At 32.5% G+C, this 64,756-nt stretch overlaps 1 protein-coding gene and 1 long non-coding RNA gene across 2 annotated transcripts; both read right to left on the bottom strand.

Annotated features, from left to right (window-relative positions):
• Positions 1-8,639: 8,639 nt before the first annotated feature.
• On the bottom strand, positions 8,640-51,101 carry LOC127703883 (transient receptor potential cation channel subfamily M member 2-like). Its single transcript, XM_052207954.1, has 26 exons — positions 51,036-51,101; positions 49,147-49,243; positions 46,652-46,704; positions 42,939-43,074; positions 39,495-39,601; positions 39,199-39,298; positions 38,247-38,338; positions 37,390-37,582; positions 36,596-36,630; positions 34,808-34,939; positions 33,468-33,546; positions 31,275-31,396; positions 28,313-28,416; positions 26,722-26,992; positions 25,955-26,046; positions 24,644-24,692; positions 23,768-23,899; positions 22,301-22,546; positions 21,276-21,450; positions 18,841-19,009; positions 17,656-17,888; positions 16,139-16,217; positions 14,984-15,008; positions 10,993-11,061; positions 9,746-9,808; positions 8,640-8,949 (listed from the first exon to the last, which is right to left on the bottom strand). Exons 1-26 carry the CDS (start codon positions 51,099-51,101, stop codon positions 8,878-8,880), a joined length of 2,991 nt encoding a protein of 996 aa, XP_052063914.1. The 3' UTR covers positions 8,640-8,877.
• Positions 51,102-58,486: 7,385 nt separating this feature from the next.
• Positions 58,487-62,792, bottom strand: LOC127703884 (uncharacterized). Its single transcript, XR_007983101.1, has 2 exons — positions 62,562-62,792; positions 58,487-58,883 (listed from the first exon to the last, which is right to left on the bottom strand). It is a non-coding gene; the product is annotated as an uncharacterized LOC127703884 (long non-coding RNA).
• Between the last annotated feature and the right edge of the window lie 1,964 nt (positions 62,793-64,756).

Raw genomic sequence — 64,756 nt, 5'->3', positions numbered from 1 at the left:
ACCCATAATCTTTGTTAGTACCAAGTCAGGAATATGACAGTTGTTTTCTATTTAGAATTCGTTAGATGTGTTTGAGCTGTTAATTTTGCAATTTTATAAAGGACTTTCCGTTTTGAATTTCCCTTGCAATTCGGTATTTTTGTTATATTTATTTTAGTAATATCACCGTTAAAGAGCCATTGTATATGGGAAGTCCATATATGTAACACTTTTATACGGCATATTATGTAACATAATATTTAAAAAAAAATCACTCTATAGGGGGGCAGTTTACCTTATTGCGATTGCGCTCAAAAACATTCACATCATATGAATACTTTGTTCCAAATATGTAGATAGATTATTTTCCTTAAATATTATCAGATGTTTTATTACAATATTTTTGTTTTCAGATTGCTTCGAAGTCGGATGTCTTGATCTAATATTTTCTATATTTTCCTCTTGGACCTCGTTGAAAAAGATGCTGTAAAGTCGTGCTCGTTGCTTTTCAGCTTCATCTACCTTTTGAATCTGTTTACAGTTAAACAATGTTTACATATTGTACATACCTAGGCATTGGTTCATTATAACGACTATGACCTGGTTTTAATATAGTGTAATTTTGAAGTGTAAATGGGTTAGAATTGTTTTGTTGAGCGTATCGGGTACCGGTCACGTCATGATTTCCCTTGTATTAATAACGACAACCAGCCCCACAGTAGTTATGTAAATACGCCACATTTGAAGGATTTTATGTAATCCCTTATGGAGTTACTTTGGCACCAATTCCCTTTTTTTACATTTATTAGCCATTGCGGTCGATGTGGTTTGAAGAACCATGAATGTCTTTATCTTCTAAAAAATCAAATCCTTGGGTTAGTTTGTTCAACTTGTTTACCATAATAAATGTTTGGTTCATTTTATGCTTGGTCAGATTGCGTGTAATTTAGGCTTTTATCAATTTCTGAGACAACTTCGGGGATAGTAGCAATTTATTCATTGTTGACATCTTGACTGACCGTAGCTCTAATGTTCAATGTATATGTTTGAAATATTGACTGCCCGTAGCTCCAATGCTTAATGTATATGTTTGACATATTGACTGACCGTAGATCCAATGTTTTATGTATATGTTTGACATCTTGACTGACCGTAGCTCCAATGTTTAATTTATATGTTTGAAATATTGACTGACCGTAGCTCCAATGTTTGATGTATATGTTTGACATCTTGACTGACCGTAGCTTCAATCAATGTTTAATGTATATGTTTGGCATCTTGACTGACCGTAGCTCCAATGTTTAATGTATATGTTTGACATCTTGACTGACCGTAGCTCTAATGTTTAATGTATATGTTTGACATCTTGACTGACCGTAGCTCTAATGTTTAATGTATATGTTTGACATCTTGACTGACCGTAGCTCTAATGTTTAATGTATATGTTTGACATCTTGACTGAACGTAGCTTCAATATTTAATGTATATGTTTGACATCTTGACTGACCGTAGCTCCAATGTTTAATGTATATGTTTGGCATCTTGACTGACCGTAGCTTCAATGTGTAATATGTTTGACATCTTGACTGAACGTAGCTTCAATATTTAATGTATATGTTTTTGTACCTTATACACCTTCTTAAAGGTGCTGAAGGCGTGTCGATGTCATTTTTCTACGACACTCTCCAATTCTTAATACAGTGTTGGTTATAACATCTAAATGTATTACTTTTTTTACATCTAGGCATATCAGTGAACGTTACTCTCTTTATCAGACATGATACATTGTTATGGTTAAGATATAGTTTAGTTACAATGGTTATAATGACCTAAGTTTACCTTTGGTTATGTAACCTCTCTACGTGTGCACCCATATGTGACTTCGAATTGAAAATATGGTCACTGCTGGTCTTCCTTCGACCGACAGTGAAACCCTTGCCAAAGTTGGACATCCGTGCGGTTGTGCGGAATGCATACATACGTAGTCACGTACGGTCAAAAAGTTGACATTAAATCCGATTCCTCCTGTAGAGAGAGTGCCACGTTCAGAAACCCTTGCAACAATCATTTCGAGGGGTCCGTAGGTGATCTGATGAAAGACAAAATTTCTGTCCTTTTCCAATGTACCCTATCTGCTCATTGCATTTCAGGTTTTGCGTCCCTCGCTCATGTCAGCCCCCGTTGTTGGATCTAGCTATTGTGTTTGTTGTCAGAGGTTTTCGTCCTGAACATGAATGAAGTATTTGCCATTGGACATTACGCAAACATTAATCAATCAATCTCTACAGATGTTGCGCTCTACTGATGCAGTCGTACAATTAAAAAAAAAAGAAACAGCATGTCTTTGGTACTTGGTTTCGTTTGATTGCTGTTACATTGATCTATATTCCAGAATCAAATTAAATTATAACATCTGATGTATCTTTTCAGATAAAAAATGTATACATTTGTCAATTCAAAACTTAGGCTTAAAAAGGTGTAGGACAGATGCCCATTTGATCAACACGAGAAACAAACTGACTGTTTTTTAATTGGCGTGCGCAATCATTTATATATTGTTTTGCATGCTGATCTTTATAGCATGCATTCTAGATTAATCTTTTTCAATCTCGTCTTTCTGTTTGAATTTTTGGTATTTATTTCAGGATGCGGTTGCCCATCAGTAACCCTAAATGGAACTGTATCTGAAATGATAACAGCTTGCTGTGCTTATTGCCAGAAACATTGTTGTTGTAGCTGTATCATCACGACATGCGGAATTGAAGATTGCTGTGCTAATCCAGCATGCTGTACTGGACATTCCAATCAAAATAATTTTGGAAAGCTGTACCAAAGTGTTCTAGGAAAATACTTTAAAGGTGTTTTTAGAAAGTTCGATGAAGGTGTTATAAAAAAAGTCGATGAAGGTGTTCAAGGAAAATTCTATGAAAAAAAGGATTCAAAGACACGCTGCAAATGATAATAGAATTAAAAACTATTTGCCTTAAATTAATAAATTGATGGAAAAACACGTTGATTGTACACTGCTTAATATTAAATGGTTGAGCGGCCAAATACGTTTTGTCTCAGAACAGTAGAACATGAACGATATTCTAATAGACAACCATTCGGTCTAGCAACTGTTTTCGAGTAACTCTTGTCTTTTACTTTCTCCATCAAATGATTACTGATTGATAGTTTGGTCTGGGCAGCATGATTTATTCATTAGGGAGGCGAAAGATACCAAAGGGAAATTTTACTTCATAAATCGAAAACAAAATTGACAATGCAATGGCAAAAAAAAAAAAAAACGATCATACAACAAATAGTATTCACAACCAGCATAGACTGAGCCATACGAAACCCATCAAAAAGCGATGGTAATCTCTGGTGCTCCGGAAGGGTAAGAATATCATGTGCAACATGTGAAACCCGTCGTGTTATTTGCTCTAAGCTAGCTTTTATTAACTGCGAGAACTCTTTGGTTTGGTTTTTAATCGTTTTTTGGGTTGATTGTTTATATCGATCTTATAATGAAACCTTTTTCAACTGATTTGTAGAGTTTGTTCTTATTGTGTGCTGTCCTGTCACAGTCACCGGTTGGAGAGGATTCACCACGTAGAGAGCCACATTGTGTATATGTTTTTCTCAAGCAAGGAGTCTGAGAATCGGAGGTTGTAGTTGGTATTTGTCTATTATTTAATTTGTGTATCAGGCCGTTGGATTTCTTGTTCGAATTGAACTTTGTCATGTTTTATACCTTATTATCAGGTGTGAAACTTGCACTTTTTGAAAGCTGTTCTGCGACCTACTGTTGATTCATCATTATTCGTTGGATGTCAATTTTCGTGGAATTCGTAGGTACAGGTGAACCACGAAATTAAATGTTCAACGAATGACAAATTTTCTATAGGCTTGTATGAAGACTTCGGCAAAACAACAAAATTAAATATCCACAAACATGTAAGTTTTCCTTCATCCACGAAAATTGGTATCCACGAAAAGAAATGAATCCACAGTATATACCTTACATTTACGTCATTAGATCTCTGGTGGATAGGTGTCTCATCGCCAATTTTACCACATTTCATTTATATCGATGACCTTTTTTTTCAAATCTTTTGGGAAATTATGCTTGTCAATCCTCTTCAACTTGAACTGGATTTGACCTTCAAATTTGTTTTGATACGGCACGTGTGTATGGCTTACCAAATTATAAGCATAGTTCTTTTAAGCGTTTTATTCTTGTCCCGAACCCTGAGCTATCCATTATCCCCATTTATACATGTGGTCCGTAAAGTCAATGAACATGTCTTTTTCTGATTTGTATGTATGCTTGATTTAATAAGCCATGATGGAATAATGATAATGTTTATGTAAAACGTAACAATACAGTACACATTGTGTTACGAATTATAGGGCTATATTAAAGAACTTCATATTTCACAACATAATTCTTTTTATACGTCATTATATAAGTTAGATAATTGATAAATATAAAAATAGGGAGATGTGGTATGATTGCCAATGAGACAACTATCCACCAAAGTTCAGATGAAGTGGATGTAAGCAATTATAGGCAATGCTTCTGTAGCTTTAATCAAAATTCTCAGTTTAATCATTCTATACTTTATTTAAGATTCAGATAATATTTACTAATGAACAATGTTATTTCTTTATATTTTGTTATTATATTTAGTAGACTTGACCTGGTTTAAACAAAAACCCTTGTCCCACCAACGTTCTTGTATTTGTCTTGTGTCATGTAAATTTTTTTTAAACAAAATAGCCAAATCAATCCATGGTCAACATTGCCTGAGGGAGTTGAACCTTAGTTTTATTAATCATTTTCCAAACAAAAAGTCCATCATTGAAAACTATAATTTAAAAAAATATGTTTATATAGTTAAAAATTAATACTTAAATTCAGTGAAAAACATATAAAGACTATGCATAGTCAAAATAATAAAAATGAAATTATTTAGATAGGCATCTTAATTTCGTTATAGATTGAAATATTTTTTAAATGATATGCCCTTTTTACATTTTTGTTTTTATTTTTGAATTGGAGTTTTTTTTTCTTTAAGATACCAAGAAATCTTACACTCTTTGAATTATGTTCAAAAGTTTACTTACAATTTGAAGGATTTACTCGGGTTGCATAAGATTAAAAAAAAATCATGCTGTGTAACAGTGACACCTAAAAATAAAACACTAATTTCTCTTATAATTTAATTTACTCAAAGTTTTCCCATTTTCGCATTTTTTTTTAAATGTAATTATTTATTAGAAAGTTAACTCAACCTATTATTTCAAGTATGTTTAACACATTATCTAATGATAGGTATAAAGTAAGTCTATTTTGTAGATTTCCTTTGTTTCCAAAGGAGCGACACCGGGTGGGTCGATAAGGTAAGATCTCCTGCTATACATGTATCACCAGCAATGCGAATTTACACTCAGTCAAACGTCAACATCGGGAATAGAACAAAATCTATAGAATAACAGATCAAACAACTCTACTGGTGTCTAAAGATCTAAAACTGAGAAAACATGTCGCTAGTCAATTGAGACAACGACAATTTGTATCTGTCAACCTTTTGGTAATGGTGACCATAAATCTAATGTAGTGGATTTTTGTTGTTCTTCTTTATAGTTATGTTGAATAGTTTTATTTGCGTACGAAACACACTCCTTTTAAGTTCATATAAAGTGAACATGAACAAGAGTAACGCATTAACTGAGATATATTGATACGATACGATGGAGCATATGTTAGTACCTGCTGAAAAAAGGGAGGTTGACAATAGGAAAATTGAATATATTGAATATAAAATAACCTCTACTTGTACTTCATGATGGATTGCTTTATATATAAATTGGGTAAAATAATTCTACTTTTACTTTTAGATCAATAGAGCATAAATCAAAAAAGTATTTACAAAACAAAACTGAACTCCAAGGTATATTTAAAAAGGGGGAGGTCAGCAGAACCTAAGAAAATCAAACGCTTGCGTATATCAACCATTGGAACGAATGGAAAACATCTGTCATATTCAAGAGTGTCAATTATAAGCTCATCTGGCCCAACAGGTCGGTGTGAGCTATTTCTATAACTTGGTGTCCGTCCTTGTCTTTTATACAAAAATATTCTCCTTTGAGCACAGGAGCACCTGAGATCTCCCGGTTTTTTGGTAGGGTTCGTGTTGCTCAGTTTTTAGTTTTTAATGTTGTGTTTTGTAAACTGTTGGTTTTTCGTTTTTTTTTTGCCATGGCATTTTTAGTTTGTTTTCGAGTTTATGAGTTTGAAAAAGCCTTTGGTATTTTGCGCCTCTTTTCTACTAACAAGTCAGCATCTATGAAACTGTTAGTTGCCTTCTTATATATGTTTTTGCCTTTGAATGACAATTCTTTTTCCATTTTTTCTTTGCTTTGGGAAAAAACTAAAGATGACAGAAGGACACTGTGAACAGCAAAAACATAATCACCGATACAAGATCAATAAATAAAAGATTTGAGTGAGGAATTATATTCTAGTCTACAATGCTGGAGTGTGGCCATTGATACAGATGCACACAGACCTAGCTGAGCGGCACACGCTCTTCAAATTCGTACTTTATTTGGCCTTTTTAACTTTTTTCATTCGAGCGTCACTGGTGAGTGTTTTATAGACGAAACGCGCGTCTGGCGTATAAAATTTTGAATCCTGGTATCTATGATGAGTTGATTTACAGCTTCAATATTTCTTTCCATTTACCGGTTTTGGATATAAATATTTATGGAACCTCAACATTTATGTATAAAAACTAGAAGACGTGAAATACATGACTGAGACTGCAATCCAGAGATAAAAATAACCATACGATATATAAAAGGCATCAGTCTTAAACAATTGACACGTCTAAACAATATTTTAGCTCAAAATGGTTTTGAGGCGATGAAAATTGTGTTTAAATAAAACACAAAATTATCCTCATAACTTTTAAAAGCATTAACATATGAAACAAGACAACATAATACGATTTTTCTGACTAAAGACCGGTTTACGAATATGAGGCGGCGTTAAACAAGATTTTCAAAATCTGAGCCCTCCCCATTATTATTCTCGATCAATGGACAACCTATACGCACATCAAATAGTACACTTTAGAGATCAGGACATCACTGAACTCCTTAATACAGGTATAATAGAAGGAGAAAAAACGAAAAATAATCATAAATGATGTTATATTAAAGACTGATCGCATTCAGTGACCACAAGCTTAAAGTTCTTGACCTGTTGATGTGGAATTATGCCGTCCTATCAATTCTACCAAAAAGTTGTGCCAACCATGTCTTACACCTTTTTTCATAGCGAGTTCTTTAACAACTGAAAATGAACAAGTCAGAACAATCGAAACAAGTGAACACTTATTGAATACAGATATCTGTACTACTAAAGGAAGGAACCGATTTCATTGAGCCGCAACTCCTCTGGAACCATACAAAGTCGGAAATATTTGTGATATGACGTATAAATGTAGTGTTTTGTACTTCCTAAATTTGTCTTTGAAACAATCTTTTTTCCACAGAAAACGCCAATTTTTGAGAAAATATCCAAATTCGGAGACCGTTATCGATCCGTGTCTTATACGCTTTCGCGCATGCTCAGTCGACGTACTGCCCGCGAAATTTAAAAACTCTTTGTTTTTAACACTGGCCCAATTGTACCGCGATTCGCGGGCATCTTCTCGTAAAACAAAAATCATAAAAGGTGCTCGTGTAGTTTAGGAAGCAAATACATATGGGAACTTTGAGATGTTCAGTAGCAGCTTTTAATTCAGTCGTTGTTGAAGTACTTCGGTTAGGTGTTTACGTTAATCGACGAAAACGTTGTTTACACAACACGCTTTCCTAAAGTTTGTTCTATAGCCTCGGCATCTTTCAGAAGAATTCTTGTATTAGGTCATTTTCGAAATATTTAAAACAAAATATCTTCAAAAATTGATGTTTTTTTAAAACAAGGAAACAAAACTTTATAATCAACATTATCTCGTCTTCAGAATGATTTGCAGAAAGGGGAAAGGGAGGCGTTAATGAGTTTACAAAACACCTCTTCCAGTTAATTTTAAAAGGTGGATGGAATTTTGGGACTTTCTTAGAAACACAACACCTCACGGTATTTGAACAAAGTGTCCGGTAACAACATTGCCACAAGGATCATGTCATAACCTATGATTATCAAACATTTCTAGAGCAGTAAAATTGGTACCGTCAATATTATTATTACCACTTGGCTGATACCTTTGCTGGTGGACTATTTGTTCCCGATAGTATCACTAGCTAAGTAGCCAGTACTCCTACCATGCTTTGTTTTAATTTGTTGTTATAAAATTTTGAAATCTTTTTAATTAAAGGATCTTTTCTCCCTCGTGGATAGCTTTGATTCCTTGTCCAGTTTTGAATTTACTTTTGTTCTATTTGTGGTTTTAACAACTCTTAAACGTTTGTATTATATTTTAGGCTGTCAAATATTTTGGCCAATAGATAGTAATAGATACATTTCTCACATCTGGTGCACAATGGGTACCGTCAATGTTGTTTCAATAACCAGGAGTGTTGTATCCAATGTCTACGTCGGCAGCAAAACATGTACAGTTAAAACTAACATTTGTTCTTTTTTAGGTGTAAAATACAATAAGTAAGGCGGTAATATAAATATTGGAGAAAAACATTTCTGAACGTTAAAATCATTTACTTAACATGATATTTTGATTAAATGAAAAACAATTCTCTATCAGCATATTTATAATTCAAATTGGTCTATCTAAAATTCTAGAAAAAAAGCACAGTTCTCTCTCATTACAAATCCCTATATTGTACTCAGGATGTACTGTTACTACGATTATATCATTCAGATCGTCTACAGAAGACATTAGACTAAGATCCATTCATATCATTTCTAGAACCGTGTTTTAAACTTTCTTCCATACTTTGCAATTTGTCCATCATCTGAAAAAGTAAAAGAACAAAGATGTCGACGTAACAAGTGTTTTGATCGAATTTGAAATCAATTAGAATGTCTATTGAGAAGTTATGAAAGTGTTTCCTTATTGGACAGATATGTGCTTTAAGTTGCAGCTAATTTATCAACTGTTAAAATACAATGAAATAAAACAGTCACGAGTCTACAAATAATTAAACAGATACGTATGAAAAAGTTTTGATTTTAGTCAACCTTAGTTCGTACAGGATAAAAACAAAATTGTATATGTTATTATGAAGTAATAGATGGTTACCTTTTTCAAGGTTTTTTTTTTGTCTAATATCAAATCGAAATACAATATGCTGAATGGAAAATATATTATATCAATAAAAAGTAAAAGAAAGCAAGACTCGGGTTATTATTTACGGTCATCCGAATAATTCACCAGATCCTAAATTAAAACCTTCACTAAAGTGGGACGTTCATTTGGCTGTGCGATATGTATAAATACACAGGGCCATTTTCAAATAACTCTTTCAACAACTCTCTGTGGGGTTTTTAGGTGAATTCCTCTATCCAAAATATTCTCTTGCATTTTTCTTCGTTTGCGTCCTTGATCTCAGCGGTCATACTGTGCAGCACTTACAACAATCCTTTTGTTTTAACGGTTAATTTAATCCTGTCTTTTTTTTCATTGAACGTTAAAGTAAACAAGAGTGAAAACCATTATCTTATGAATGAGCATGATGCCAATTGCATTTGAAGTCAAATGTCAAAAATATCAGAAACAAAAAATTTAATTAAATTATTTAAACTACAAACCATTTTCTTTGTATCCTTTAATTCTGTTAAGCTACCTTCCAGATTTTTAAGTCTGTTGATTATCTGCAAAATGATAATAGATAATCAAACATATTCCGAGTAAATGTAGTCTTCTTTATTGTAATAACATATTCCGAGTAAATGTAGTCTTCTGTATTGTAATAACATATTCCGAGTAAATGTAGTCTTCTTTATTGTAGTAACATATTCCGAGTAAATGTAGTCTTTTTTATTGTAATAACATATTCCGAGTAAATTTAGTCTTCTTTATTGTAATAACATATTCCGAGTAAATGCAGTCTTCTTTATTGTAGTAACATATTCCGAGTAAATGTAGTCTTCTTTATTGTAATAACATATTCCGAGTAAATGTAGTCTTCTTTATTGTAATAACATATTCCGAGTAAATGTAGTCTTCTCTATTGTAATAACATTTAGATTAAGATTTTACAGTGACAAACTCATATGTATACATTATATTTGTACAAAAATACAATTAAAAAATAAACAAATAATATTTTTTTTTTTTTTTTTTATTAATAAACGAATAAATATATGCATAATAGTTAACATAAAAAAGGCACATAACTACGCTGAATAGTGATAACAAAACCTATACTGTTGACACGAGAACTTTGCACAAATGTTTATAGAAACAATGTGAAGACTGAAATTTACACAGTAATGTTTTGCACATAGATTTGTGTATAACATGCACACAGATTTGTGTATAACATGCACACAGATTTATGTATAACATGCACACAGATTTGTGTAATGTCAATATTAATTTTTATACCGCTAAAAGTTCAACAATTTTGATAATAAGAGGATTTTTTTACTGGAAAATCGTTTACACATAACATAATTGTAGGAAACAAGGATATGCACTTGCACAAACAACATGACGGATGCAAAAAAGTAAAAAAAAAAAACCAAAAAATACCGAACTTCAAGGCAAGTTCAAAAAGGCAAAGTCCAAAAATCAAAAACAAATGCTATCAATCAACGGAACAAGTGCAAAACAACAGCCATATCTCTGATTTGGTACAGGCAACATATGGAACAGGAACTGCTTACCTTGCCGTAGCACCTAAACTTACCCCCAGACTTGTTGTGGGGTTCGTGTTGCTCAATCTTTAGTTTGCTATGTACTGTTTTGTGGAGTCGTCTGTTTTTTTGTTTTGCTTGGTGTTATTAGTTTATCTTCTGCCTATTTTTTTTAAAGAATATGTTTGTTTACATACCTCTTGAGTTATCCTGTTATTACTCTCGTTTTGTATTTCTTGCTTTGTGCTATTAGAGTCAGGTTCTCTCTGAAGCATTTATAAAAACATGATTTTATAGAAATAATGTTGACTGATTCTAATATATTTTTCTTGGTAGTGGCAGATACATGAATGCACAATTGTTTAAATTAAACACATTTAATGGTATTGATTAATGCATGATCCTTTATTGTAATTAATAGGAGACCGTAAAACCTGAAAACAACACTTTATAAATTTCATGCGTCCGAAGCGCTTTTCATGATTTTTGTTCGCCAGGAACGCTCAATGACGACTATTTAAAAATTAAGGATGCATAAAAACCGAACTAGTTGAAGAGCTATATGACCCCCCCCCCCCCCCCCCAAAAAAAAACCAAACAAAAACAACCTAAAATTAATAGCCAAATTGATCTAATTCAGCTTTGTCGGAGGGAATTGAAACCTTAGTTTCTAAATAATTTATAAATTTATAAACGGGCAATTTTTCAAAAGTTTGTTAAAAATCATTTCAGTACCGAAATACTGACTACTGAGCTGATTATACCCTCGGGGATAAATAGAATACTAGCAGCGGTATCGATCCAGTGCTGTTAAAAATGAAAACAACACTTTATAATTTTCATGCGTTCGAAGAGCTTTTCTGGATAAACCTTCATCAGGAATTTCCGATGTCGAATATTTGAAAGCCAACAATGTTTAAGAACCGATACAATTGGAGAGCTACATGTTTAAGATACAATTTACATTTAAAACTCCTCAAATCTATACGTTTCACATATAGCTGTTTTAACATAGAATGAAAACCAAAACATGTTAAATTACCTTGATAAATTTCCGTATGCTACACTAATTTGGAATTTGGTAACACCCCTACGATAACTACACAAATTATCTCAGTTTTTGTTCATTGCTTAAAACCCATATGACTACTACACCGATTATCTCAGTTTTTGTTCATTGCTTAACCACACACCGATTATCTCAGTTTTTTCATTGCTTAACGACACACCAATTACTACACCGATTATCTCAGTTTTTGTTCACTGCTTAACGACACACCGATTATCTCAGTTTTTGTTCATTGCTTAACGACACACCGATTACTACACCAATTATCTCAGTTTTTATGTATGGCTAAAAGGCACACCGATTACTACATCGATTATCTCAGTTTTTGTTCATTGTTTAACGACACACGGATTACAACCCGAATATCCAAGTTTTTATTTATGGCTTAACGACACACTGATAACTATATCGATTATGTAAAGTTTTTGTTCAATGCTTAACACCCCACCGATTACTACGCCGATTATGTCAGTTATTGTTCATTGCTTAACGACACCCAAATTACTACACCGATTATCTCAATTTTTGTTCGTTGCTTAACGACACACCGATTACTAAACCGATTATCTCAGTTTTATTTATGGCCTAACGACACACCGATTACTACATCGATATTTACAGATTTGTTTATTGTTTAGCGACACGCGGATTACCACACCGAATATCCCAGTTTTTATTTAAGGCTTAAGAACACACCGATAACAACATCGATTATGTCAGTTTATTGTTCAATGCTTAACACCACACCGATTACTACACCGATTAAGTCAGTTGTTCATTGTTTAACGACACCCCAATTACTACACCGATTGTCTCAGTTTTTGTTCATTGCTTAACGATGCACCGATCACTACACCGATTATCTCAGTTTTTGTTTATTGCTTATTGACACACTGATTACTATTACGATTATGTCAGTTTTTTTTCATGGCTTAACGACACACCGATTACTACATCGATTATCTCAGTTTTTGTTCATTGTTTAACGACACACGGATTACTATACCGAATGTTCTAGTGTTTATTTATGGCTTAACGACACACCGTTAACTATATCGATTATGTCAGTTTTTTGTTCAATGCTTGACACCCCATCGATTACTACACCGATTATGTCAGTTGTTGTTCATTGCTTAACGACACCCCAATTACTACAACGATTATCTCAATTTTTGTTCGTTGCTTAACGACACACCGATTACTACACCGATTATCTCAGTTTTATTTATGGCTTAACGACACACCGATTACTACATCGATTATCTCAGATTTGTTCATTCTTTAACAACACACGGATTACTACACCGAAAATCCCAGTTTTTATTTATGGCTAAAGGACACACCGATAACTTCATCGATTATATCAGTTTTTTGTTCAACGCTTAACACAACACACCGATTACTTCACCGATTATGTCAGTTGTTGTTCATTGTTTAACGACACCCCAATTACTACAGAGATTGTTTCAGTTTTTGTTCATTGCATAACGACCCACCGAATATCTCAGTTTTTGTTCATTGCTTAACGACAAGCGGATTACTACACCGAATATTCCCGTTATTATTTTGGCTTAAGGACACACCGATAACTACATCGATTTTGTCAGTATTTTGTTCAAAGCTTAACACCCCACCGATGACTTCACCGATTATGTCAGTTGTTGTTCATTGTTTAACGACACCCTAATTACTACACCGATTGTCTCAGTTTTTGTTCATTGCTGAACAATGCACCAATTACTACACCGATTATCTCAGGTTTTGTTTATTGCTTATTGACACACTGATTACTACACCGATTATGTCAGTTGTTGTTCATTGCTTAACGACACCCCAGTTACTACACCGATTATCTCAGGTTTGTTCATAGCTTAACGATGCACCAATTTCTACATCGGTTTTCTCAGTTTTGATTATTGCTTATTGACACACTGATTACTACACCGATTATCTCAGTTGTTGTTCATTGCTTAACGACACACTGATTACTACACCGATTATCTCCATTTTTGGTCATTGCTTAACACCCCACCGATTACTACACCGATTATCTCAGTTTTTATTTATGGCTTAACAACATACCTATTACTGCATCGATTATCTCAGTTTTTATTCATTGCTTAACGACACAGCGATTGTCTCAGTTTTTGTTCATTGCCTAACGACACACTGATTACTACATCGATTATCTCAGTTTTTATTCACTTCTTTACACAACATCCGATTACATCAGTTTTTGTTCATTGTTTAACACAATACCCGTTTACCCCCGTTTTTGATCATTGCTTAACGCAATATCTAATTATCTCAGTTTTTGTTAATTGCTTAACACAATTGTTTCTTTCACATCGATTTATGAAATTTATCAACGGTAAACTACTGTTGCATTAACTCCACGACACATTGAAACATTCTCTATTCTCGTAACACAATTTGCCAATAACAAATTTTATGAATAAAGTCGAGCAATCGATTGAACCGTCTTGACAGCCCGACTTTCTGTACTTGAAACTTTTAACGGCGGCTTCGATGGCGAAAACACAAAGACTCACGTTGGATAGATCAAAACAAACTGAAATATTCCATATTCAGAAAAAAAATATCATAGCTTATTGACAATTTTTTTATTTGTAGAAAATGAAACAACATGTTATAAATGTCATGCGTCCGAAGCGCTTTTCTAGATTTACCTTCATCATGAACGCTCAAAGAGGAATATTTGAAAGCCAAGGATGTACAAGAACCGAAACAGCTGAAGAGCTATATAACATAAAAGGAGCTTAAAAATAGCGACATCTATCTCAGGTCAGCTTTGCATGAGGGAGCTGAAACCTTGGTTTCTCTATCATTTCAAAAATTTATAAACGAACAATTTAAAAAAAGGTTTTTAATAAATAAATTTTAAACAATATGATTGAATTTTCAGTCATCTTTTGGTTGTATGAACATACTAACAGTGCCAACGTTGCCCAAAACACAATACTTTCTGTATAAAAAATCTATGTATAACGAATTGATTTATATGACATGTATGATTTAATCATATATTTACATCTAAATCAACCACTCGTATTCGACAATCAAAATTATTCACTGTTAAAACAAAAGAAAAGGTTTACCGTAACTGTGTTAACATCTATTTTCCTGCAAAAAAAAAGTTAATCGTCATCCGTAATAAAAAAAAATGCACATTATAGCAAATGTTTTTTCTTTATTTCAAATAAATTCTTGACAGCTGATCTGTCACATAAAGATCATCTTAAATCATCAAACCAATTATTACATGATTTCAGAAAACGAACGACTCGAGTAGGAACAACTAATTTGAAATATACGTGGTGACCTTAACAATGTTAGATCTGATAGATCTGAAATATTCTCTCCTCAGTGGAGACATGGCCAACACATTGGCCATAACCCTACGCCACTCGGACAACTAGACTTTATCTGTATTTATGGAAAATATGAAGAAGGAAATTTAAGATCATTGTCTTTATACCTTGAAAACATACACATTATATATGCAAACCAAAACCCCAAATCCTAATGTTTTCTCTTTTTTTCCGATCCTTCAATTGCACACATTATAACTTGATGTTTAGAGTTTAAGGATGTTGTCATTTCAGGTTAAGGAATTTTTGTCAGATGTTGGACTCCTTGTGTTTTCCCTACGATACAAGGTAAAATATTTTGCCCCATATCACCCTTTTTTCTTTTCCTAGAAGACTTTAATAGCTCATAAAAGGTCATTACTAAAATTTAAGCAGATTCTAGATTTCTTTTCTTACGATTTGAGATCCAAATAATGTCAATGCTAAATATAAGGCTAAAGTCCGAGTCAAACTTATCCCGCCATTTTCTAAAAATCAAATATCTCAAAAAGGAGTGCCATAACCTATCATTATTTTGAGATTATTTTGTTTCTTTACCAATGCTTTTCTGAATTATAATATGAATTTTAAATTCCAGATTTTTTAAGATTTCACCTGAAAACATCTTAATATGTGACACCGTCCTTACTTCTTTGTAATATTGGCCACTTGACGACGAAAACACATAGCTACAACAGTTTAAACATTAATCAAGCTCTAGTAAAACTAATTTTTTCTTCACATAGACAACATGGACAACATGTATCTTAAAGAAAAATACAACTTTTGGAAAGATTAGATTTCAAATAAAGAAAAAGAAGAACACACTGTCTCTATAAATCATTACATACCATTCAAATATACACTACAAATAGACAATAATGCATTGAATAGTATATTTACCCTTGGTCATTTTGAGCCTTTGTCTCCTCTGCTTCTGTCGATTTAAGTTGCAAATCATAATTAGAATCAAAGAGAAAAACTGAAAGTAAAGCATCAAATACTTTTACGATAACTATCAATAGTTAATTTAATTTTTTTTTTAAATATTTTTTATTTAAGACTTCATGTAATATAGGGACACTGGTTTAACGTCTTTTTAAACAACGAATGAATATTCTGTAATTGGTACTTCACTTAAATACACGAAAAAAGTGAACAACACCTATTTTTATCAAAATAGATTATTTTGAGAAGTGTCAACACTAGATAACTAAAATCATAATATAGATATAAAAAGATGTGGTATGAGTGCCAATGATACAACTCTCCATCCAAGTCACAATTTGCAAAAGTAAACCATTACAGGTCATAAGTACTTTTACATTAAAATTCCTTCTTAAGGATATCACCAAAACAAGATTACGAAGCATCTTCAATTTTCCAATTTGACACAGATAGACGACTTCAAAGTAAAAAGCAGACTTGGTCAAATTACTATTTCTCTGCAGCAACATACCCCCTTGTCATGGCGTTAACATATTTTAAACAATGCTTTACGCCGGTGCATCGTTACACTATACAAACTTCATGATTAAAAAAATGCTTCAACACAGTTACCTCCCCCCCAAGGGTGACTGGCGAATAGAAATATGGTCACCATTGTTCTCCCTTCGACCCGAGTAAAACTATCGCAAATGTGGGACGTCCGATCGGCTTTGAGGGATGAACAAGTTCGCAGCCACGTTCGGTCAAAATTGGGACGTTAAATTCGATACTTCATGTAAAGAGAGTGCTACGTTCTTTGTACGTTAGGAACCCTTGCAATAATTCTTTGAGGGGTCTGAGGTGGCCTGTTGCAAGGCTCAATTTCTGTTACTATCCAATGTACCCTCATTTTCCCGTGCCAGTACAGATTTTCACCGACCTTCATCCCGGACCGTCTCTATTACAGGAATTACCTATTATATTTATTGTTAATTTGTTCTCGTCCTGAATATGCATGAGATATTTGCCACTGGACGTTAAGCAACTAACAATCAATCAATCAATCAACACAATTAAGTGGAAAACGACTGATATCAACATACATAGGGTTAACGGTTTAGAAATTGTTGACCGATACGCTATGCTGTGTACAAACTCACTAGCGACATGTTTTTGCTCTTTTGGATAACAGAATAGTCGTGCGATATGTGAAATTACAGTAAAGGCTCAATTGTGATTTAGAGTAAGTGTGGATACGCATTGCGGTTGTTGGTTAACTAACAGACGCTTACCCTTTCGAAGCAACCTTTTGGAGTTCATTTGATTCCCCCAGTTTTTAATTATTTACCTTGATTGATTCTTCGCATTTTTATTTGCACTTGAGGTTATAACTGTTAAAGTTTAACTGTACATCTTTCTTTTAAATGTCTGCAAATTTGCTAAATCTAAACAAACAGTACGAAAATCTTCTATTTTTGAAATGTACACCATACCTCTGACAAATTGTGGGTGATGATTAAGCTCTTTAGTACGATCATTTCCGTCAGAATTCTGCTGTCGTAGATTTGCGCAGAAAAGCCACACAATTGCAACTACTGTTCCCGGTAAGGTAAGTAACTGAAGGTGTATTGGAAATATTGTTTGGATACTATATTCCTCAAGAAATGATGTCTGTAGCTCAGACCAATAAATCATCGATTTTGTATGAACGTCCTCAAAAATGTTACTGAAATTCAATTGAGCAAGTGTGTCAAAATTCGTTTCACAAACAATATATGTGTTTATCTTTGGAAAATATGTCTGTTTGGGTTGCTCACCAACATTGTGTCAATATAACGGACATATAAGCAACTGTCATACAAGTAGGAGGTTTATTTTGTTATAAAACCAGATAAAACCACCATTTCCGGAAAATGCGTGTTCCAAGTCAGGAATATGAAAGTTGTTTTCCACTCGTCCATTTGGTTGCAAACGTTTGATTCTGTCAGTATTTATGGACTTCCACTTTTTGAATATACCATGGAGTTCAGTATTTTTGTCATACTTTTTTCAAATGCAATGTTGAAAAGTATTAAAAACCAAAAATTCCGATAAGTTATGCGATACGGATAATACGATCTATTCCTGGGATAGACAAATATTAGTGTTCCAAATAATTTAACATTTAAAACAGTAAATTTACAATAAATGAATTCAGTTATCTTTCATACATGTATCAATAACAAAGTGCTGACTACAGGATTTGTAAATAAAGGCAACAGTAGTATACAACTGTTCAAAAGTCATAAATCGATTGAGAGAAAACAGATCCGGGTTACAAACTAAAACCGAGGGAAACCCTTGTTGACGAAATGTGTTAATCCGTTGTCACAGATAACATTTGTTTAACGAAGCAGACAGGAGTACAAACAAAATAACTACATTTGTAAGTGTTTTATGTGATTAGAAGCATATTTATTAGTTCAATATTTCCTTAGTTTAGTTTTTTATGTTTTGTTTTGTATATAATTGGTTGTCGTTTGGTCGTTTTTCGTTTTTTCCATTGGCAATGTCATTTTGATTTCGACTTCTGAGTTTGAATTTTCCTCTGGTATTTTTAGCCTCTCTTTTGTATAGATCTGAGCACATTCAATATCATGTTTTTTTGCATTGTTCAGCGTATACCATTTACTTTATACCTGTACATAGCTATCAAAAGATTCAGCATTATGACCACTGCTATCAATGCGTAAAGGGCTTTTAAGTAAGGTGTAACGTATAAACCAAGTTTCGTTGGACATCGCGGTAAAACTCCACTCACATCACTTTCATATATTGTCTTGTTGAAGGTGCAGTTCGGTTCAGTCACTAAGATTGAATGAGACACAAAATTAGAAACAGAGAAGCAATAATAAACTAATTTTACCAAACAATTTTGTACTTTTCACTTGAGAAAGAGTCGTTCTTATTATTATAATTTACAAATCTAATAATTTATGCTCTTATGAACCCTCTCTTTCAAAACATATCAAGTTTAATTTACAATTTGGTGTCTCAATTTTATTGCGGGAAAAGAAAGTATATCTTATTTATGAAGATAGATAGTATAATAATCTTAACCATGTCACAATTGTTATAAAAAAACCGATTAGCATAGTTTCACAAAATAGAAAACAGATAAAAATAAAGTGTATGAATCATGTATATTTATATAATAACAAAATCAATTCTACAAAAATGATTTTAAGACTGTCACAGTAAAATGTGTTCGTAAATAAACAGGTTTTACGTAAGATGAACTACCAAAAACATCTTGCAAATTTTATTTCACATCTGCTCTCAAAATGTTTACTTGCGTTAACCCAAATATATATACACAGATATAAAATCTTTATGCATTTATTAGATCAAAGTTGATTAAAGCCGCGCTAGATTTCTTGACGGTGTATCTATTAAGTTATGTAAATTAAAGTTTGATCTATCTAGTCTTTTTCCTTGAAACAAAGGCAAACAGCAAGAGCACACGCTTTTTAAATACTGCAAATAATAAACCAGTAGGAGTACCGTATTCGGAAAGTAAAAGATTTATATATTTTAAAAGATGCTAAATTGATATTTAAACTCATGAGTCGAAAACGAACTGAAAAGCAGATAAACAGTATACAAAACACAACATAGAAAACTGAGCAACACGAACCCCACCTTTAATTGAGAGTGATCTCAGGTGCTCAAGAACGGTAAGCAGTTCCTGCTCAAAATGTGGCACCCGTCGTGTTTCTCCTGTAGGTACAAACACGATGATAAGTCTTATTCGGTAGGTCAAATCGATGACAAGAGGACGGGAATGAATGTGGTTATAACAATTGGTACATATCCGTCGTCATATGTGAAACAAATATTGCATATCGGTCAACCAACTCGTGATGGCGTCCGTAAAGTGTTCTATTGATTAATTGATTGGTGTTTAAAGCCACTTTCAACATTATTTTGCTATTTCGTGGCGGTAAGTTTTTATGGATGGAGGAAGCCGGAGTCCCCGGAGGAAACCACCGACCTTCGGTAGGAATAAAATGTTCGAAGGAATGATTTCAAAATCACCGCTTGGAACACTTGGTTTAAAAGCTTCTTTTTATAGTAGTACTGTTTGTAGTACAAAATCATAAAACCTTATTCTTTACTCAGTTATCCTTAATTTTGTATCTATACTCGACCAGATATATCTACTACTAGCATGTTTCATCTGAAACCCGTCTTTCCCTTTTGTTTATGTACAAAATGGCATGTTTCTTAAAATCAGTATTATTGCTGTATTTATATTATTTCGTTTTAAAGATTTCGTTATACACTGGCTCACACAATGAAATTTCAGTTTAAACGAGTTAATTCGCGAAACTCACCTGAACTGAAAATCACATGAATTTGTTTACGTTAATTTTCAAACAAAGGTATTCAAACACCATTAAAATCATGAAAAATACATATTTTCTTTATAAAGTTCAAGTAAAATTCACGTGAAAAATTTCACTTGAAATTAATGTGAATCTTAATTCACATGAAATTAACGTAAATTTTTTCATGTGAGTTACACGTATAATCTCGTTTGAGTTGAATTTCACATGAGTATTTTCACGTGAATGTCACGTGAACTTTACACAATAAATTAGCATTTTAGTTAAATTTAAAATTAGAATACAGTAAAAAAGTAAAATAGCAAAAATGCCGAACTCCAAGGAAAATTCAAAACGGAAAGTGTGTTTATCAAAAGGCAAAATCACAAGCTCAAACAGATCAAACGAAAGTTTACATGCACCTTGTTCTTGCTAACAAAACGATCCTTAATACCAAAACCTTCCTGACTCAAAAAATATATATGACTGTACCTTTAATATTTAGGAAAGTGATAATAGTTGCATCATTCTATACGAAATCGAAATTATAAACCATTTTATTAAAGTAATAAGCAGTAGCGTAACAAAATAGGTACACATATCAATTTGAAAAATTAGATAATGATAGATGTTATATCTTCCCTAGTTCCGGTTGTAATTCCTCATTGCATGGAATTGTCTTGCATATCATTTCTCATTTTGACAAAATAGTACTTAAGGTAATGAAATATTTATTTGACTCTTACATGTATCAGCTTCTAAGTTCACTTCTCCAAATAATATCCAATATCCATTCGATAAAATTTTTTCGATCTCTGTCCAGCTAGCCTCAGAATTCGGATATAGAAGCGCATAAAAAGACACGCTGTACCAAAACATTATGACAAACATAATTGTCATGAATGCAATAGTATGGTTAATCTGAAATTAGAATATACCAAACATGACCCGTACATAAATAAAAAAAAAACCTATAATATCACTAAGTAGGAAAACTTGTTCTTCTCTGATTTGAAAAGCAAATTCAGATTTTCATGTTGTAAATTTTAGCCTCGGCAGCTCGAAAAGTATCACTTTTATTGTGATAATGATGATTATTGAATAATTGATTTGAATATTTTTATTTACTACAATAGTTTTGGTAAAACGTTCAGTAGAAAAATGCTAACACACATTGAAGAAATGGAGTAAAAAGTTAGGTTAACAACTTAGTGTCTTGATACCTTGCAATAGCAAGTAAGTGGATGAGAGGCAACAGTTCCGACTGTCCGTAATATTGAATTATTGAGATTATATTAAACCTTACGATTCGAAAATAACAAAGAAACTTATTATTTCCATAACCTCAAAGGGTGACTCGGGAATAGAAATATGGTCACTACAGGTCTTCTTTAGACCAGCAGTAAAACCCTTACCGAAGTGGGGCGTCCGTTTAGATAAGCGGGATGTACAAGTACGCAGCCACATCCGGTCAGAATGGGGATGTTAAATCCGATGTCTCTTGTAGAGAGAATGTCACGCTCTCTGCACGTTTAGAACCCTTGCAACAACACTTTGAGGGGTCCGTAGTTGGCCTGTTGCAAGACTTGAATTGTTTTATACTAGTCATTTTGGGGTCCTTTATAGCTTGCTGTTCGATGTGAGCCAAGGCTCCGTTTAGAAGACCGTACTTTTACCTATTATTGTTAACTTTTTACAAATTGTGACTTGGATGGAGAGTTGTCTCATGTGCACTCATACCACATCTTCGGATTTATATAGTCTTACATACCATCATTCGAATTATGATTAACTTTGGTCCGAGAAACTCATTTATGTAGTACAAACTGAGTAATCTTATGCAAATAAGCATAAATATTGCAACTAATAAACATTTTGACGTAGTTCGGAAAAAAGATCCTTCAACAGCTCTCAGTAGCATTCCAGACGTATATCCTATAATCAAAATGCAATCTGCTATGTTCCACCAATCACGAAAATATGGTTTGATTCTTTTTCTTATTAAAGCAACAATAACCTAAAACAAAATAGACATGTATGTTGAACGGAACCAATTTAAGCTTATATATTACACACCTTCTATAAACTATTACACACCTCCTATAATATATTACACACCGTCTATAAACTATTACACACCTCCTATAAACATTACACACCTTCTATAAACTACTACTAACCTTCTTCAAACTTTTACTCATATTCTATAAACTATAACACTACTATTATTCCCATAAGGTATCATTCATAAATAGCACACTTATAATTACAGCCAGTCATTAGTGATATTGTCCATTACACTTCTACAAAACTGAGAGTGACTTGATAAAAGAAAGGCGAAAGATACCAAAAGGGACATTCAAACTCCTAAGTCGAAAATAAACTGACAACGCCATGGCTAAAAAAGAAAAAGACAAACAGACAAACAATAGGACACAAAACACAACATAGAAAACTAAAGACTGAGCAACACGAACCCCACCAAAAACGGTTGGTGATCTCAATTGCTCCGGAAGGGTAAGTAGATCTTGCTCCACATGTGGCACCCGTCGTTATAATCTAGACACCATGTATCAGGAGCTTACTTGTAAACAACAACACGCTTTTCAGAAAATCATACAGGGGAAGGCAAAGTAAAAAATAACCAAAATATACAAATGTATATAAACTCCATATTAAGTTCTTTTGAAACCTTTTAACATGAGCATAGAATGTTCATAATGGTAGATTGAAGTCATCTCCTTTGTCGCAGTTTTCAATTGACCCTGTCCGTCAAATATTAAGCGTAAGATAAAACTTTCATGAAACCTGTTTTGCTTCTCTGCAAAAGAATTATTTTATATTTGGTCTGCAGCTTGATAATGTTGAGTTGTAGCATGTGAGATATTTTTACATCTGCCGTACAGCAAATTCTTGTCTGCCGATAGTTCGATTTTACCACACTCGTTTAACAATGAAATATTTCGTTAAAATGACTGTTCTTCTATGAGAGGGCATGATCAGTTATGATTCAGTATGCATGTTACCTTATTTATTTGCGTCAGTGATACAATATTTCTATTAGTTTGTAATAAGGAATGCGTCTAAAGGGCGGAGAGGTTCAACAATTGATATTATGATTATTAAGTATAAGTAAAATTATCATAAATATGAATAAGATTTAACTGTTTAATCAAGGAAACAGTTGAGAAAAAGCATGAGATTTTGGACATATTTTGCTGTCGACATAAGAGGTCACCTGTTTTGTTTCATTTACAAAGAAACTAGCCATCCACGCTATTATAATAAAGTCAATATAGGTGATTCCATCTTCTCTGTAGTCAAACAGCAACATGTATGCATATGCAAGAAGGAGAAAAGTGAATTCCAGCTGTAACATTAATAAACAAAACAAATGTTATTACAAAAATATATTGCCATAGCGTCATTATTTAGAAAATATTTGTTAGACACTCTTAGCTTTGCAATGTTTTGTAGACTAGATTGAAATTACAACTGTTGATATTATGCAGACGTGATTTTTTTTGGGGGTTAATGTGTTATTCGTTGACGGACTTTAGTAGCGTACCATGCAGAAACATAGAAACTTTTTGATGCTGTATGAATACGACATATTTATGTAACTTTTAATACGTTGATTGTTGATAAAACGAAATTGACTGGTTTGAAACGTGAAAAGAAATTTTAAACAAGTCAAGTGTGTATCGATTAACCAGTTGAATACTTAAACAAAACATTGAGTAATCTTGTTACAAAAGACAAGACACAATGAACACAATTAAGTGAATGCATTTCTTAGAAACAAAAATATTTACAAGTATTATGTACTAATGATAAATAGAAAATTTCTGAATAATAGCCAGCGATAAATCTTACGAGGCGATGGATCATATAAATATGATACAGTACACTACAAAATATAATAAGCAAGTCTATAAGGGTACAACATCACCAAAAAAATAGTAAAATCATGAATAATGATATGATGTGGTATGATTGCCAATGAGACAACTATCCACCAAAGTTCAAGTGAAGTGGATGTTAGCAATTATAGGCAACTGTAATGTTTACATTGTTTAGGTTTGCAAATTGTGTAAAATATGAACTTTCATACCGAATGTATAAATATTTTCATGAATGGCAGCTTGTACTTTTTGTAAAACCTGAAATAAATTGAAAAGTTAACGATTATTTTAGAATGGTTACCGGAATAAAAAATAGTTACTCTCATGATACCTGTATAGCTAGTTACTATGCATATCATTAGGAAAGAACAAACCCGAACCCTTGAATCCCAAGGATGTGAAAACTTCAATATCCGAGGATCTGTAAGATAAGGCTCTCAAATCAACCAAAGGTCAAGGTTAGGGTTTATCAGCAAAATCATAGTCCGATTTATATATGCTAAACTTCTCCTACAGTGCACACAAAATTACAATTTTCGTTGAAATATCGATCGACAAAATTTAACACTTATATATTGTCGATCAAAATGTCCAGCATTTTTATGATATAATCTTTGGTCTTGGCATGCGTGTGATTATAAGTAAGTTAGATTTATCATGACCGAAACCAAGGTATTTATATTTACCATTCCCATTTTTGCATGATGTGATGGAAGAATTTTGGAGTGAATCTGCATAGCGAAATGAAGGTCTCGACACAAAAATATTGCTTTTGGGTTCCTGGGTTGGACTCTTACATATTCTATGTGATAGGTTGGTCGCTGTTTTTTCAACAACTAGTAGAATACATATAACGCAAATTAAGGATTTGACACATTAAGCATTAGCAATAAATTCTGCTTAGTAGGACGAGGCGATGAATTTACAGATGAACACCTGCCACAGACAACAATGGATAGGGACAACTGTTAAGAGTTATTTCAATGGGTTTTTAACGTGCATAGATCATAGCACTCTCCCTTCAAGTGGCATCGGATATCACGCGCGAAAGCTGAGTATGACAAGGATATAATAAGATACGTAAAGAGTAACATGAACGATAGTAATTATCTTATTGGAAAGCAAAAACGATATCAAGTCTGGTGTGATTAGGGTTGATAGAACTCATTAAACGTTTTGATATAGTTCAATGAAATACATATTTTAACAGATACATAATTATAGATTATTGATGATTTTTCGAAAGGGCGACAGCCCTGAGATGAGATGTGGCTGATAAACATCCTCGCGTTTGAAAGACCATTGATAATCTGTTTATCGCTATTTTGCCAATGAGGTCGTTCATGTTTACATTGACAACGTCACGTACGCCCTTAGTTTCTGACGATAATATTCCATCTCCAGCGAGTAGCATGATATGAAAAATTATCACCAAAAAAATCAAAGGAAAAATGCACAAAATAGCGATAATTGCATTTATTGTAATAAAGAAGGATGTTGAGTTGCAAAATTTATCTTACCAAAGTAATAGACGATTATCCATCTCCATGTTAATCATTAATAAAGGCATCACAAATAGATGGACTGAGAACAGAACAATATACCAAAAAGTCTGAAAACAAAACATTTATTACATATTTAATGTAGCTTTAGGTTCTAGTCTTGTTTACCAATTGTAACACCAATAATCTTATATTTTCATAACCTCATCATAGATACCATTCAGACGCGCGTTTCATCTACAAAAGTCTTAGCAGTGACACCGAAATATTTAAAGGCCAAATAAAGTACGAAGTTGAAGAGCATTGAGGACCTAAAATTCCGAAAGGTTTTGCCAAATACAGCTAGGTATCAATTCCTGCAGTAGAAAATCCTACGTTTTTCGAAAACTTGATGGCATATATATATCGTTCTATCGTTTCGATATGATTCAAATGTCTTTTTGTATTTTCACGTTGGTATTCTCTTGTTTTTGAATGTTCTACATTGTTTAGATATTTGCCCTAGTATTCAAATTATTCTGCTAATTTTGAAAATTATCGAAAAATTTGATGAAGTTGTTTTGCGTATTTCTTTTTGTCTATTGTTTTCTCTTTTTTGGGGGGGATGTGTGGGTAAGGTAGCATTTCTTTGATTGTCAATTAGTTTGTTCCTACATATTTGAGATTCTCCTTGTCTTGCATTCGCTTCCTTACTTTCCTCATCTCCCCCCGTAACGGAACGATTTTAGATATAAACAAGCCAACGGATTAATCATATCAATGAAATGTTAGTTTTGTTTACTTACCGTCTGACCATCTATATTCTCTGTACCATACCACATCTTTTTTAAGATTTTCTTTACTGTGTCGTTTTCAACGAAATTTTGGTTTTTACTGTTGATAGCATCCATTAGATATCCATGATTCAACAAAAGCCTTCCTGCATGATTGATGGCATCACCCAGCTCTCTTTCCTCTGTTTTGTTCTCTTTTATTGTCATTTGTTTCTTTCGTTCCTTTGTAACATCAGCATCATAGATATGCCGAATTATGCAGATAACTCTTTCAGTGAAGACACTTGAACAATATATTAACAAAATGAAAAGACTTATATTTATATATATATATATATATATACCTCCCACATCTCCTTCACTTATAACTATTGTTAACAATTGAAGTTACATTACAGCATAGGGGAAGGTTTACAAACACATTGTTTATGTGACTTTTCCAAGCCAGCCACATGTTATCCGTTGTTTGTCGTTGTTTATGTGACTTTTCCAAGCCAGCCACATGTTATCCGTTGTTTGTCGTTAGTTTCTGTCTGCCTTATCATTAACCATTCATTCTTTTAGTATAAATCAGGTAATTTGTTTTTTTTCTTCTGAAATGTGTCACATTTTGTCTTTTAAAACTTACTATATGGTGTTTGGTTCACGCATTTAAAAAGGCCCATAAGATGACATGTAATTGTTAATATCTTTGTCCTATGGAAAGTTGTCTTATTGGCAATCGTATCTCATTTCCTTCTTTTGAATTAACTAGATACACATAAAATCAAGCAATAAACACGCATGCAGAAAAGAAATTGCTAAGTAGATTTACAAAACAAGCAAGTCATTTCTATGTGGAATATTGTTTATTAAGATTCAAATTTCTAGTCATTTCATTTGAAGATATTCACAAATCATCTAATCTCTGAGCAATTTAAAATTGCTATTTTGAATAAGGGCTTGTCATTTAATCATATGTTTTTATATTTTTTTAAATGCATGACCAAATCAGTGACGTCAACTGTACCTTTAGGTCGTAATAAGCTGTTGATGTTAAAATACAAACGTAAACGCTACTTTTAAATTAGTCTTTTAATATCAGATTTATTAAATAAAATTGAGAATGAAAAAGGGGAATGTGTCAAAGAGACAACAACCCGACCATAGAGCAGACAAGAGCCGAAGGCCACCAGTGGGTCTTCAATGCAGCGAGAAACTCCCGCACCCGGAGGCATCCTTCAGCTGGCTCCTAAACAAATATGTGTACTAGTTCAGTGAAAATGGACGTCATACTAAACTCCAAATTATACACAGGAAACTAAAATTAAAAATGATACAAGACTAACAAAGGCCAGAGGCTCCTGACTTGGGACAGGCGCAAAAATACGGCGGGGTTAAACATGTTTTTTGAGACCTATGCTACAATGCACATCTCATCGCAAAATTGACATTTGATTGCCAACATTAATGCTTTGGCTACACAAGAAGCATACACTACGTCGAGGTATTTAAAGCATTCGTCCTTTAAACGCATGAAAAATTGCAACTGGACGTTAAGTCAGCAGTCAATCAATCAGTAATAAACACGTTGTAATATGTTTTATTTTATTTGCATCATTACTTTTTTAAACGTTGTAGTTTTTCCTTCAAGTGTGTCGCTGTTTTCCAATTTCTGATTTCATCTTCTAATATAGCACACCCAACAAGAAGATGATGATTCCCAATCTGAATGAAGAAATGTTAATTTGGTCATCTTTTATAAGGTATTATATCTGAACCTATATTGTTTTCTGTTTGGTATTAAATTAAGAATTAAGATCCATTTTGTTACATCTGGTGATCCGTTTATTTGGCAATCGCCATGGCAGTCAGCAGGGTTTAAGAACATCCGTTGTTCGACCTGCTAGTCAAATGCGTTTTGTTAAAATATACTTTTTCACTTTTTTGGTATTTTGGAAAATGTTGTTTGTGCTGTATTTAGACCCCTCTACCATGAAATTTGTTTTGCATGCACACGTATAAAAATTGCGGTTTTTATCCAACGCAACCATAGGTTTGAACGTTGTTTTCAATTAAGACTTGTTTATATATATAGATATATATATTTAATATATTTTGTTTGTTCTCATTTTTTAAAAATAAACTTCATCGAATAAACTAATATTTTGTGGTTTAATTCTTCGCTTCTTAACACAATTTGCAATACGAGTTTTTCAGATATAAATTAACGTAAGAGTAAATATATTTTTTTCAGTCGGGCATCGTTCTTTCAACATTCTTGGATCGTCCTTATAGCGTTTGAGCATTGTTAGTACAATATTCGTGTATCTCCATACATCATTCGTTCATTATATAGATAATCATCTAGTTAACTACAGCTTCTCGTTATTTAATATTATATTGTATCATTTAGCGCATGGTATAAATTAGCCTTTCGTTCGTCGTAATATATCGTGCAGCGTTTCTTTCGTCATATGATGTATGGTATCGTTAGCGTTTCTGTAAGGGTATACTATATGATAATTTCCTTGATATAAACTCATCACATCTACAAGGCTTGTAATCTAGTGCGTCAGACGGGCGTTTAACAAATAAAATTGTATCGTTCTAAAATTGGTATTTTAATTTGAGTTGTATTTCGTCTTCATACGAATTTTCAGTAGCGCTTTAATTAACAAAGTTGGAAGGCGAACATTCAGTATGAAGTTAAAGAGCATTCAAACCCCTATTTTTAAAGTCGTAACAAATACGGATTATGTCAGCTATATATATCCTCGGATTTCAAATGTTTGGCTTTGAGCGTTTCTGATGAAGGTAAATCCAGAAAAGCGCTTCGGACGCATGAAATTATTAAACGTGTTGTTTTCAATTTTTTACATCACTGGGTCGATACCTCTGCTTGTGGACTATCAGTCCCCGAGGGTATCATCAGCTCAGTAGTCAGTACTTCGGTACTGACATGATTTATAACAAACCTTTCTAAAATTGTCTGTTTATAAGTTTTGAAATTATAAAGAAACTAAGGTTTCAACTCCCTCAGACAAAGTTGACCTTAGATGAATTTGGCTATTTATTTTAGGTTTTTTTGTCATATAGCTCTTCAACTGTTTCGGTACTTATACATCCCTCGGATATCAAATGTTTGGCTTTGAGCGTTCCTGATGAAGGTAAATCCAGAAAAGCGCTTCGGACGCATGAAATTATTAAACGTGTTTTTTTCAATTTGTTATTCTATACATGAGAGTAGAAACTATTTCAACAGTTAATAATAAAAGGATTGTATGATGAACTACAATTCCAGAAGTATCTGGATGTATCGGAATTAGAACAAAGATTAAACATGTATACCAGCAGCGGTAATGGTCCAATGCAAGTAAAATGTAAATAAAGCCAAACATTTGAAAATCGAATGTTTAAATACCGACTACCATATGTTCAATTCTTTTTGCAGTAAAAGATGACCTTTAAATATATTATGATGAGGTATGTACAACCAGCGGCGTAGGTCATATGTGGATTCTTAAGAATTCTAAAGATCTACTACAAAATCTTTAATCAGAATATTTATTGTTTTGCAGTTATATCAAATGTTTTTAATTTTTTACGAATGGCACTACTATTACCTATGCACAAATGACAGATCGACTACATCGTCTCATGAAACAGAGAGTTTTTTTTACAAAAATGGGGATCGTAGATACAAATTCCTTTTTATGGCCGTGATTAATCTTATTTTGTAAAAAAAAAAAAATTACACCGATTTAAACAAAAAAAATACAATAAAAAAGACATAATGAATGTGCTTGACTTTTTAAACGACACTGTGGTTGATATGGTGGATTGATAGTTCAACAGTCGGTATTCTAAGGGGAACTACTTATCAGAGACGGATTTAGGGAGGGCTGGGTGCCCCCCCCCCCTTTGTCGGAAAAATGTGTTTGATTATTTAGGGAATCACTGAAGCATGACTAAGTGTGCCCCCTCTTGTGGCAGTCTGTGCCCCCCCCCCCCCCCCCCTCCTTTATGAAAATTGCTGGATCCGCCAAAACAAAATGCACCTTGCAAAGTTCTTTAGTTTCACTTTCAGACATACTGATGATATCCCTTCACTCAATAACCCACATGGGTGTTACCCTTACACATCAACCGCGTCAACAGAAATTTGAGGAAAGTTGACTATAATCGTTTTCGCGATATGATAACCTCGGTAAACTAATGTTTCCCATATTTACAGAACCTGTTGGATTTTTAGTATTCTTATATGTTTTTGTTTTTTTTTAAATTATTGTACTTAATTCTTTCAGTTCCACATAACAAATCTACACATAGACGGATTGGAAATATTAGCTATCACACATTAAGACATCGGAAACCAGTTCATTTTGTTCTGTTTAGAGATGCATTGAATACTCGTAGGAAATAATGTTCTTTCCATATATTGCCGCCTTTGATCTGAATTAGAAATGAGTATTCAAATGTCGTGAAATACTACTGCATACTAAGTGCTATTAGTCAACGATTTACTGGTCGGTTCTATATTTATTCTTTTTCTTTTTATAAAAAATCTTTTCATTTGAACTTACATATTCCAAGTCTACAAGCTGTTGGGCACCAATCCAGTACTGTTTATGCAGCAAAGCCAGAAATACAAGACCGTAACATTCAGAATCCCTATTCATAAGCTTTGCTTCTGGTCCAGTAAAACCTTTTAAAACAAACAGCATCATTTGATATCATTTACTAATAAAATGTAAATAAGGTAATATATAAGACACAGATTTTTATAATATTACTTTCGACATACGGTTAGAAATAAAATCAATAAATGAAGTATTAAACGGATACACGTACTAAATAAAATTGAGAATGGAAACGGGGAATATGTCAAAGAGACAGCAATCCGATCAAAGAGCAGACAATAGCCCAAGGCCACCAATGGGTTTTCAATACAGAGAGAAAGTTCCGCACCAGGAGACCGACTTCAATTGGCCCCTAAACAAAAATGTGTACTAGTTCAGAGAAAATGGACGTCACACTAAACTCCGAAACATATGAACGAACCAAAATCTAAAAAAAAAACATACAAGACTAACAAAGACAAGAAGTTCCTGACTTGTGACAGGCGCAAAAATGCGGCGGGGTTAAACATGTTTTGTGAGATCTCAACCCCCGGTATGCCAATGCTTCTTATTTTGCACCCATACTGGTATACTTGGTTTTGTTACTCATATCAAGCAGAATTGAAGAAAAATAGAAAAAAAATCTTGCAAAGATCTTCAATTTCAATTTCAGATATATTGAGGGTTCCAGTCAATCAATACCTTCATTTCAGTGAGTGCTTGCACCTCATATATCGTAGTAACCTTGTGATTCAGGATAATCCCGTAATCAGAAAGTGCTTCAGTCCTTCATCTTTTCCTAGATTTTGACAAAAATTAAGGACGTCTAGCTATAATCTGTCACAAACATAATGATTACAACTTTTTGTCAACGTCCTATTTTCTAGCAGGAACATCGTAAAGCGTTTACAAAATGTACATATCTTAGCTAATACAACTCTAGTACATGTTCACACTTTAACGACTTTATCATTTCCTTTTAAGTTATCATAATTCTTCTAATTGTAAATCTGTTATACAAATTATAAATGAAACCATTCCAAATGGTGCTATGAATCAGTTTCCGGACTTGTAAATGGCTCCGGTAAACTTATACTATAAATGACCAATTTAATAATATAACTCTATTCTATTAGATTAATATCTGAAGTCATTTAACTACACAAGGTCATGTTTTCTTCTGACTGTTAATGACGTTTTAACACTTAATCCATTGGATGTTGGACGTGTATTGATTAATATTTTAGTCTTAGACATTTTTTATTAGTTGTTATTGACCTTTAACTAGCTTTCAGTAACTGCGAGGACTCTCAGATCTGTACTTTCTTTTGTTTTTTTGTTATGTTTTTGTTATGTTCTTCGTATCGAACTGGTGAGTTAAGCCTTTTTCAACTGATTTTGATAGTTTGTACTTTTACACAAATGTTCCCGGTTATATATTATATAAGCCTTTTATAGCTTATTATGCGGTGTGGGTTTTGCTCATTGTTGAAGGCTGTATATAATTGTTAACTTTTGTCAGTTGGTCCCTGGTGAAGAGTTGCCTAATAAGCAATCATACCACATCTTTTTTATATTTATATATGCCATGCTCAACTAAATTGAAGTAAGTACTACAAAACAAAACAAACAAAACAAAACAAAACAAAGCAAAGCAAAACGAAACAAAACTAGCCTGAACAAAAACAGAAGATACAATCAAATCAAATATTGTTAAATGAAATCAACTACAAAGCTATAGATATATGAATTTAAAAGGCTTTCGAAATATTTGACACGCCAAAATGTTGTCTGAATTCTCGCATCGCAAAGCACAACTTCTGGATTTATTTGTATCGGGGTTATATTGGATGAAGTTGTCTCAAATTTAATAAATGTATCAGGCACTTGACTAATACAGGAAGTCCTAATTTACATTAGAATATTTACCTAATTGCATACTTCCAAATCTTTAACAAGAAAGTCACAACTCAGTATGGAGACGAACAAATGGTATGTCACAAAGACATCTATGACATAACCATGGTTTCATTTTTTAGTTTTTGTTAGGCTGAAGATTAATCAGAGTAATACTTTAAATATTCGAATAATAATATTGGTGTCAAGGTTTAATTTTAATCAATTTAAGTATTTGCTATATTACTATTTGATACAAACCTTTGTGATCAGGCAGTTTGTAATCCATGTCGGTAAAACATTTCTGGTTTGACCATAATTTCTTTATATATTCATACTCCTTTTTAAAATAAACACTAAATATGTAAAGATTGGTTAGGCCAATTATTTATAAAGCAAAGCAGTACAGTATCAAGTTAAATATGTAAAGATTGGTTAGGCCAATTCATTATAAAGCAAAACAGTACAGTATCAAGTTAAATATGTAAAGATTGGTTAGGCCAATTCATTATAAAGTAAAGCAGTACAGTATTAAGTTAAATATGTAAAGATTGGTTAGGCCAATTCATTATAAAGTAAAGCAGTACAGTATCAAGTTAAATATGTAAAGATTGGTTAGGCCAATTCATTATAAAGCAAAGCAGTACAGTATCAAGTTAAATATGTAAAGATTGGTTAGGCCAATTCATTATAAAGTAAAGCAGTACAGTATCAAGTTAAATATGTAAAGATTGGTTAGGTCAATTCATTATAAAGTAAAGCAGTACAGTATCAAGTTAAATATGTAAAGATTGGTTAGGTCAATTCATTATAAAGTAAAGCAGTACAGTATCAAGTTAAATATGTAAAGATTGGTTAGGTCAATTCATTATAAAGTAAAGCAGTACAGTATCAAGTTAAATATATAAGTCAATTCATTATAAAGTAAAGCAGTACAGTATCAAGTTAAATATGTAAAGATTGGTTAGGCCAATTCATTATAAAGTAAAGCAGTACAGTATCAAGTTAAATATGTAAAGATTGGTTAGGCCAATTCATTATAAAGCAAAGCAGTACAGTATCAAGTTAAATATGTAAAGATTGGTTAGGCCAATTCATTATAAAGTAAAGCAGTACAGTATCAAGTTAAATATGTAAAGATTGGTTAGGCCAATTCATTATAAAGTAAAGCAGTACAGTATCAAGTTAAATATGTAAAGATTGGTTAGGTCAATTCATTATAAAGTAAAGCAGTACAGTATCAAGTTAAATATGTAAAGATTAGTTAGGTCAATTCATTATAAAGTAAAGCAGTACAGTATCAAGTTAAATATATGAGTCAATTCATTATAAAGTAAAGCAGTACAGTATCAAGTTAAATATATGAGTCAATTTATTATATGCATATTTGTCTCAGTTCTTTTATTTATTTGTTCAGTGTTCGGTGCATATTTGTCTCAGTTCTTTTTACCCACAGCTGATTTATTTGAAAGCCTGTTGTGTGATTCATATGGGGAACACCGGATGTAGGTGTTAATGAAGATGTTTTTTATTCACGCAGATAACTAATTGATAATTATTTCATTCTTTTTGTACACTGTTAACAACATTAGAACCTTTACCTCCTCATATATGTATTCAAGAGCACTCTTCAGATCGATTGGCCATTTTATGTACTTTTTTGGAATATTCCACTCCCCTTTCTTCAAAAGGTACATGAACAATGCAGTATGATTGTATGCATGTATTTCTTTCTGAAACATAAAATTCATGCCATGTTATTGAAACATAAGTAAAATATAAAATAACAATCATTAAAAATCGAATTTTTTGTGAGTTTTCTTTCCAACTAACTAAATGAAAAAAAAATAACCAGTGCTGATATAGAAAATAAAACATATACAAGAATGAACCCTTTGTCGTGCAGAGCATGTCCTACTCGTAATTCAAAGTATCGGATAATATGAAGTAACTGTTTGACAGATCCGCAAAATGCTCATTCGTTACAACTCATCACTGCAAAGCTCCTGGCCAAATATAAAGTCATAATGTTTAGTAGTCCCACCGCAAAAAATGTGGCATTAAATTCAATCGACAATTCGTTTGCAGTCAATTTAGTATTGTTCAGTAGCGTTTCAGACATTCAGCATGATGTTGATGGGTACAGGTAAGGAACAACTACTAAACAATCTGAACATGGACTGAACAGATCTTAATTGACTGCAAGCAATTTGTCTAACATCACTGAATTTGCTGCGTTGGATAAGTTTGAAAATTATATTAAAGAATGAAAATGTCTTTACGATTTATTGTTCGGTCTTCCAATTATAAAAAAAAAGAAGATGTGCTATGATTGCCAATGAGACAACCTTCCACCAGAGATAAGATGACGTAGAAGTTAAAAACTATTGGTCACCATACATTCCTCAACAATGAGCAAAATCCATACCGCATTGAGCTGTTCAGATCAAAATTGTATTACAATTCTACCAAAAAACATTCCTCAGATGTTCATAAGACGAAAGTCGGACATCGGTATTAGCATATATTTTTATTTTTTTATTTTGTCTAATACGTCTAAATTAGTGTTCAAACGTCGAAAAAGTAAAACCAACAAAAATATCGCTCAAAGATAAATTTGAAACGGAACGTCCTTTATCAAATAGCAAAAATAACAGTTCAAGCACACCAAACGAATGGAAAACAACTGTCGTATTCCTAACTTGGTACAGGCATTTCCTTATGTTAAAAATGATGGATTAAACCTGGTTTTATAGCTAGCTAGACCTCTTAATTGTATGACAGTCGCATAAAATTCCATTATATTGACAAAAATGTGTGAACAAAACAAAGAGACATCATAGGCAAAAATGTAAAACATTGGGATACAGCATTCAACACCGTGTTATAATCGTAAACACTATAAAAACAAGCAATCATTTCAACAAAGAAAAACAAAATGGCAAATAGACAAAGCACATAAGCAAAAATGAAAGACAAGAATACAATGTGTGCAAAATAGCAAAATCTTAACCAAAATAGCATCATTTTAGGATCTTTTAACTACAATTTACACAATGTTTTTTTTTACAATATGTTAATATTTTTAAAAAAAATAGCATTTAGGGGTACAGCTCATATATCACTTGACTAAAAATATGCGTAAAATGAACATTATACGTCAGTATATGAACGGCAACAGGTTTATGTCGTGAGAGTGAAATCACAGATAACCCTTCTGCACTAAAGAGACAACTTGATATCAAGATGTTTGTGAATCAAAATGATAAACATAATTTTGTTATGCGTGACTAAGATAACTATTTTTGCAACTAATAAATAATGGTTTATATCATACCTCCACCTTTTTAGAGGATATTTATATTATTTCTCTGAGAAATACAACTTACAAATGTTTGCTCTGCTAAATCCTCGTCCATATAAACTAGAAATATAAGATAACACAATTTATACATAGATATACATTGTTATTGACCACTTAAATTTTGTAAGTTATATTTGAGGTATATTCCAAAAGACTTTGAAAGATACGGTGGGCAGTAAATACAAATACCAATTCATTTACAAACATTTTAGACTAAAATAAACATTTTTTCCAAACAGGCCATGAGTAGCTTTGATCAATTTCAGGAGGAACCTATCTCTTAGTTCGTATCTATTTGACACAGAAAATAAGCCAACAGATGTACAATTTATAATGAGCAGTTTTTTTTTTTTAACTTCCATTAATCTTTAATGACAATTTGGTATTAATGATATGTATATTTATGGTTGAATGAATACTTTTACTTGTTCATAGTTTGAATTGTATCAAGAAATTGACAATACATTCTTGAAAACGGGTTGCTGCAAACAGAGAAGCTGTTGAACAAAGGGTTCCATGTGTTAAGTGGTAGTCATCCCTGTGAATATTTTACTTGCACTTTACGAAGATGTCTGACCGTTACGAAACAAGTTGTCGCAAATGAAAACGGACATGTTACAACGATCGTGGCCTTCCATGTTTTTGCCATGGCGTTGTCTGTTTCTCTTTAAATTATTTGTTTCGACTGTCTGATGTGTACCAACGCCTCTTTTTTTTTTTTTATTTCATGTGAAATAAGTCTGTAAACCTAAATTAATTCCTTAAACTGGAGTCATTCAAATCCAAATTGTGTATTAATACCTTATTGTGGAAATATACCTCTAATAAGCATCTGACAAACGATCATATCAAAGTCACACCAGTTTTCCGAAATAACATTATCAGACGGAAAATCATCCGTCACTGATTTTGTTTTCTTTAAACGCCATTCACTTTCAGTATCTGTTGTGTATTCTGTAAAACTCTGATCAACGTCTTCCGGCCATAAAACACTAACATCGGACATGTCGTTCTGGTATACATAAAATGGTAAATGTAGGAGTTAAACTAAAACATAATCATGACGAGAACCCAATGTTTTGTTCTTTCTTCTGAGTTCCATAGTTTGTTTTGTTTTTTTCGTTTTTTGACATTCGTTGATAAAGCCGTACTACATTCCATGATTTGATTTCATAACTTTGTTATGGGAAACATTCCGAAATGTGTCAAATTTGTTTCAAAACATAAAAATTGAGATTCAACAACATAAAAAAAAAGAAAAAGTTGGTTGCCAATATGGTGTATTGATAGAAATTATCCATCTGACAGTGAGAACTTAGTTTACACCAATTTAACCACTGACTAGTTGTTTTACTTCTATCGATAAATTGTAAAATATTCTGATTTTAATTTATTAGTATCTAAGACTAATTATTTTAACGTAAACTCAAACAAAAACATCATAAATTTATTGTTAAAAATATTGAGAGAATTACTTTTTTTAACATGAATATAAAATGTAAGTATATTCACGTATCGGAATAAATATCTTTTGTATGATTTGTTCAATTCAGTGAAATTTAAACACATTCAAATATATTTGTGAAATTTAAATTTCTTATGTATTTATGCATTCTTTGCGAAATGCAAACTAAGATCATTTTTTAAATGTTGTTCTTAGCAATACAATATTTTACCTTTAATCGAATAATAGGTATCTGCATCTTTTGGCTCTTCCAATTGTTTCCAATGGGTATAATGACAGGTACAACGTACAATCCAAAGAAATCTTTTATCAGCCAAAGAAAGAATTGAAACAAATTTTATAATAAAAAAAACCATAAGAATAGATAAATAGATTATCATAGATATATTCATAATGAGAATAGTAATAATACAAGCTTAAATCAAAGTAACCGCATCGTACAAACGTGGTATGTGACTATTCGTAGATTATGTGCCTTTACTGTAAGTCTAAACAGCATCATAATACCATGTTAATGTCTAATATTAAAATGCGTTTACCTTCTGTCACACTAGACAAAACTTAAAAACAAAAATAAAAAAATAAAACAAAGTCCCAGTCATTTAACCTCTCACTGAAATTCAAGATAACTCCTATATGTCATAGAAGTGAGAGGTCACGAACATGACAGTTGTGTTCCATTCGTTTGATGTGTTTGAGCTTTTGATTTTGTCATTTTATAAAGAACTTTCTGTTTTGAATTTCTTTGGAGTTCGGTATTTTTTGTTATTTAACTTTTTCCTAACAATGGTTGAATTTTATTAGTTGCGTTTTTAAGTATCACGTATACGTTGACTAATTTATTTGATGGCACTGCGGTTGTAATTTTATTTACACTAAGCATTCAATATATCATAACTATATCTTGGAGGTACACGCAATATCTATCTTTTAAACATTCTTTATTAAATAGTAATCAATGTATCACTCATTAAGGATATCAGGCTTATAATTTAGTACGCAATACGACTTCGCCTACCAAACCCCCAAAAATGTTTATTTAGATTTAGCCACGCCCCTTTTACTGAAAAAACATTAATGTTTTGATAAATAAACATGTCATACAACTGTTAATATTTAAGTCATATTTAGAAAAAAGGGTAGTTATTTGTTAGATAACATACATTCTGCAATTTCATTAAAGTAATCTATTTCGTTTCCTGGTTTCCATGATCCATTGATGTCCACTCTTTCGAATCTACGAAATCCTTGTTTTACAAGTTCCTAAGAAAATATTGAAATCCATATATTATGTATCATTGGTATCCTTCAACGAAATTGAGACCCAACATTAACAAACTCTTATGTGGTTACATACATTTATGATTAACAATGTATAATGAATTAAAATAATAATCATACAAAATACATATTCAACGATTGCACATTTTTTTTATTGAACATAAGTACCTCAACGTACCATAATTATTGCTTTATCTGTCTTGTAGTGGATGAAAGCAATATCGGTAGAATCACAGATCAGTAAAACTCTTGTTCCTACAAAATGACAAGGCAATTTGGTCTGTCCTGAAAGAACGTGAAAAGAAAACAATTTATACATTTGTGGCGACCAAAGCGCTTCTCCTAATTGGCGTTAATCAGGATCGCACATACCCCAAAAATGTTTAACTACCGGAACACGTGATCAACTAGCTGACGAACCGATGCAATTCAAAACAAAGAAATCTAAGGTCAACCTCGACTGGGGGTTAAGAACCTTACTTTGTTAATAATTTTTCAATTGATAATTTAAAAACAAAAGTGTGTTATGAATCATGTCAGCACCTAAGCAGCGACTACATCGACGTAATATCTAAAACACTACAAATATTCCTACTCTTATTCCCCTCTCAAACCGTTGCTAAGGGACGTCTCAAGTTTTGTCATGAATTGATACTTCATATACTCTCTTTTGAATATGTTTCTCCGTGCTTGAGGTGTATGCTTCTATGTTTTTTAACATTTTTACCTATTATAAAATTGAGAATGGAAATGGGGAATGTGTCAAAGAGACAACAACCCGACCATAGAACAGACAACAGCAGAAGGTCACCAACAGGTCTTCAATGCAGCGAGTAATTCCCGCAACCGCAGTCGTTTGTTTGTTTGTTTTCCTCACACATTGCTGTCAGCATAATAGAAATCTATGCGACTGTCATACAAGTGAGAGGTTTAGGTAATTATAAAACCAGGTATATTCTATCATTTTCTAAATAAGGAAATGTCTTTACCAAATCAGGAATATGACAGTTGTTTTCAATTCGTTTGATGTGTTTGAGCTTTTAATTTTGCCATTTGATAAAGGACTTTCCGTTTTGAATTTTTCTGACGATGACTTCTCTCATATATGTGCTCGTTAGTATTCCCGCTATCGGCCATTTTGTTGATGGAATTGGTATACAGTTCGCAATATACATGTACATACGTCATTTTTTCCAAACTTCTAAAATATATCTCGTGTGCCTCGTTGTTGAATAAATGTTTGTATAGGATCTGCAGGCTAAGAGCAATTGTTGGAAATTTATGTATATACTATATACAAAAAAAGAAGATGTGGTATGTTTGTCAATGAGACAACTCTCCATATGAGACCAAATGACACAGAAATGTCTGGTTTCTTGGCCAGATATATATATAATTGATCATTTGTTTATGTTTCTCCATGTTTATATTCTCCAATGCACAGTAGTTGTGTCTTGCAATGAATTCTGATCAAATCGGTGCTAGGAACCGTCTTAAACTTTAGGGAAGCGATAGTATATTGGAGATTATATCCAAATAGTATGCACATTTTCCAAAAAATGTTCCCATCCGCTTTCAACCAGAGTTGCCGAGGATGACGAACTTAAAGCAGCAAAGATGAAATATCTTGCCTCTCGGGTGACTATTATCCAAGCGTTTCTTTAAGCAAATTCCTTCGAAAGAAAAAAATGTATAATCGATGGCAAGGTATTGGTGCTTAATATAAAATCATAAGGTCCAAAATAAGAGACCTTAAAAATATTTTTTTCCCAGGAAATCCGGTATCTTTTATTTTGTTTCTTTTTTCTTTGAATTTTTCGATATTCTATCCCACAGATGGGTTTCTGCTGGCGATTGCTATTTTCGCACTTTGAGAAAAAATAAAAACTGTTGCGATTAAAATTCATTATTGGCGAAAGATTTTGCGAATAAATAATAACCGTTTGACTACGTCTATATTGTTGATTGTTTTCAGTTTTTTCGGACTTCTTCCCTGATCAGACGATACTGGGATTTCACCTTGAACTTGTCGCGCGTTACGATTGTGAAGGAAAATCAATAATCAGCTGATTGCACTTTTTAGCTATCGGTAACAATGAACTATTTAATAAAAAAAAGGGTGTTGATTGTGGATTTAATGAAATTGTGTGGTTAAATGGCGTTATATGTCACCTTAAGGATAGTTTTAAAACTTTGATAGAAATAATTATTTTGAAGTGGGTACTTAGCAATCGTTATAGGGATGCACGTGTTTTATTTGAATCATAGTTTTACATCTCAACTTTTTCTTTAAACGATGGCCCAGAACAGGAAACTGTTTAAATGAAGAAAAATGTTCAAAAGTTAGAAAATCTTTGACCTTATAGTCTTTTTCCTTGAACTTTGATAGAAGTAATTGTTTTGTAGTAGGTACTTCACATTCTTTTTTGCAACGCACGTGTTTGAAGCATAGTTTTACGTCTCAACTTTTTCTTTTAACGATGGTCCGGAAAAGAAATCTGTTGTTATGAAGAAAAATCTCTGACTTTAGTCTTCGTCCTTCAACTAGACGGAAAGTATCCGATAGACTTATTGAAAATGAATCCAGTGTTCCCGGAAGTCAAAAATGATGATTTTATGATTTATATTGCAATTTCATAGTATCTTTAAAAAAAAGTAAATATTTGTAATTGTTGAGTGTTTATTTGTTACAACGTAGACAGATTAAACAAAATATATGTAGAATCAGAGATTGTATTACATGTCTCCGCTAGAATTATAATAGATTCGACAACAATGCTGTAAAATGATTTTTTGTGTAACAAAGAAGAAAAAAATTTAAACGATAAAATATGTTTATGAAAGTGGCGAAAAATATATTATTTTGGCGAAAGAGGTGGACAAACTGAAAATTGAATCAGGTGAAACCCTGCCTAACAGTGTCATAAAATACCATTATATATTTGATATGAGCATCTTATCTTAAGGCAGTGTACTTGGTGGTAATGTTGACATCATATTAAATAATTGTATCTAATATTAGAGAAATCGAAAATAATTTCAAGAACTCCGGATTTTTCATGAATTTTTAGACCTTTATTCCTAAAAAGCTGTAAAATACCGTTATATTTTTATCTGACTTAATATATCAAGACACAGTACTTGGTGGTTACATTGAATTTTCACTTAATAAGCAAATTTTTAGATGCAATATCAGAGAAAATGTAAAAAAATACAGAAATCTGTTGTCTTTAATAATTCTTTTAATTTGTTTCCTCGAAATGCACGTGTATTGATTTGAATAGGTTATCTTCATGTGTTTTTGTATCGAAGATATCACATAAACTAGTTAATGAAGTACTCTTTTATAAAAGTGTTATTTTCATTCGCGAAGAAGGTGACTACATCCCCCCAACCCTACCCCCCAAAAAAACTCCAAAAAACCGGAAAGGACTACCAATATGACTAAGGAACATGTAGTTCCCTGTGCACCTGTACACTTAGTGTGGTTGGAGACATTTAAACACTAATAGATGACTCCCTACAAAACATTTTAAAATCATTGCCTTTGATTCACATGACATTGTTTTTTTTTCAATTTGTAATTTGTTCTAATAATTTAGAAAGCTTTGCATATACTTACTTGCAAAAGATATGACTTCTTCCATTAGTTTCAATCTGTCATCTACTTCTCGATTAGCAAATATGAGACACGTCAACGGTTTGTGTAACTTTCGTTTGTCTCCAAACCGCAACGATTCCCAACAGATCACCTCAATCTATAAATAAAAGTTCTATGATGCAATAAATTGGGAGAGAAAATTGATTATTAAAAACATATGCTGAAGATTATGATGACGATGAATATATTGCAATATGATCGTATCGGATATACATTGTTTGGAAAGCGCTAGTAGTAAAAAGTAAAACATTAGTTACTAGGCAGTCAATTATCAATGCTTAATCTGCATTGTAGACTGTTTTCTAAGAACTATTTTTTCTATCTTTGATGATTACATTTTATCAAAAATACCAAACTCCAAGCTTAATTTGAAGTCCATATAACTTGACAAAACCAAACGCTCGACTATATTAAACAACGGAACGAAAGGAAAACAACAGTCATATTCCTGCCTTGAAACAAGCATTTTCGGATGAAAATAGTGGGTTTAACCTGGTTTAGTAGCTAGCTAAACCTTCCACTTTATCAACACAAGAGTGCACACGCTGAAATGTCTCGCCTTCTTTACTAATCATTGATATTATGTTGATAGTCCTAAATATAAAGTTTTATTACAACTGTCACATCAACTTAACATTAACCAAGTAAACTAAACATTGACCAATGAACCATGAAAATGAGGTCAAGGTCAGATGAACCATGCTAGGCAGGCATGTACAGCTAACAATTCTTCCATACAACAAATATAGTTGACCTATTGCTTATAGTTTAAGAAAAACAGACCAAAAAACAATAACTTAACACTGATCAATGAACCTTGAAAATGAGGTCAAGGTCAAATAAAACATGTGTGACTGACATATAGATCATAAAATATTTCCATACACCAAATATAGTTGAACTATTGCATATAGTATTAGAAAAAAAGACCAAAACTCAAAAACTTAACTTTGACCACTGAACCATGAAAATGAGGTCAAGGTCAGATGACACCTGCCAGCTAGACATGTAAACCTTACAATCATTCCATACACCAAATATAGTAGACCTATTGCATACAGTATAAGAAAAACAGACCAAAACACAAAAACTTAACTTTAACCACTGAACCATGAAAATGAGGTCAAGGTCAAATAAAACCTGCATGACTGACATATAGATCATAAAATATTTCCATACACCAAATATAGTTGAACTATTGCATATAGTATTAGAAAAAAAGACCAAAAAACTCAAAAACTTAACTTTGACTACTGAACCATGAAAATGAGGTCAAGGTCAGATGACACCTGCCAGCTAGACATGTACACCTTACAATCATTCCATACACCAAATATAGTAGACCTATTGCATACAGTATAAGAAAAACAGACCAAAACACAAAAACTTAAATATATCCACTGAACCATGAAAATGAGGTCAAGGTCAGATGACACCTGCCAGTTGGACATGTACACCTTACAGTCCTTCCATACACCGAATATACTAGACCTATTGCTTATAGTATTTGAGATATGGACTTGACCACCAAAACTTAACCTTGTTCACTGATCCATGAAATGAGGTCGAGGTCAAGTGAAAACTGTCTGACAGGCATGAGGACCTTGCAAGGTACGCACATACCAAATATAGTTATCCTATTACTTATAATAAGAGAGAATTTAACATTACAAAAAATCTGAACTTTTTTTTCAAGTAGTCACTGAACCATGAAAATGAGGTCAAGGACATTGGACATGTGACTGACGGAAACTTCGTAACATGAGGCATCCATATACAAAGTATGAAGCATCCAGCTCTTCCACCTTCTAAAATATAAAGCTTTTAAGAAGTTAGCTAACCGCTGCCGCCGCCGCCGCCGCCGCCGCCGGATCACTATCCCTATGTCGAGCTTTCTGCGACAAAAGTCGCAGGCTCGACAAAAATTGGATTAGCAACCCAAACAGACATAATTTGTTATCGTGACAAAAAACGGGATCCAGCAGCCAAGTCACGTATTCCTATATATATAAGTTTTAGGATTTGTGCAACGATATTGATAAAAGATAAAGATATAAAAAAGATGGAATGAAATCGTATTGACAGATATTTCGGACCAACAAATAGCCTTCATCAGTGTCAGTCCCTTCTCAAAATGTGATATAACAATGAGGTCTGTGTGTGTTAATAGAGCTCACACATTCATACAGGTGATCTTGTACTATGTCAAATTAAGTAGACGTGAACGGGTATCTTTGACATTACTGGATGTGTATTTTGTTAACCTACAATGTTTTACCATTAAGAACGTATGGGTCTAAAACGTGCGTGAAGAATTTCAACGAATCGTTTATGCTATATGAATTTGTTGCATTAGTTTAAAATGATTTTAAGTTTTTATCATGTTATCTAGTTGATGAATTTTTATTTGTAAATAAGTATTTTCGCTTTAAACTAAAGTTTTAGTAAATTGAAGGACTTCATGTCTGATCAAAAACAATTATATATATATATATTATAATATTTGAATAGCTCTTGCCGCGATATAGCCGTTTTGTGCTGATGAGGCGTAAAGCAATCATCAATCAATCAATCAATTTAACCAGACAGACTCTACAAGAACATGGTATATTGAACTAAGTTTTTGGTTTTATAGCAATACAATTTTTATTTCATGTTTTTCATTACATATTTTACGTAACGATGATTTTGTGAATTTTTCTTTCATTTTCTATGTTACATTTTCATTTTAAAACTATAAATTCATGACCCGCGGAACGGATGGTGCTCATTTTTGCCTCATGTCTTCTCTGTAAGGTTGTACTTTGTGTCATATTACTTTTATGTATATTGTCTTACATATACCGCGTCGGCCTTTTTTTCATGATATGATGACAAAATGGGCAGGTTAAATTTACACTGTGTATAATTTTTGCTGAATGAGAAATACACGCGAAAAAATAACTATATCGTATTGATAAAGATGTAAACAACATAAACTTGTGTAACTGACAAGAAATCGAATACAAATAAATATGACTAATACAAACAAAAATACACATAATTCAGAGAACTTTTATGGAACGTAAATTATGTGCATTGGAGCATGCTAAAACTTGAAGGTTTTGATCATTACAGATATACAAAAATCCATGTAAATGTGAATTATTTTCATTTTATTTTTACATTACATGCAAAATGTTCGGATTATGACACAAATCAATAGATTAACATTCTCCATTTCCATTCTCATTCCCCATTTCCATTCTCAATTTTATTTAACATGTCACTGATTGCTGCGTTGTCAAAAGGTGTGGAATGTATGATTAATCGATATAATTATTATGAAAACAGAGATCTTAATTAAGTATGCCCATTCTTTAGATCCGTCGAAGAACACAAAAGACTCGGTAATTTACAGTATAATGTATGAAACTGTCGAACAACGATAAATCTTTCAATTTGCAGTGAAATTTACGCGGGTCAAATTTTCGCGTTTTTTAGTAGCTGCGAATAAAGCGAAAATTAATCACACGCGAAAAAAACCCCGATATACGGTAAATCCAGTTGTCATTTTTATTCTCAGGACTATCATTTAAGATTACCAACAGACTTTAAAATTGTATTTTAATCAAATGCAGGATTTATAACATTCGTTTTCGGTGAACATTATTAAGAAACAACAAAACCTCTACCTTTTTCTGTGCGAATCCATCTCCGAACTCAACTATACACATACCACAATCGCCTAGAAATATAAAGATTAATCAACTAAAACACGTGTATATTATCTAAATATTCTTGAGGACTCTTTGTAGGTGGTAAAGTGAATCCAAACAGTTAAGAAAATGACTTCAATGTACTTTATAATATTTCATTATAAAAAATAACAAAAACAAATTACAACTAGTATGAATAGCTTGAATTTTCATAAAAAGTAAAATAACAAAAATACCGAACTCCAATAAAATTTCAAAACGGAAAGTCCCTTATCAAATGGCAAAATTAAAAGCTCAAACACATCAAACAAATGAAAAACAACTGATATATTCCTGAATTAGTACAGGCATTTCCTTGTGTAGAATGGTGGATTAAACCTGGTAATATTGCTAGCTAAACCTCTAACTTATATGACAGTCGCATAGAACTCAATGGAATTGCCAACAAAATGTGTGAGCAAAACAATCAGACAAAATAGATATACATGTCAAAAATTGGGGTACAGCAGTCAATATTGTGGTCTAATCGCAATCACTATAAAAAAAAAACAAATCTGTCAACAAAGAAAAACAAAATGGACTATAGATACTCTATAGACAAAGTACATAAGCAAAAATGAAAGACAAGAATACAAATATGACCATACCACAATAATACAATGTAGGGATGTATAAATACCGAGCCACGCCAAAAGGATATTACCAAAAATGGACTAAACAGTAAAGGTTTAAAATATACAAAGACACATAAAAAGAACAATGTTACACGTAATTGAGATGATAAACAACGTCAGTAACTAGAATCTACACTTCAAGACCATCATGTATTATTTGTGAAGGTGAAAAGGAATATTTATCAACAAGGTCTTGGTATCTTCCGATGGATTTTTTTTTTTAAAAAGGACGCGACATTCTTTGACATCAACCTGATTCCTTACTTTTCTGCTCAGCCACTGGTGACGTTTTATAAACTGAGTAGCAGCTGTAAGCTCTTGAATACCGAATGAGTTGGGAAATGTATATTCCATATGCGTTGAAGTTTGTAAATTGCTGTTAAGGTGGGAGAAATTTATAGTTTCGAAATTGAAATCGTCTCGTTTGTCATAGACTTTCCACAAATGTAAGAAGTATGTAAGTCAAAATATAACAGGCAGTCTACTGTTCCTAGTGTTGTAATTTACTAAGTTTGTACGGAAACTTCAACTTTTGATAATAATTAAAAATTGCAAATGTTTCTTCAGTATTGTAATTATATAAACTGTCCACAGTGGCTTCCATCCTAATCTTGAATTATAAATATCCTTTCATATTTTTTATAATCCATTTTGAATTTTCGTAAAATGCAGTTTGGTTTGCTTATATACTACAATACATTTGCCCAATCAATTATGCTTTATTTACAATTGGAAATGTTCCTCTAGAACATATATCATTGTTAAGTTACTCTTTTTAAATAAAACTTTGTAAAGAATAACACTGTTTGAACCCTTCAGTACAAATAAGTCAAAGACTTTTGTAATGTATCAAATCACTTTGTCCAATCTCTTGGACAATTAACAAAGCACATTATATTCCATTTTTTAATATAAAACCGATTTAAAAGAGAGGCGAAAGATAACAAAAAAACATTCAAACTCACAAGTTGAAAATAAACCGAACACGCCATGGCAAAAAAAAGAAAAAGCCACACAGACAAAAAACAGTACACAAATCACAACTTAGAAAACTAAAGACTGAGCAACACAAACCCCACCAAAAACTGGGGGTGATCTCATGTGATCCGGAATTATAAGCAGATCCTGCTCCACATGTGGCACCCTTCGTGTTGCTAATGTCAGTACAAAACAAGTGATACGTCTAATTCGGTATGTCAAATTCGGGGAAAAGGGGCCGAGATTGTAGTTACGACAATTGGAACATATCTGTAGGGCAGTCTTGGTTTAAAAGCTTCCTTGTGAGCAGCAACCCTCTACCAAGGAAATCATGATAGGAAATACAACCCTGGAATATCGTATCAACTGGGAGATATATACTCCGTATGCAGTTGCTGCTGGAATGTTGCTGCATAAAATTGGAAAGTTCACAATTGGGAAGCTGAAATCATCTCTTGTGTCGCAGAAAATCCCGCTGACGGAAGGACAAGAACTTGCAAGCGCAATCTAAATATATTGTTGCTGTTTATTTTCATATGCTAGTAGTGTAATATAACCATGTATAGCAATTGTCTTCTCAGCTCAATTAAAAATCTCATGTAAAAGTGAAAAACATTTTCATCATGTAAGGTCAATAAAAAAGATGAAATGCCGAGATGTATCATTGCCATGTCATTTATAGCATCTACTGTGTTTCAGAATAGTCGGACAAAGAAAGATGTCAATCTAAATGGTTGAAAGCTCAGAGAAATAGAGCAAGTATATAATTGCAATTCAAACCCACCATATATTTATAATATATATAAGTATATCCAATACCTTCAATATACTGTCTTTTTAAATCTGTAATTTTGTAACCATAGAAGGTTTTACAATGTAACATCCTCCCACCAACACTTTTATGGCCTTGAATTTCCTGTTTAAAATAAATAAGCTTAAACATTACAAAAAGCTGTTAAAACAATTTCAATACTTTTTTTCTGACAGCACACTTGTATGGCCTTGAATTTCCTGTTTAAAATATATAAGCTTAAACATTACAACATAAGGCTATTAAAACAACATAAATACTTATTTTTTTATCAGAGACATTCAGAAGGGTCAACAATCTCCATAGTTTATGAGAACATATTATTAAAAAGGTCAAGGTTTTATCTATATCTACTGAATTCTGTTGATGAAAATTTTCTACAAATGATGAAAATTCAAATGGGCAACGTTGTGTTGCATTTATTTATTACAGCACATCTAAGGACACACTTCTATCTGTTACCAAATTAGGAATATTCTCCTTTACTGAATTTCTCTCTAAATCGTAAATCCAACTTATTTTAAATTTAAGCTTAAAAGTACGAACAAGGGTCACAATATACTAGTATAACGTTTGTTATGGCTTTTGTGTAACACCAAAGTTACAACATAAAATTACACCAAAAGTTAAGCAATAATTGAATTTATTGAAAAAAATTTGGTCTTGATTATATTTTGTTGAGAGAATTTCTACATCATATATGACAAGAAATTAAAAGAAGTTTTTTCAATATAAAGTTGGTAAAACCAATCAATGTATGTCTTTGTACACTTGGTTTATTTATAAGTTGAAGGTTTTAAATACCAAGTCCTCTTATATATTGTAATTTTATGGTTTATTTTTTAGTGATTGTGCTAATGATTAGTTAAAAAAGTCCTATCCAACTGATTGTAACAGGTTGTTATTATGTTGTGCAATTACAACGGTCTTGCAGGTAAGTGAGAGTGGAGCCCTCACATACAATTTACACTCGGCTAAACAATGTATGTGCCTGACCTAGGAGACTGTTAATCTGTGGTTGACGTCCTATTTATTTTCTGTCCCATGATACTGTTATAATGCGGTTAACGTCCTATTTATGTGTCTGTCTTAAGATATTGTTATTTTATGGTTGACGTGTGTAGCTGTATGCAATCTTCTATTTTGTTTATACCTTTTATATTAATGAACCATATTTTTCTTTTGAATTGTTTCATTCCGTCATATCTTTAATTCAGGCAGCAAAAATGATTTAACAAATACCATTTAACAACACGTTATTCTACTATGTTAATATTATTAGCTCATGGACTGACGCAGCCAAAGAAACATAACAATACAATGCTCAGGTCTATACATGAATGAATAGTTTGGTAATATGGTTCATCTATGAGTTCAGTCGTCCATTTGTAGTCAGTTCTGTACTAAATAAAAATTAAAGAGATGTGGTATGATTGCAAAAGAGACTTCTCTCCACCAGGGATTAAAAAACAAAGAAGCTAACAATTATAGATCATCGTAAGGCCTTCAACAATGAGCAAGACCCATACAGCCTTGTAAGCTATAAAAAGCACTGAAATGACAAATATAAAACAAATCAAACGAGAAAACTAATGGCCTGATAACCGATTAGAATAGTCAATCCGTCAGACGCTAGATAGAAATAAGTGGTAAAGTCTTTCCGTTAGACGATAGAAAAAAATGAATACCAGGAATGGTTCTTTCATTGCTGAAAGTCAATCCGTCAGACGATAGAATAAATGATGGCCAGGAATGGTTGAAATGTTTTAAAGTATTTAGTATTACCCAGGTTGGGAAAAAAGTGCCTGAACATCATTTGTATTTAAATTGACTAAATAACTATTGTTTTATTTAAAATTTTGATATTTCAAAGATATTTAGGGTGGGATGTACTTACCAAGTTCTGTGTTTTTCGACGACCCTCATCTTCAGATTCCGATTCCTGGAAAAGACATACATGCATCTCTATCAAGACGGTGCGTGAAAACTTTGGAAATAAATGATATGAAATAACCCCACATCTATTGATCATCTGTAATATCTTTAACGGTACAAATCTTATTGCACCAGATGTGCATTTTGAAAAATAATGTCCCTTTGGTGAGGTTTGAGCCAAAAATATTTGGTAATCGAAAATCTGTTACGAACGTTTAAGAGATAACTTGATGCAGTTTAATGAAATAGTTTATTTTAAGGCAAACAGTAGACAATATAGTTTTACTTCAAAGAAATTCCCGATAGAGATGGTTTTTCTTTACTTATATTAAAAGGATATCTCTCTCCTGTTAACATTAAACAATATAGTAAAGTTTCTATTAAATATTGCAAATCTATTTTGGTTTAAAAAAATACGAAGGAGATAAATCACAAAACCCCTACAAATGAACTTTAAAGCTATATGTTTTATGACTTATCATTATATTAGTATGCAGAAGTTTGGTCACTTGTTCAATAATTTTTCGCTCAATTTGTTTATTTAAAGAACTATTTTTTTTAAATTATAATAACGATTTCATTTCTGTTCTAAGAGACAAATCAATGTTGAATGTTAAATGCACGTGGTGCGTCACTAAATTGTACAGATAAACATGTGATTACTAAGGAAAGAGGCGTTATTTTTATTGTGCATTTATTTGTATATTTTAAGATAATGACAACATGTTAGGTCGTCGCTATGGAACTGAGTGTGCATATTATTATAGAGGACTTGACATCATCCCCGTATTTTTTTTGTAGGACTCGTGTTACTCAATGGTTACATTTGTATGCGGTGGTTGTCTTTTCGCCATAGTTAAAGTCGTATGTTTGTCTTCTGCTTGTAAGTTTGAATATCCCTTTAGTATCGTCTGCTTCTCTGTTTAAACTACCATGGACATGAAGTATTCAGTTGTTGAACCAGCACGTACTTTTATAAATTTTATTTCTGCTGTAACATTTAATTCGTTTTTGGCTTCATTGGAGTTTACAATAAAACATAAAAAAATGAATTTGAATAAAATGTTCACCATAATCCAGTCTGTATCCGTCGAACCAGGCATTAATTCTATAATTTCTGAAACAAATCAAACCAAGACCTTAAAATGTTGTTTTTCATTTTAGCCATGCGATGTTTTCTCTTCGACTTATACGAATTTTGACTGACACTTTGTTTCTCCCGATTTTTTCTTTTATTCATAATTGTGCCTTCTAAAAGATTTAAGCTATTATCTCATTGATAAAATCACTTGCCTCTTAAACATATCGTTACGTTTAATGGATTATGTTCGAACATACTTTGGTTTACAATCATGAGCCTTTAAAAATAGTTGTTGGCTAATTTTATTTTGCCAAAATGTATCTGTTTCGATGTTATTTTAACAATGTATGATGTCAATAGCTATAGGTTGTTAAATATATCTTATACGTTGGTTAACTAAATTATCACAAAAGAAAAACAAGTAGGCATAAAAAAAACAAGAAGTAATATAACAAAAATAACATAAATAACGAACTCCAAGGGAAATTCAAATCGAAAAGTCCCTTATCAAATGGCAAAATCAAAACAGCAAACACATCAAACGAATTGAAAACAACTGTCGTATTCCTGACTTGGTACAGGCATTTCGTAATGTCGAAAATTTTGGTTTAAACCTGGTTTATAGCTAGTTAAACCTCTCACTGACTGTCATATAAAATTCTATTATATTGACAACAATGTGTGTACAAAACAAACACACATAATAGGTAAAAATGTCAACAATAGGGGTACAGCAGTCAACATTGTGTTATATAATCTTAATCAATATAAAAACAAACAAAAATGTCAACAAAGAAAAACATGGCATATAGACAAAGCACATAAGCAAAAATGAAAGATTGGAAATACAAAAAGGGCTACAGCACAACAACAAACGAACAAAAGAACAAACCAATTACAGAATAGAAACACATAAGAATGTTACTCTACGGAAGAAAATTAAAAGAAAAATAACAATAGATTGAATACATAGTTATCGATTGATACAGTGTAGCCTTTGAAAAATATTACATATTTTGATATAAAAAAAATTGAAATGTATAGAAATTTACACCAACATTTTGTATAAATATTGTTTTTTTCTTCCTTTCCTCCATATATCAAATTTTTTTAACATTATGGACAAAATAAGACAATTTTTTTCAATAAACAACCGATTAGTTACATTAGATATTTCGGAAAACGTTATTTCGAAAATATGTCGTTTACTTTTGTATTTTTGTGCGCACCATTGGTGGTAATGCCTTATTTTAAACACTCGTCGGTAAATTCAATATTTAAGTAACTTACAATGAAGAAATATTAACTATTTTTTCAATGATTGATTCACTATAATTGCATTTTTTTTTTAAATTTCATTTCGAAGACTGGTTGAGCAGCCATACACCGTATTTAAGCGAAGGTCTTACATTAGAATAGAGAATGGAAACGCGGAATGTGTTAAAAAGACAACAACCCGACCAAATAGCATAAAACAGTCCAGGGCCCCCAATGGGTCATCAACGTAGCGCGAAAATTCCCAACCCGAGGGCGGGCTTCAGCTGATCCCTGAATTAACTTACTTATGTAATGGTCGACGCTTTTATATTTCTGAAAGTTAACAAGTGCGCATTAAAGTAATGTCCGATCAAAAATTAATGTTACCTGACATCGTTATTGTTATGACTCAATGTAATCGTTGGATTAATTTACAATTAACAATTAACATCAACATCAACATCATTGCATATGACGTCCATTTGATGTATACTGATATATATATATATATGTTATCTGGCATATATATGTTGTCTTAAACATATATGTTGTCTTGGATATGTATGTTGTCTTGGATACATATATTTCTTGGATATATATGTTGTCTTGAATATACATGTTGTCTAGGATATATATGTTGTCTAGGATGTATGATTTTATTAGTTTTTGGCTATGAACTAGCTTTCAGTAACTGAATAATCTTAGATTGGTACTTTGTTTCTTTATAAAAATATTAAAATGAGGGAAGTATAACCGCAAATCCAATAAGAAACTAATCAGAAAATAATGAAGTAGACGTTAGTAAGGGAATATAAGGAGATGAGGTATGATTGCCAATGAGACAACTATCTACAGGAGTTCAAATGAAGTTGATGTAAGCAATTGTAGGCAATCATACGGCCCTCTACACAAAGTGTTTTTTTTAAGCTTTTTTAATCTGTGTATCGATATGAGTCAGGTCTTTTATAAAAGATATTTTTTAGGGGGGCGGGGCTTTTATTATTTTATCGATAGTTGCTTTATTGACATTCATCCCATTAACTTTTATTTCAGTTTATATACAACTTACCAGCCATCACGCTGAAACTTCTAAGTCCAATTTTGCTTCAACCTGATGTTATGATGATGCAGACCACAAATATGATAGTTATTGTTAAATCTCATATGAAAAGATACATGTATAAAATTAAGAATGCATGACAATTAAAACTACCAATTGTGAATCTTAATATTCAATACTTTTAGTACAATCTCCACAAGTTAAAGCATATTTCGTAATAAGTAATAAAAAAAAGCATTCTATACACATTTGATCATGCGTCCGTATATTTAAACATGCATTGGGATAGTAAACAGGATATGCGAAAAAGGTAAAATAACAAAAATCACGAACTCCATGGCAAACTCCAAACGGAAATGGCAAATATAAAAGCTCAAACACATCAAACGAATTAAAAACAATTGTTGTATTCCTGACTTGGTACTACCATTTCCTTATGTAGAAAATGGTGGATTAAACCTGTTTTTATAGCTAGCTAAACCTCTCACGTTCATGCAAGTCGCCTAGAATTCCACTATCTTGACAACAATGTGTATCACAATAAGAACAAATAACTAGTTCCACAAATAAAAACAGAATGGCATATGAACATTCTACAGATCAAGTACATAAGGAAAAATGAAAGACAAGAATACAAACCAAAGTACAATAACACAATGTGGCGGGATGTATAAATACCGAGCCATGTCAAAAGTATATTACCAAACCTGGACTAAACAGTAAAGTTTAATAATATACAATGGCAAATAAAAAGAACACTATAACACGTAATGAAGATGATAGTACCGAGAATCTATACTGTAAGACCATCATGTATCATTTGTAAAGTTAATATATATTTATCAACTAGGTCTTGGTATCTTTCAATGGCCTGTTTCAGAAAAAAAACGAGACATTCTTGGACATAATCCTGGTTCATCAACTTTTATTTAGTCTGAGTAGCAGCCGCAAGCTGCTGAATACCGAATGAGTTGGGAAATGTATATCCCATATGCAGGTGATGTTGGCATATTGCTGTTAAGGTGGGGGAAATTTATAATTTTAAATTTAAAATCGTCTTGTTTGTCATATATTCTGGTACTGACATGACCGCTAATGTCAAATTCAAAGTATAAGTCTAAACATGAGGCGGAGGAAGCCGTGTCTGTTGTTTATTTAATTTCTAGTTCTGAAGGAAATATTAATGGAACCCAATCAGAAAAGTTTTGATTGTTAATGGGAAGAAAATCATCAATATATCTTAACGTGAAATTAAATGACCTGTTATTAACAAGGTTTTTTTTCAGGGTATGCAATACAGGATAATTTTATATATAAAGGTTTAATTGAAGCGTCTATATGAGAATTTTGGAACAACTTAAAATATGATTTATCTGAATAGTACATGGTAAAAATAAAAGGTTATGTCTACCTGTCATATCGATGAGTGAAGGTAATGATTCATCATACAAAACTCGATATATTAAATTAACTATTATGACTTTGATGACACTTTCTGATCATTCTTTATTAAAATTTTAATGTACACGGTGTTTATAGTGTTCATAGGAAAACTGTCACATGCGTTACTCTGTCCCATAGACTTGCACTTAGCAAAAGAAAAAAAGATTTTGTAGAATTATAGCCTCCACATAAAATGTGCGGTCATTAATTGGTGCTGGAGAGTAACTCAACAAGAAAACGATAATATGTACTCGACCAGTATTGTTAACAGACTGTGTTAAAACACGCAATCTTTGATGTCGGGAACATTATTTTTTGGGCAACAGTAGTTTACCGATGTTCAGATCCTTTCCAACAATATACAAAACGAGCATAAACAAAAAATGAGGAGCGAGACGGGATGCAATGCCAGTGTGAGCGTCTCCTGCTATATATTCATCGCCCGATATACCAATCCACACCCAGTAAACATGTCAAAATTTGGATTGAAGGATTGTTTGTTGTTCCACGTCCAGTGGCAAAATTTGTTCACGAAATCTTTAAAACACATGGCTCGAACAAAATTTGATTTTTCCTTTTTTATGCGGTTGCTGTATGAACCATACTCAAAAATAAAGCTACCTATATGACAAGTCGTTGTTATATTCATATTTGTTTCTTATCTATACATTATTCTCCTGTTGGAGACCGTATGTTAAAATGCAAGTCGAGTTTTTTATTGTTTTTTTTTATCTAGAAATAAGATGTGATATGAGTGTCAATGAGACAACTCTCCATCCAAGTCACAATGTGTAAAAAGAAAACAATTATAGGTCAAACCTATACCAAAGGTATTAACCACATCAACAAACAACAACCACTGAACAACAGGTTCCTGACTTATCTGTTGTTTTTTGTGTGAAGAATAATTTTTACTCAAAATTTAATGCATAGAACACGCTATAATGCTCCCAGTAGTATTTAGAAAACACTCTGATCGTTTTTTTTTCCCGTTGGTTGATGTGTCGTACAAATATGCACTGGATCACTTACTATTCTTACTAGATTAACGGGAACAGAACAAAATCAAACGCGAACACTTGATCGTTGGAAAATGTCTTTCCTCTAAGTAAATAAGGAAGATATCCTGAAACACAATTGTTTGAACACCTTAACTAAACAGTTGTTAGTATCAGGGGTAAATAATCGTGAAACTAAACCAACCAAGGTACAATTGAAAATTCAAAATCTAATAAAGACTTTTAGTATAATTTAACCCTAAAGCATCACCAAATCCGGATAAAGAATTAGATAGTTGGTGGATTGATTGTTGGTTGATTAACGTCAAGTGGAAAATATTGTCTGCATGTTCAGGACAAGAACAAATTTACAGTTCATACAATAGGAAGGTCTTGTAATCGAGGCCGACAGGAATGACGGTCGGGGAAATTTAGACTGCAACGGGAAAAAGAGGCTATATTGGATAGGGACATATATTTTGCCTTCTAACAGCCCACATATGACCTATCTAGGATTAATAACAAGGGTTCTCAACGTATACAGAGCATGACACTTTCTCTACACAAGACATCGGATTTTAACGTCCCTATTTTGACCGAAAAATATTTCTGAAAACTTTACGACAGAATATTTCGAGAGAAAACTAATTAGCCAGGAAGAGGTCGCCTCCATTAATTGAAAATATATACATGGGCAACGATCTATTGTTATAAAATATTAAAGCAAAAATGGCAAAGCCAAAATAAAGGTCTTCAAAGCCTTCTCTTCTAGCATGTAGATGCATTTTGACTCAACGGTAGGAAATATGAAATTGCTTTCAGTTGTCTTCTTTAGAAATCTCGTCATAACTCACTCTGTTTGTAAACATGTATATACATCGCATGTATTTATCTATTATAAGATTTATTTTTTTCGGTAATGACAAGTTATATTGGTCTCTTTGTTAGTAATGAATTAAACAAATATTAAGAATACAAAAAATCATAAAAAACATCAAATTAGCATTAATGCGTGCAGAAAAAAAACTGGACACTTTTAATTTGCAAAACACTCATTTGCAAATCTGCCGCCGCCTCTCCTTAGACCTACAGTGTCGTGTAAATAACCAAAATGTGCGGAATTACATGGGATTCAATAATTTTATTGCTTTTCTGCTGTTATTATTATATATATTTTGTAATTTGATTTAGAAAAACATGGGATTTTCAATATCCCATGGGATAAGGCAAATCCCATGGGATTGACCATTATCCCATGGGATTTTGGTTAAATCCCATGGGATTTTTTTGGGTCCCATGGGATAATTGTAGTCCCATGGGACAAAAAAAATCCCATGGGACTATAATTATCCCATGGGATTTTTAATATCCCATGGGACAAAATAAAATCCTATGATTCAAATTATAAATATACAGTAAATAAATGTGTATGTTACAATGAATTCTGTTTGGTAGTAAATTGTTTTAAGATGAATCTTTTTAGTTGAATATCTTTTTTTTCCTTGGAAATGTTAATGCAATTATATTGTTCTATAACTGTTCAAAACTAAACTTTTAAACAACAAAGCAGATAATGTAAGTATCAATATATGTTTATTTATGAATTCTAGAACACTTTTTTGAAACACAATTTTTTCCCATTTGAAATCAATGAAAACTCTATTAATAGGCTTAACATACTAGTAGCTTTTTACATAAATCTATTTTTTTTTCAGGATATCCCTCCACCCAAAAAATTAATAGTTTCTTATCATCCAGCATTGTGTGATCGTAATGTATAGTCCACTTTTTTGCCATTCAGCACAGAACATTGTCATTATTGTGGTTTTAATATCTTTAGATATTTAATAGAACTGCAATTCATTGGCTGAGTGATGAAAATAATAACTGATCTGACTTTTGTCTTTGAATTTATTTTGGTCTTGTTTCTGTGTTTTCTCCTTCTATTCTCAGTGATGAATTCCAATCCTTCTGAAAAAGAACCAATAAAATCCGAAGTTATGGATAATAAAAAAATGTATACATACATGTAGCAAGAACATATGATTTTCAATAAAAATAGCTATGCGGTATGAATTTTACTGATTGTTGAAGGTTGTCCAGTGTCATCAGTTGCTAACCTCCTACATCCTTTGGTCTCTGATGGAGAGTTGTCAAATTAGCAATATACCACATCTTCCTATTCTAATATTATATAACAATCAATTTATGTATTCTTCTTTATAACATTTGGGTATTTTCCCCAGTTATATATATATAGATCAATGTTAAAACTTTAGGCAATTACAATAAAATTCCATTTTTCACAAGAATTTGCAATATATTATACAGAAAGCCAACAATAGAAACAGCACTTCTTTAAGCTTCTGAAGTTCTGAAAGAGTTCCACTTGTGTTTTATTTCAATTAGAAAATACATTGAACTCTTTGGACATGTTGGAAATTATAACATTGATACAAAAAATTATATTGTTTTTTTTTTCTTATTTTTGTGTTGTTCGGTTGCTGTCTCATTTTTATATATGGTTATACATATATCCTAAATCTTCTTTTTTATATACTTAATCATTAATACACAATGTAGTAAAAATGGGATATTTTTTATTTTGATAATCTCAAAACATTATTATTCTATCAAATAACTTATTTCCAAGTTCACAAAACACCAATGTGTCAGATATTAATTTTAAGACATGTATAAACATGATCAACAAGCAGTTGACAGGATGTCATGCAAAAATCTCACTAATATTAAACTTTCACAAAAAACTCCATACTCAGCGAGTACTATTAAAGTTCTTAGTACAGGACAAATTCCTAGTACAGGACACAATGCCTGGCAAACACTAGCATGTGTCAATGTCTAGTCAATCATGTAATCAGGCTCAAAATCTTATTTTGGCACTGAATTTAAAAATTCACCACATAATGAACATGTGCATGAAATTCAACTTCATGGTAAGCTATGTACCTTAACCTAAAACTTTAACCTAAGAATGTACTATAATTTCACATTATGACATTTCTATGTTCAGTGATCCACAAAATCAGGGTAAAAACAGTAAATGTGGTGTTTAATGTATACACAAGAGTGCACACACTGAAATGTGGCGCCTTCTTTACTAATGATTGATATCATGTTGATAGTCCTAAATATAAAGCTTTACTACAACTATCACATAAACTCAACATGATCCAAGAAAATGAATTCAAGGTCATATAAACCTGACAAGAAATATATGTACACCTTACAATCATTCAAATTACTAAATACAGTTGACCTACCGGTATTGCTTATAGTTTCTAAGAAGCAGACTTAACCAAGAAAACTAAACATTGACCAATGAACCATGGAAATGAGGTGAAGATCAGATGAACCATGCCAGGCAGACATGTACAGCTTACAATCCTTCCATACAACACATATAGTTGACCTATTGCTTATAGATTAAGAAAAACAGACCAAAACACAAACACTTAACACTGAGCAATGAACCGTGAAAATAAGGTCATGGTCAAATTAAACCTGCGGGACTGACATGTACATCATAAAATGTTTCCATACACCAAATATAGTTGACCTATTGCATTTAGTTTTAGAAAAAAAGACCAAAACTCAAAAATTTAACTTTGACTACTGAACCATGAAAATGAGGTCATGGTCAGATGACACCTGCCAGCTAGACATGTACACCTTACAATCATTCCATACACCAAATATAGTAGACCTATTGCATACAGTATAAGAAAAACAGACCAAAACACAAAAACTTAACTATAACTACTGAACCATGAAAATGAGGTCAAGGTCAGATGACACCTGCCAGTTGGTCATGTACACCTTACAGTCCTTCCATACACCGAATATACTAGACCTATTGCTTAAAATATCTGAGATATGGACTTGACCACCAAAACTTAACCTTAAATATAAAAAAGAAGATGTGGTATGATTGCCAATGAGACAACAATTCTACACAAGAGACCAAATGACACAGAAATTAACAACTATAGGTCACCGTACGGCCTTCAATAATGATTCATACACTGAACCATGAAAATGAGGTCAAGGTCAGATGACACCTGCCAGTTGGTCATGTACACCTTACAGTCCTTCCATACACAGAATATACTAGACCTATTGCTTAAAGTATTTGAGATATGGACTTGACCACCAAAAGTTAACCTTAAATATAAAAAAGAAGATGTGGTATGATTGCCAATGAGACAACAATTCTACACAAGAGCCCCTAATTCCTAAAATTTTGAGGCAATTACCCCCAAAATCAATCCCAGCCTTCCCTTAGTAGTATGGTACCTTGCAGTACAATTTCAGAGAGATCCATACACTTGAACACAAGTTATTGTCTGGAAACTAGAAAAATGCTTATTTTTGGCCCTTTTTTCCTAAACGTTTTGGGCAATTACCCCAAAACTCAATTCCAGCTTTCTCTTTGTGATATGGAACCTTGTAGTACAAATTCAGAAAGATCCATACACTTACACACAAGTTATTGTCATGAAACTAGAAAAATGCTTGTTTTTTGCCCCTTTTTTTGGCCCCTAATTCCTAATATTTTGAGGCAATTACCCCCCAAAACCAATCCCAGCATTCCCTTTGTGATATGGAACCTTGTGGTACAATGTCAGAGATCCATACACTAACACACAAGTTATGTCTGGAAGTTACAAAAATGCTTATTTTTTGCCCCTAATTCCTTAACTGTTGGTACCATAACCCCCAAAATCAATCCCAACCTTTCTTTTGTGGTATTGAACCTTATGGTAAAATTTCATAGAGATCCATTCACTTAAACTAAAGTTAGAGTGCGAAAACCAATGTGTCTTCGGACAACGACGACACCGACGACAACATCATACCAAAATACGACCGCAAAAAAATCAGTTGAAAGAGGCTTAACTCATCAGATGGATAAAAATACAAATACTACAAATACAAGTGGACGTGGCCGGGTACTTGTACATCCAAACAACAAAAAGACACTAAGTACAGATCTGAGAGTACTCGCAGTTACTGACAGCTAGTACAAAGCCACTAACAACTAATAAAAAAAATCATGCATCTAAGACTAAGTTCTTGTTCACTGATCCATGAAATGAGGTCTAGGTCAAGTGAAAACTCTCTGACGAGCATGAGGACATTGCAAGGTACGCACATACCAAATATAGTTATCCTATTACTTATAATATGAGAGAAATTAACATTACAAAAAATCTGAACTTTTTTTTCAAGTAGTCACTGAACCATGAAAATGAGGTCAAGGACAATGGACATGTTTCAGACAGAATTCGTATCATGAGGCATCTATATACAAAGTATGAAGCATCCAGGTCTTCCACCTTCTAAAATATAAAGCTTTTAGGAAGTTAGCTAACGCCCACTGCTAACGCCACCGCCATAGCCGCCACCGGATCAATATCCCTATGTCGAGCTTTCTGCGACAAAAGTTACAGGCTCGACAAAAATACATGAACATTTTAAAGTACTAAATTTTGAGTATATACATGTAAAACCACAAGTTACTAACTGAAGTTCATGGTGAACTGTAACCAAAAACTTAAAGTGAATACAATTTAGAGAACGACAGATGGATGCACAAACACTATCATAACAGAGCATAAAACTTACCAAACAAGATGTTTTACATTTATCCTTCAGAAGCAGGAAAACTGAAGTGTTTCTTTTCTTTCTCTGCCCTCCAGGATATAAACTTCAAATTCATTCATGCAAAATATGAAAATCTGCAAAAGTAGGACTTTGTACCGCAGCTTATCCACATTTTGACTTTTGAACTGCATTTTTCTTTTCATCTTGCTGGCAACCTAAACATAAAAAAAAATGATAAACACATAATTCTGGATTAACTTCTGTATTTATTTTTGTTGGTACAAACAATTTTTTCCAACTTTAAACTAAATCTGCCTCTGCTTTAAAAATCAACTGAAAACCATGTATTTATCTTAATTGAAAACAATTTCTCTCATTTGTATCACCCTGTTATTATATATAAATTTTATTTTTGTCCCTTTTTAAAAATAGGAATGGTTCAAATTCCTCAATAATCATGATAATTCTAGTCAGTCAATTAATAATGTATGAATAAATTATTTAACCTGTATACTATCATGACTATTAATATAAATATATTTCATTTTTGATCAAAACTAGGCTCTGTGTTGAAGACCATACCTTGACCTATAATGGTTTACTTTTATAAATTGTGTGACTTGGATGGAGAGTTGTCTCATTGGCACTCATACCACATCTTCCTATATCTACAGATTCTATGGGCGAGCAGACATTATACCCTGGAGGTGGTTTTAAAAAAAGCATACGACTTAGATGTACCATAAGCATGGAAAAACAATTCAGCAGTCAGTTTCACAAAAAAACTTACAAATAATATTGATAGTAATTAAGTCATGTACAATACAGTATACTTACGATAAATTGTAAGTTTTTTTTTTTTTTGTAAAACCGACTCAAGTATACTTATAATCAATCTTAGATCGTAAGTATTAAGTATTATTCATCTTTTGGATAATTTGTTGGTTTATTTTATGAATATACAGTGGCAGATCCAGAACTTTTCATAAGGGAGGGCCGGCTCCAGTCATGCTTCAGTGATCCCTATATAATCAACCAAATTTTTCCCAAGAAACTTACAAGTCCACAGCATGCCGGTGCCTGTGACTGTGACTGTGTTCAAAGTGGTGAGTTTTCACCCTCGTTGTATTGCGGAATAACGATTTAGGCAAATTGAGAAAAACATCATGTCTGTGGTTGATAATAGTGTGTGTGCATTAATTTAATTTTCTATACCTTCTTATTTAATATTTTTCCAATTTTGAGTACTGACGGCAAGTGTTGTAACCAATGTCTTGAGACCAATGTGCTATTTACAAGTGCGATCGAAATATGCAGGGGAAAGAAACTTATCAATTATGTTTATTCTTAAGACAAAACTGAGCCGCCGTAAAAATGAACCGTGTCGAGGAGGTTACTGACACGTAATAGGACAGAGACATATTTACACATATGTGTATATATGTCTCTGTAATAGGGTCATCCCTCGAGAACATTAACCAGTACATTGATAGTTTACTATGTTTTTCTGTGTTCTTTATTTTTTTTTTGCTATATTTCTACAAACTTACACTTTTTGCTCATTACTCTCTTTCCTCATATTTTAGCATTTCATTATTCTTTAATCTTTATTGTTTGCCCGTTATTCTCTATTCTGTTAACCCCCATCCATACTTAAGCTTTCGGTAGTTTATTTTATCCTATTTCTGTCTAAATACATTATTTATCACAAAACACAAACTTACTTAATAATTTTTTATGAAGTCCTCACCAGTTGCGGATCCAAAAAATGTCATAAGGAGGCACTAACTGTCATGCATAAAGAGGGGGCCCGCTTCATTGATTCTCTAAATAATCAACCAATTTTTTTCCAAAAAAGGGGCGGCCCCCCATGCCCTCACCTTAATCCACCTCTAAACCCTTCCCACTTCGTATCCTTGAATTCAGATTCAAGATCTCTCTGACAAAAGTAAGTAAGTAAGTCACTTGCTTATATCAGGTTTTTGAATTGAACTGGCGGATAGTTGTTTCATTACCAATCGTACCACATCTCCTTATTTATATATATACGAAAGCTTTATTCATATTTTTTGGTGTATTGATGAATGTGTAAAGATGCAGCAATTGTAATACATTTTAAAATACAGCACAAGAGATGCAGATTATATAAAACCAATCTCACTATACAAATCCTTGGTAAAACTTATAAGTCGAAGACATACTGACAAACGCCATGG

This window comes from Mytilus californianus, unplaced genomic scaffold (assembly GCF_021869535.1).
Source record: "Mytilus californianus isolate M0D057914Y unplaced genomic scaffold, xbMytCali1.0.p SCAF_54, whole genome shotgun sequence".
Taxonomy (NCBI): domain Eukaryota; kingdom Metazoa; phylum Mollusca; class Bivalvia; order Mytilida; family Mytilidae; genus Mytilus; species Mytilus californianus.
Note: the sequence above shows the minus strand (reverse complement) of the source record. Positions and strands in the feature narration are given on the sequence as shown.

What these genes read in the sequence shown, in the direction of transcription:
- LOC127703883 (XM_052207954.1), bottom strand. Translation starts at nt 51,101, where the DNA reads ATGCATGTATGTCTTTTCCAGGAATCGGAATCTGAAGATGAGGGTCGT. An exon ending in TTGAATACATATATGAGGAG is followed by an intron (nt 33,547 to 34,807) that starts GTAAAGGTTCTA and finishes TATTTTAAAAAG; the next exon opens with GAGTATGAATATATAAAGAA. An exon ending in ATAACAGGATAACTCAAGAG is followed by an intron (nt 9,809 to 10,992) that starts GTATGTAAACAA and finishes ATCATTTTGCAG; the next exon opens with ATAATCAACAGACTTAAAAA.